General features: G+C 40.7%; 1 non-coding gene and 1 pseudogene across 1 annotated transcript; both read left to right on the forward strand.

Moving 5' to 3' along the window:
- The first annotated feature begins 9,975 nt into the window (after positions 1-9,975).
- Positions 9,976-10,082, forward strand: LOC148791061 (small nucleolar RNA R71). The gene has a single exon (XR_016078076.1). It is a non-coding gene; the product is annotated as a small nucleolar RNA R71 (small nucleolar RNA).
- Positions 10,083-36,832: 26,750 nt separating this feature from the next.
- Positions 36,833-51,249, forward strand: LOC104590121 (reticulon-like protein B2 pseudogene; annotated as a pseudogene).
- The last annotated feature ends 11,380 nt before the right edge of the window (positions 51,250-62,629 follow it).

Consider the following 62,629-nt stretch of genomic DNA (forward strand, 5'->3'; position numbering starts at 1 on the left):
TCTCACGTGCAACACATGTGCTTAATTACTAGTAAAAAGGAGAATGGTGAAAAAAAATAACTATAGATGAAAAAGATGATGAAATGGATAAAACACCGGTGGGTCCTACAAGACTAATGGTAGTTGCCCTTCTGTGGTGCTTTATTGGGGGTTTTTGAACCTGAAAAGCACTTGCCACTTTCTCGTGGAGTAGGAGCATTTCATGGTGTAAAGTAAAGCAGTTCACATGTCATCAAAATTTGCTCCAAAATCTTCATTTCAAATTTTCAATTTTTTGAATTTTCTATCTTTTAAAGTTCTCCTCACAGAGCACTCTTCACACCGACCTCATAGTATGTCTTGGCCACGGAACATCTCCCACACTTGTATTTATTATTCATGGGATATGTTCCCAATACATTGTGGGATGTATCTATGAAGTCGGTATGAGGAGTGCTATGTGAGGAGCAGATCCCAATTCCACATTGAACCATTCACATTTCAGACTTTCCAATCCCCCAACGAACAACCTCAAAGTCAACTTAGAATCAATTAAGATTCAAAGTCGTGAGGAGCAGATCCCAATTCCACATTGAACCATTCACATTTCAGGCTTTCCATTCCCCCAACAAACAACCTCAAAGTCAACTTAGAATCAATTAAGATTCAAAGTCGTGATACAGTGAAAAACTCTAAACATGAATCGTGAGTGAGAAAGGCTTTCATTTTTCAATGAGTCCTGATATAAGAGAAACCCCAAAAGGAAGAGAGGGAGGAGTAAACATTTGAGCTTCTATTCTTGCTAAAATAATCTCCATTTACAGATGTTGAGGATTATGGGTTTCAACGGCCCTTTGTTTTTGGCTCTAAGAACTCCTTCAACGCTCCAATGTGGTTTTGCACAACCTTATTTTTAACCCTCTCTCTTATGCTATTTTGGTCCTCTTTCTTTCAAGGGTTTTTCATCTCTACCGATGATAGTTTTGGTCCTCTATTTTGCACAACCAAATGCAGGGGAGCTAGTGCATGTGTACATGGGATGCCATTGACATCCCATACTCTACATGTGCATGTTGTGGGCATCCATTCTTGTCACATTGTCAACTAGATCACTCCCTGAAGTTTGATATTCATGTGGCCCTAACCAAATAATCCTCAATCCCTCAAATTCCTAGCATGCATAGGTAACCATGTTTAGAATGGCATGCATTGACCATTCAAAACAGCCAAAATGTTAGGGAAAAAAACCATGTAAATGTCTATTAAAGGTGTTGGCCTTATCATGTAAATGTTAGGGAAAAAAAACCCTTGTCAGTATATCACCATTGAAGGTGTTGGCCTTATCATGCCTTTTAGTAATCTTCTCTATCCATCTCTTACGAATATTTTCCAACGTCTGAACAATATTGGCTTTACTCTGACTATCCATGAGTTAAACGACTCAATCCAATTATTATGACTTCATCTTTTAGTTCTTTGCCTTTGAATATCTTCTTAAAATTGCTGTATAAGTGCCTCAGGAAGAACATATGGTTAGCCCCAGGCATGCATGTAGAGACAGCATCAACTATCCCTTGTTAGAAAACACCAATAACTGTTAGTACTAGGCTTATATTAGCAAACACTAACTACTGTTAGTACTAGGCATATATCAGCAAACACCAAAATCTATTAGTACTAGGAATATATAGTAAGGAAATTGACAAGTCAAAGGAAATAATTCTATGATGAGCTTATACAATATAAAAACATGTGGTTCAATGATATAGATGAAATCAGAGTTATAGCAATATGGCATATACCTTTTTCCTGTTAGACATAAAAGTCTACCTATGTTGGTCATCTCTCTTAGCTTTGTGAGAAACCAATAACGAACTTTCCTTGTTCTCAACTTCTACAATAGAATATGCTATAAGGAATATACCATTATTCCCATCAGGGCCAACATTTGATAGAATTACACTTCCAATTGCACCTGTCTTCATGTGATAGCCATCCAAACCAACGATCTTCCTACAACCCTCTAAGAATCCCCTCCTTGGTCCTCCTAGACAAATGAACTTTACAATTGACCCCAAATTGCTAACCAACAAAATTGTACAATATTGAGGCAGCCTGGTGTATGACTATGACCCATTCAAATACCCTCTAATCTTGTCAAAAGCCTTTAACTTGGCCCTATGAATTTTCTTCTAGTATACCTCTATTCTAAACACTTTTCTGATCTCAGCCCTAAGTGTATAAACTAACATGTTTGGATTCATACGTAAATATTCCTCTATTTTTGTTAAAATCCAAGTATTTGTTGTTTCTCAATTGGTTGTGTAGGTATATAGTGCTCATTCAAATCTTTAGAGCACAGTAAACACCACATTGATACCACATGAATGCGCGATTAGTCTGCAACCAACCCTTCCTTTGCGATGAACCCACAGTGCATCGTAGGCCTGCGATGAACCTACAACATGCATTGCATGACTGGGATAAACTCGTGGTTCACCGCACACGCGTGATGGGCCCATTCTTAACCCGAGCCAATGCAAAACCCGGGCCAAACCTGCGATGAGGTTCATTTACACTTGGTCTTGTGATCAACCCTCAATCGTTGTGGCACCCTAGTCCATTAAGAACCACGTCCAGATGCCACCTGCGCACATAATGTCGAAAGGATGACCGTGACAAGGCACCACGTAGGTCTAATGAGACGTTGTCCATCAGACGGTGACGTCACTAGCGCCATGTCAGTTAAGTGAGGCACACACAAGGCAGTAACACACGTGAGTTATGGGGATCTCCGAGTGAAAGGAAAGCCGATCCTCAGATAGATCCCCATAGGGACATGTGGCAAAGCCCCAATAGTGCCCTTAACGACTGACAACAAATCCAATATTCTCTTTCCTAGTAGGAAACGAACACCTCTAGCTCCTTCCTTTCCGGATCTCAGGATCTCCCCCATAAATAGAGATCCTCCTCGTAATGAAGGACACTCATCCAGTCATTGATTAACCCTATCATTAGATTCCCTGCTCAACCGTCCTTTTACCCTCTCCGCCTCAACCTCCCGTTTGATTCCTCGTCCCCAGTCTTCCTCTGTCTTTCAAGGGGACCATCACCCTTAGCCTAACTACCACTTTACTTACAGGTTATAACCCGAAAACGTGTATGAGTGTCTTCAAGAGTCTTCACAAAAAAAAAAAAAGAAAAAGAAAAAAAGGAAAAAAAACTACCTCCATCATGGCTAAGAGATGCATGTATCATCCATTTGCATCCCTTATCAATACAAATTGCAGTAAACTTACATTTTTCATTATTTTTTCTTATAATCTCAATGCCTTCAACCACACAGTATTGTCTAAAGGTAACTCCAAATTTCTTAATATTAGAAAATTCCATTCCCACTTGGAATCTTGGATGTTCAAAGTTAAATTCATTGTAATTCCCCTATTCCTCTTTCTCACATTTTCATCACATGAACCTGTTGGACTCTCGTTTGGCAATTTCATAATCAAACATTAGATCATTCACATTACCATGAACTCCACCACCAATGTCTTCATTACTACCACCATCATCCTCTCCATCTTCATCTTCAAATCCTTCATGTGAAAATTCATCATCTTCATCAGAAAATTATCATCATATTCCCCTACATAATTTTCATCATAATCATCTTCCTCTTCAATATATTCATCCTCCTCTACCTCATATCCAACTTCATTAGCTTGCTCACCATGATCACCTAAATCAACAAATTCTACTTCTTCTCTATCACCTTCTTAAACTAGATTGATACATTTAGCTTCTCAAAAGTGACATAAAAACAAAATCTCATGCCAGTTCCAATGGATGGCAAACATTGCCAACAAGCCACTTTCACTACTCAACTGTCTTATGCTTTCTTCTAGTTCATTGCCAGGTAGTTCATATTTAATGGTTATCATACTACTAACAGGTATAGTAGCTAACCCACAAAAGTCATCAAGAATGTCAAGGTAGCAAATCCTATCACTGTCAACATTGTCAACATACCCTATATACCATTCACTTATTCCAACTTCTCATTCTTTGTCTTCCACTCTCCACCATAATTTACAATAAGCATATAATTGCCACCATCCATGCCCTATAAATGAAAACACAATTCCAAATCACAAATATGGTTGACCTGTTTAGACATGGGGTGCATTACAATTTACACGGAGTGCAACTAAATAGGATAGAAGAGTAATGTAACATATGCAAGTCCATATCAGCATTAATTACACAATGGGTTGCAACTAGATGTATTAGGATTTCACCTACATGAGATGCATGAACATGGGATATATACATTTACATGAATGCAATCCCACAACCATTAACATAGCACATAAGTGTGTCTGTCCCAAATAATATGGTTTATGGAATCCATATGGGATATCTCATCATTTTAGTGTGTCTGTTCTGAATACACCCTAAGTCAAACAATTTGGTTTAGGCACCCCGTTAATAAATCAAACATATTATTTGTTTTCCAAAACAAAAATAAAAAAATAAAAGTGTATCTGTCCTATATACACCCTAAGTCAAATAAATATATAGACAGACATGCTTAACATAAACATAAAAGGTTAACGCATAGAGATAAGCATGGTAAAACAAAAATATAGAGATAAACATGCAAAAACATAGACATAAACATGGTGTGATTAAACATAACCCTATGTGTAATTAATGTATAGGATGATAAACATACTAAAACATAAACATTAACGCGGTGTCTAACCCCAAGCATAACACTTAACATAAGCATAAGGTATAACCCCACTGTGTAATTAATGTGTGGGGTGGTAAACATAGAGATAAACATACTAAAGCAAAAATATAAAAAGCGTGTTGTCGTAAGCACCAAAAAATAAAACCTACTCCTAAAAACACATGTAGTAGTGCGAATAGGGATCATTTCCACAAAGAGTATTTGGCCTATTTTGTGCTACGTGAACAAGGAGGGGGGGGGGGTTGAATATAACGAAAACCAGATTTAAAAAGAAAGAAAATCAAATGAGGAGCAATTCAAATTAAAGTATCGAAATTAATCAAAAAAACAAATCTTGGTCTAAGTCAACATCCACCATCAGAATTTCATTATTGATCATCGATGCAAAAATATATCAATTCACACTTTGAATATTCACCGTAGGAATTATTTTGCTATCTCTCCTTAGTTGCAGTTAATTAGAAAACAAGCGATCTACTTAACCCTTACTACTAAACAACCCGAAACAAGCGTTCAAGATTTAATCCAGTAGCAGCCTTAAGAATTGGAGATCGATGAAGCTAAACAACACAAGCATAAGCGGTTGCATTTAATTTAGTCGAGTGTTCTTCCTAAGATCTAACAATTTCTGATGCAACAAATCATTAAACCCTAGTTGCTTCTCAGATTAGAGGGATCAAACAATTACGGATTTGATATCTAACCTAGCAATAGATTGCAATGAATAATAAACTAGTAAGCCTACTAGTGATTAGACGAAACAATCATGAACATAAGCATAGAAAAACATTCGATATTCAAAGCATAAATCAAACAGTAAAAATTAAATTAGATCTCACTGTTTTTGCTGATTCTGAGGCTTCTGTTTCCTTCAACCAAGTATCAGAAAGGAAGAAGAGAGGGGTGGCAGCCTAGGTCTGATTGTTTTCTTTCTTGTTTTTTCTCTCCTTTTCTCTCTCTACTTCCCCCAAGAGAAGCCACGAAATCTCCTAAAATTTCTTCATATAACAATCTCCAAGTCAGACTTATCAAGAAAAATATTAAAAATAAGATAAAACAAAGTTCTAATGCAAGTGGGAGAGTGGTGATTTTGCATATGAAAACTTGAAGGTTAAGGAACGTTTCCAGCACGTTAGCAGTGTCGTTGCAACTACTTCGGGCCCGAGTTCGACCTCGATTCAGTTAGTATCTATCAAAACTCAAAAGATGAAAGTTGTATAAATTTTCCTTATCGTTTCAACGCATCTTGAATCATTTTAATCTGATCTCGGATGAGAGAGTTATGCCTAAATTACGATGCAATGCCGAAACTGTCCAGTATTACCCGATTAGCTTTGTTTTTCAGTTAACGCCTCCATTTGTGCCCTAAATCAAAATATAAGAATAATGAGTCCATTTAGGCACTAAATAAGTATAAAAGACTAAACATTAAGGAATAAAAATATGATATTTTGCATTCTAATCAAATCCCCCCACAGTTAGCTTTTGCTCGTCCTCGGGCAAAACTCAAATTCACTTTCCCAAAAACACCAAGGTCACAGTGCCATCAACAGAGAACAACCAAGCTCTTCAATACTCATAACACATCATGAACAAACATTCTTAACAACTTTCAATTACTTAGTAAGCATTTTCCCTCGAAGATGGAATAAACTAAATAGTAGACCCTCACGGAAATAAACACTAAACTCTCATGTTTGAAGGGTATGTGTTTCGCTCAAATTCATTCCAATGGAAATGATCTACCATAGGCTTACATATCTTCTCATTCTCCACCACTGGGATCACATGCATAATACGAATCAAAAGGACTTCTCAAGGGTTGTAACGGGGCTTAGGATCAAGGTGGGGAATATTTGGGAATGTAACTCAAAAGCCATAGAAACTAGTAGAGCAAAATTGAATCATTTGAAGCTCGAATGCATAAGACATGTAAAACCAACCACTCCATTTAGCAACTTCTTCAATTTTGCTTTAATGCATTGAAATCATGTAAAACTCCTGCATTGGAAAAGAGATCATTCAAAGGAATACTTTTTGTTTGCAGCAGGGAACAATCCTTCACAACAGCTTCCACCTTTGTATGTATAAACAACCCCTTTTTCTTGGAATTTAAGGAGGGGCATGGATAGTTTGTAACATCAAAAGCAATTTCCTCCATTCCTTCCTTTCATCTTTACTTATTCTTCTTTTGTTTTTTCAAAGCATATCAATCACTAGAACTCATGAATTGAGAATGAAAACATGTTCCATTTCACCATTCATAACCATGCCACGAATCCAGACACCCCCACACCCATTTCTTGCACATCCACACATATCATAATGATGAATAATGCTCCACTAGTTTTATGGCTTGGGTAAGGGTATTATTTTTTTTCTCGGGTATAAAGTTTGTAACATGGGTTTACAATGAACGACAAAGGTCAATAAAGCTCAAAGGGGTTCAACAAAGGGGATAATTTATCAAAGGGTAGGCTATTTGGCTTATGTAGCTTATAACAAAAAGGCCTTAATCATGTTCATGCATGCTTGTGTCAATATGATCTTGAAGAGAATCAAGACAAGTTCTAGAGAAACAAATCCATGAAAGAATATCTCATATGAAAGTAAATAGTGGGACCAGTCCAAAGGCTCAATATCTCACCAGCTTTTGTCTACTAGATTTAGTCACTACCATTCTCAAGGAAAATAACTAGACTAATTAATTTTAAGTTGGAAGATTACTTATCCAATCATGTTATGAACTTTTCAAACCTAATTGAATCTTGCTTATGCCATAAATAACCTAAAAATATCGTTGAAAACCACAAAAAAAAACCACAAAACCAAAGAGCAAAACTATATATTTTTTTTCAAAAAAAAATTGCAGAATTAAAACACAACCTAAATCAAATTTTAAAATGTAACCCAAATCCCCTCCCCCACACTTAAAACTTACATTGTCCCCAATGTAAGGTGAAATGCAACAAAAGGGCAAAAATAACCAAACTATAAATGCAAAAATAAGAAGAGAAAGAAAAAAACGAACTTCCCTTTTTTTTTTTTTAATCAGCATAAACTGGATCCTCAAGGTCCAATTGTTCCACATTCTCTACTAGGAAGCCTTCATAGAAATGTTTGAGTCCATGGCCATTCACCTTGAACGCTTTGGAAGTTGCTAGACTTTGAATTTCAACTGCACCATGAGGAAAAACATTAATAACAACAAAGGGTCCAATCCAACGAGAATGCAGCTTACCCGAAAACAGGCGAAGCCGTGAATGGTAAAGGACTTTTTGACCAACTTTAAACTCCTTACTACAGATCATTTTGTCATGAAAAGCCTTCATCCTTTCCTTACAAATTCTTGCACTCTCAAACTCTTGTGGTTGTAACTTTCTGTGTTCTCCCCTTTCATCCATCATGGGTGGGTTCAAATCTGGAATAGGGGCCTGCAAAACAGAGGGTAAAGGTCTCCCATTAGAAATTGGTAACGTAATATAAGCAACGTTACCTGACTGTTGTAACTCCGGAGAGTCATTCAATGCTACAATGGTTTCCTACAAATTAGAACTCAAGGTTAACTCCTCTTTCTCAAGATGCTTACTAATGGAAATTTTCAGTCCATCATTCCTATCAAGTTCAAAGACTTCCTGTGCTAGAGAATCAATCACATCAACAGAACAAATAGGATTATCATCAGTAGGATATTTCATGGCATCACAAATATTAAACTTAACAATTTCACCATCAAATGCCATGGTGAGTGTGCCACTATGAACATCTATCTTAGTCTTGGATGTCTTTAAGAATGGTCTCCCTAGAAAAATAGGAGTGGTTTGATCACCATTATCCATATCAAGCACATAAAAATCAGCAGGGAAAACCAAATCGTTTACTCTCACAAGAACATCCTCAACTACACCCTTAGGATAGGCACTAGATCTATCAGCCAATTGAATCACAACACCAGTTTTATTCAAAGGTCCAAGTTTCAAAGAAGCATATATAGAATATGGCATGACATTGATAGAAGCTCCTAAGTCTAACATGGCCTTCTCAATTCTAGTGTAAACTATCATGCAAGGGATAGTAAACATACCTAGATCTTTGCACTTTGCAGGGAGTGTTCTTTGAATGACTGCGGAAACATTCTCCCCTACTCTCACCTTCTCACATCCTTTCAGTTTCTGCTTCCTCTTATGTGTACATAGTTTTTTCAGGAATTTAACATAACGAGGTACTTGTTCAATAGCATAAAAAAGGGGAATATTTATCTCACATCTACGAAAAGTCTCATAAAAATTCTTAAATTACTCATCTTTTCTAGATTCTGCTAAGGCCTGAGGAAAAGGAGGTACCGATTTATAATCAGAAAGAGGTGGAAACTTACACTTGGGTACTTCATCGTCATTGGGAATGATGTCTTTCTCCTTTTCTTGCTTTGATGATGCAGGGGCTTCCTTTGCTGGAATCCCAACCTCTTTACCACTTCTCAAAATGATTGCACTTACATTTTCTCTTGGATTCACAACCGTTTGAGAAGGTAATTTCCCCGAACTTTTCGCCTCTAACTGACTAATTGCGGTTGCCATCTGGCCCATCTGATTATCCAAGCGTTGAATACTGGCCCTCGCCTCTTGTTGAAATTGTTTCATCTCCTGTTGAAATAATAAAGTATTAGTGGCAAGAGATTTAACAATATCTTCTAAAGACATACCAGAATTAGAAGTTTGGCCCGACTATTGTCTAGGGGGGTATGGCTTATATTGTGGGAAACTTGGGTGGTTCTGTGGATTCCCATAGCTAAGATTGGGGTGATTCCTCCATCCTAGATTATATGTGCTCAAATAGGGATCATACTTCCTTTGCGGTTGCCCTGGAAAACCACCTGCCGCATTCACCTGCTCAATGGGATCCTCTTGAAGAGTTGGGCACATATCGATTGGATGCCCTACTAAACGAACAAATCTCACAAGCCTTTGCCGTTTTCATATTACCTATAGCCATTTGACGAACAAGAGAAGTTAGACTCGCAATCAAGTTTCAAGGGAAGAGATATTTACCTCATTAACATGCTTTGATGGAGGGTCAAGCCTAGTGCCAAATTGTTGAGAATTGGCCGCCATATTTGCAATCAAGTTTCTCACGGCCTCGGGAGTTTTGTCCACTAAAGCTTCTCCACTAGCAGCATAATCATGCTCCTATCAGTGGGTTGAAGACCCTCATAGAAATACCGGATGAGTAGTTGCTCACTGATTTGATGATGGGGGCAGCTTGCACATAATTTTTTAAAACGTTCCCAGTATTCATGTAGGGACTCTCTGTTGTACAGCCTTACACCACAAATTTCTTTTCTTATGTTGGCTGCCCTTGAAGCTGGGAAATATTTCTCCAAAAATAACCTCTTCATCTCGTTCCATGTGGTAATACTCCCGGAGGGTAGATAATAGAGTCAATCCTTAGCTGAATCCTTCAGAGAAAACAAAAAGGCTCTTAATTTAATTTGTTCTTCAGTCACCCCCGTGGGTTTCATACTCGTGCATACCACATGAAGCTCCTTTAGATGCTTGTGAGGATCCTCACCTGCAAGACCATGAAAAGTGAGCAAGAGATGTATCAGTCCAGATTTTAATTCAAAAGTAGCATTAGCATCTAAAGCAGAAAATGTTATGCATAAGGGTTGTTGATTCAAATCAGGGGTGGAAAGCTCTTTCAAAGTTCGATTTCCAGCCATAATTTCCTCATCTCTCAAATCAGAACCGCTAACAGATAGGGAATCAAAAGCTAGATCGTTCTCTTCAGAATGACTCCGAGCTTCCCTCCTTAACCTGTGCAAAGTTCCCGCTATTTCTGGATCGTACTACAAATCACCTTGCTTAGAAAATTGAGTTATAGGCATAAATCAAGGAAACCCTAATAAACCATGAACGACATATCATAAAAAAATCTAGAGTGATGAAAATAAATAAACAAATAAAATAGAAAATTTCTACGCTAAAATACAAACAATCAAAGTGATCTTTTTTTTTTTTCGGAAATTTCAAGAACGAAATAAGGATCACAAGAAGCACAAAAATCAACTAGAAAAACTCCCCAGAAATGGTGCCAAAATTTGCCATGCTGTCGTAGGCACCCAAAAATAAAACCTATACTCAAAAAACACATGCAGTAGTGCGAGTAGGGATTGTTCCCACAGAGAGTATCTAGCCTATTTTTGTGCTACGTGAACAAGGAGGGGGGGTTTGAGTATAACGAAAACTAGATTTAAAAAGAAAGAAAATCAAATGAGGAGCAATTCAAATTCAAGTATCGAAATTAATCAAAAGAACAAATTTTGGTCCAAGTCAACATCCACCATCAGAATTTCACTACTGATCATCGATGCAAAAATATATCAATCCACACTTTGAATATTCACCGTAGGAATTATTTTTCTATCTCTCCTTATTTGCAGTTAATTAGAAAACAAGCAATCTACTTAACCCTTACTACTAAACAACCTGAAACAAGCGTTCAAGATTTAATCCAGTAACAGCCTTAAGAATTGGAGATCGAAGAAGCTAAACAACACAAGCACAAGCGGTTGCATTTAATTTAGTTGAGTGTTCTTCCTAAGATCTAACAATTTCTGATGCAACAAATCATTAAACCCTAGTTGCTTCTCAGATTAGAGGGATCAAACAATTACAGATCTGATATCTAACCTAGCAGTAGATTGCAATGAATAATAAACTAGTAGGCCTCCTACCGATTAGATGAAACAATCATGAACATAAGCATAGAAAAACATTTGATATTCAAAGCATAAATCAAACAGTAAAAATTAAATTAGATCTCACAGTTTTTGCTGATTCTGAGGCTTCTGTTTCCTTCGACCAAGTATCAAAATTTAGCCACGCATGGTCATGGTGAAAACTCAAGAAAGAATTGGAGAGGAAGAAGAGAGGGGTGGCAGCCTAGGTCTGATTGTTTTCTTTTTTGTTTTTCCTCTTCTTTTCTCTCTCTACTTCCCCCAAGAGAAGCCACAAAATCTCCTAAAATTTCTTCAGATAACAGTTTCCAAGTTTGACTTATCAAGAAAACTACTAAAAATAAGATAAAATAAAGTTCTAATGCAAGTGGGAGAGTGGTGATTTCGCATATGAAAAACTAAGGAACGTTTCCAGCACGTTAGCAGTGTTGTTGCAGCTACGTCGGGCCCGAATTTGACATTGATTCAGTTAGTATCTATCAAAACTCACAACATGAAAGTTGTAAAGTTTTTCCTTATCGTTTCAACGCATCTTGAATTATTTCAATCAGATCTCGGATGAGAGAATTATGCCCAAATTACGATGCGGTGCTGAAACTGTCTAGAATTACCCGATTAGCTTTGTTTTTCACTTAACGCCTCCATTTGTGCCCTAAATCAAAATATAAGAATAATGAGTCCATTTAGACACTAAATAAGTATAAAAGACTAAATGTTAAGGGAGAAAAATATGATATTTTGCATTCTCATCAATAAACATAGTGTGTAAACCCATTTTTATCACTTATTATATATTGTTTGCCCTTATTATACCAATTAAAAATAGAGTGTATACATTGGTGTATCATCTATTTAGGGATCTTTGAGAGAATGCTAAACAACTATTTAGGGATCTTTGAGAAGGTGGGCATACACAAATCACCTATTCAAAATAGCTAAGCATGGGTCCAACCATTTAGACATTATATCGAATACATGTTCCTATATACAAAAGAATTAGCCTAAACAAAAATAAATACATGAATGAGTGCCATTTCCATACATGTGCATATCTCTGTTGGAATGAAGCCCCAACACAAGGTCCAACCACCACATCCAATAGCCATTGCAGATTCCAAATGTAGAGTTGCAGAGGCCATTGGGACTGATTGTTGGGACCCTTGTTGGAACTACACCCTTCCTCTCTCAATAGCCATTAAAGTCACTGAATGTCGCAGTCAATGTTACCATTATCCATTTGAGATTGTTCCTGTCCCCCACAAATGCCTCAATACAAAAGAGGGAAAAAAAGGAAGAGGAAACAAGACATTATGCACTCTATACAACCCTCAAAACTTATAGAATGATGTCTTCAATAAATAAGTACCTTTGATCCCATTATAAAACATTGAAAAAAGGGGAAAAATAGGGCTTTAACATTATCATCGACTTCGAAAAATAGGGATTAGGTTAACTTGCTTGCCTCTAACCAATAACATTGCCTTTCAATGATGTGCAATCTGGTGCTCCCTACTGGTGAATAGCTCGGACGTCAGATTGGGTAGGTTGCTTGGTTAAGCTATAAGAAAGATAACAATGTTCGGGTTACTTTACCCGAGGTAGGCACTCCGATGCTTAAGTTAGCAAACTGGAGATGTGATTGCTAGAATGTAAGAGAGCTAGAGTGCTTGTGAGCTAAATCGCACGTACCTTCTGAGGTTGGAGGAGAGACCCTTTTATAGACGGGTTGCCATGGGCCTCATGAAACACATCCAGGATCTCCAGCCTGTTTGGTTCAAAGGTGGCTTCATGCCTAAAGATGGAGTACGTGTAAGCAGATAGGGTTTATCCAACTGCACCCGAAGTGAGCAGGGTGATAATCAGCTCTTCCAACGTGGCATTATGATCTCGGGGAAGTTCGAGACAATAACCTGCTTAAGAAGGAGGTCACCCGGCAAGGTGCTAGCTGAATTCAGGTCAAGTCGACAGAAGCAGTTTGCCTCTCATCCTAACCTAATGTCTTGTCGGGGCCAGGGTAGTCCGGTGGAAGTAGGTCACCTCTTACACCGACCAAAAGTTCCATCTAGTTGTTCGTAGTTTGGTTTACTGGGGTGGTGCCGAGGTCACTGATGTAGTTGTGAAGTGTCTAAGGTGATATGCTAACGTGGTACCGAGGTGTCACCCAGTTGCTCTACGATGTCATGTGTCATGGTGTCGTTGGAGGACCAAATTACCTCTCATCAATTGCCCCTCCTCCCCACTCCCAAGTTCAAGGTAGCTAGTCCAGCGAGGGAGTAGTTATAAATTGGGGTGATTTGGTCCATTCTCTACCCATGTACATGGTCCGATCAATGTTTTGGGATCGGGTCAGTTCAGTCGGTCTGACCTAGGTGCAAAGTAGCGTACTGGGGATGCACAGACACCATGCAACTATTAGGTCTCATAGACATAAAAAATGCGCTAAACTAATTTTACCTCGTAATATAAACCGTCACACCCTTGTGAAGCATTGGATCCAACCGATCTCAACCGTCCATAGTTTGGTCTGTCCATCTATAAATAGGACCCTTGGGGCCCATTTTTTCTTGTCCCTGTCTTTGGAGTTCCTGGTGAGATCATGAAGCTCGATGTTATTAGAGTGCTTGGTGTTGTCGGCGAGGTCAGTGTATTCATCTTAGGTGAGTCATTTCCCTTAGCTCCATTTCATTCACAATGTCTAGTAGTGAGTCTAGGGAAGAGGGGGGTCTCTCCTGTCGAGCTAAGGAAGGGACCTTGGCTCAAGACCGGCATGGTTCTCATAAGAGGGTCTCGTCTTCATGTAGGGTTAAAGCACTGGACCAGTTCGATCCTTTTGAGCTCTCTACTAATAATGTGGGTACCTATGGGAGCACGAGGACGATGAGATCACTGTCTTCGAGGAGGCCCTAAAAGTGGGTCTTCGGTTCCCCCTTCATCCGCTGATCCTCGAGGTGTTGAACTATTACAACATTAGTTTAGATCAGCTTCACCCCAACACTGGTCAACACTATCTTGTTCTGTCACCATGTTGACTTCCCCTTAGATGTTAAGACCTTCATTAGCCTGTGCCACATAAAGAAGAACCCTTCCAACACTCCCGAAATGTATAGCTATTATCTGTCCTACCGATCTAGGTGTAAGCTGCTGAATGGCTTCTCCTCCAAGGTACCATCCTGGAAGAGGAAGTATTTCTTCCTTGATCTGAATGGATGATGGCCATTCTTGTCGACCTAGAGAGAGGGAGTGAGGGACTCCAAGCAAGGGTGCGAGTCCTAGTGGACCAAAAATCTATGTTGAGTGAGTACTTAGTCGAGGAGAAGTTGATCCAGGTCGGGCCAAGTTCTCCAAGTTGGTCATCACCTCAAGCTTGGGTATTTTCTTTTTCCTTTCTTTTCTTCTTACAATTTGGCTCACCCTTGAATTTCTTGTGTAGGAGACATGTTGGGCATGCCAACTTCTAGGCTGTTCCAAGCCATGAAGAGGAAGAAGAGGAAGGTGGCTCACCAAGAGGCACCTCAGGTCACTGGTCTAGAGACCGCCGTGTGAACTGCTGAGGGTGTACCGGTCATCGACCTAGTCGAGGGAGACCAACCAGAAAGGACCTTGCCAGATCCCAAGGTGGCCTGCGTATCCGAGGAGCACCTTTCACCACCCGAGTCCGGGGCGTCTAGAGGCTCGAATGCCAAAACCGATCCCAAGGAGAGGCTTACCATCATGGATTTTCAGACTACCCTGGTGAAGAGCAAGGAGGTCTTCTTTCTTGAAGAGGTCGCGAGGCTTCGTGAGTCACGTTCTGACGAGCTCGAGGGAAAGCTTATGCGTTGCCTCATGGTGGTATGTTCCCGACCTTCCTGTTTTCATTCTGGACTCATTTCCCTTAATCTCTTTTGTAGGTGAACACTTTGGCTCACTCTTTGCTGGAGCAGGCTGAGGGTAATCTGGTTAGGGCCCAAGTTGCTAAGGAGGAAGCGACAGAGTACAGGTCTCGAGTTAAGCGGGCTATTCGTCTCATTGGCAACTTGAAGGATGAGCTCATGGTTGAGCGAGGTCGTAAGGCAGACCTGGCAAGGGAGGTCAAGAAGTTGATCGAGGAGCTCAAAAAAAAGGACCAATAGTTGCAAGAGAAGGAGGCCGAGCTCACTAAGCAACAGTTCAAGTTTCTCGATGATGTCCATGCTACCGAGGGCTGTGCAGTCGAAGAGTTCAAGATTTTGTTCAACTTCTTGAAGGAGAGGAAGGAGTTCAGATCCGGCGCCTTTCATCAAGGATTCAAGATGTGCCGGATGTCGGTAGCCTCAGTGTGCCTGGAGTTCGACCTCAACAAGTTAAAGTCCTCAGCATACACTAACGAGATGATGGGTTAGGTCGATCAAGAACCTGACTCTAAGGAGGAGGATGAGGTCGATGTAGTCGGTGGTGGTATGGACGACAGAGCAAATGCCGATGTGGAAGATGTGGGGGCAGACGAGCCCCGGGATATCTGACTTCTTTGCCTCTTTTCTTGGACCACTGATGTATATATGTTGTATGTTGAGCCTCCAAGCTCGACTCTCTAATGTTTTTTCGAGATATACTCTTTCCTTTCAATGAAGTCGATTTTTTGCATATACCGTGCCCCTCCTTCTTGCCTTGTATTTTCAATTGCTAGAAAATAGGCTAAGTGTCAAAACAACATCTGGTGTTGCCGAGGTGACGAGGTGCACGAATTGCCTAGATGCTAAAGTGGCTAAACTCGTAATTTTGGCTAAGTCAAAACGATCTTGAGGTATCGAACCTCTAACATGTCTTGAGATTGGTGTAGGAGGCCTTAGAGCTAAAAGCGATTTGGCTTCCCCTTGTGTAAAACTTAGCCGAAATGCTCATAGATCGGATAAACCAGGTCGCTAGGGTGGGTGGTCTCATTTTTACACTTAGTGAAATTTTGTAGTTTTAGTAGACACAACTCAAAACTTTCGAACTCTTCACAAGTAATACCTCATTAAGTTGTCAACATTCCACGCATGGGATACCTGCCTCCCAACGTTTTGAGCTCATATGTACCCTCACCGATCACTTTGAGAACTTTGTAAGGGCCTTCCTAGTTTGGAGCTAGTTTTCCTACACCGGGCTTGGGTACCATAACCTTCTTAAGTACCGAGCTACTCACTGCTAGTATGCTGCAATCCGAATGTAGGCCAAGTCATGGACTTCTTCTACCAGGTCGAAGTTAGTCTGCAACTTGTCCTCGTTAGCCTCCTCATCATACGTCTAAAACCGTAAGGTCAACACCTTGATCTTGGTTAGAATGACATCTTCCATCACATACGTTAGGTTGAAAGGAGTTTCCCCAGTCGCCGTCTTGATACTAGTTCAAGAGAGCCGAGCTTTGAGTTCGTGGAGTATTGCTCTATTCATCACTTTGGCTTGATCGTTTGCTTGGGAATGGGCTACCGAGGTGAAGTTCTGTTGGATTCCCATTTTGGTGCACTAGTTTTGGAACTTGATGTCTTTGAAATGCTTCCCGTTGCCCGAAATCAATACCTTGGGAAGTCTGAATTTGCAGACGATGCTTTTCTAGAAGAAGTTTTGCAAGTGGAAAGGGCCACGGGTTTGACTTCCACCCATTTCGTGGTTTGACTTCCACCCATTTCGTAAAATAATCAACCACGAAGACCAAGAACCTCTTCCCAGTTGCAAGTGGAAAGGGCCTAAGGATATCTATCCCTCATTGTGCGAATGGCCTTGGGCTGGAAAGGTACCTTAGGTCGACAACAAGATGGTGTGGTATGTTAGCATGCCGCTGACACTTATCGCACTTCCAAACCAATTCTAGTGTGTCCACCTTCATCGTGGGCCTATAATAGCCTTGTCGTAGTGCTTTCTAGGTGAGCGCCCTGCCCCCTAGGTGTCTTCCGTAGAGACCTTTGTGGATCTCGCGTAGCACCTAGCTCGCTTCAGTTGGGCACAAGCAGTGCAAGTAGGGGAGCGTGAACGACCTACAATATAGTTGTTTGCCTATGAGTACTATGAGCTTCGGGACGCTCATGGTCGGTTCAAAGAATTGGAGTTGCCACCCATTTTTTAGAGGAAATGGGCCCTCATTTTCAGATTTGAAAACTCGATTTAAGTCTTTGATAGTGACTTTGTTTTCCATGGGAAAGGCACACAACCAAGAGATTTTGGGTTCTAAGGATTGGGAGAGGGAAGGCATTAGGCACTAGTCTCTCCGAGTTGTTGTAGCAGCCCGAAACGGAAGTTATTCAGGCTTAGTTTCTTTTTGAGAAAAGGAAATGATTGCAGGAATTTCTTAAATTTGGAGGAATATGCTTTCACCTTCTCTTAAGGCCGATTTTGAGGTGATGTTATCGGGTCTTAGGTTATGATTTCCCTATGACCCTCGCCTCTTTACCTCTATTCTCAATCAAGAAGAAATTGAAAACGATGGTCTCCTAAGGCCGATTTTGAGGTGATGCTATCGGGTCTTAGGTACTGATTTCCCTAATACCCTTGCCTCTCTAACTCTATTCTTAGTCAAGAAGAAATTGAAAACGATGGTTCTCCAACATTTTAGAACTTCAAGAAACCCAGAAAAAAACTAAAAAAGAATTGACCTTTCGTATGTACCTTGACGGGAGTTTTCCAGCAGCTAGGGACTTTAATTGAGACTTGGGCTGAGCGTTTCTGGTGTAAAGTTTAGGAAACAAGGACTTTAATTGAGACTTAGGCTTGAGCTTAGCTTCAGGGATTTCAGGATTTCAAGTAGAATGTGTACGTTACAGAAGTTGGGAAATTGCCTTTTTCTCCTCTTCTTCTCCTTTCTGGGGCCTCTCTTAGGTTTCTTTTCCTCTTTCCCCTTCTCTCTGGTCTCCCCTTCAAGTCTTCTCTCTTCAGTCCCCCTTTGAGCTCGAATTAGGTTAGTATTTATAGAGAATGGGAGGGGGGTCATTTCTGAATTCGCTCAGCTACAATGCCTGGGATTCAATAGAGGTTTTTTATACAAATATGCAAAGATTCTTCAAAGAAATAGATGTTCAGTCAAGCTTACCTGTTTGGTGAAACATTTTCTTCAACTTGGGGATGGTTTTCACGGGTTTTGTGCGTCCAATGGGAGCTTAGCACGTGCCAGATGTTGCAGCCTCGTATTTGGGGCTGGTAGTGGCAAAAAACGTAAATTTGATGAACTTTTTAAAGTGGTTTTGTCTTTTCTTAGCTTTAAGTAAGGGTCTATTTGGTATTTTGAGTTTTTTAAGCCTATTAGGCTCTGCTTCATTGGTCCAAGTGTTTTAAAGGGCTCAAATAAGGAGCTGACATCATTCCATACCCTCTTAATATTCTAAGTTGGACAGCTGATGTGGTAGTTCAATCTAGTGCATCAAAATGGTATCTTTCTAGTTTAGCGGTCAAATAGATGAATTTGGTCATAAAATTTGGTGTGCTGGGGTTTTTTGAGTCTCTGAACACAATGGTGAGGTTTGACTAGACAAATAGGGCTGGAAAGATGGAGATATATGGGTGACAAGTTCGGTTTGATGAGATTTGCTGAAATAGAATCTTTATTTGATGAAGGGTTAAACGAGGGAATTTTGGAACGAAATTTGGTGGGTTGGCACCTTTTAATGTCTTGAATCTAATGGATGTTATGGATCTTTTATAAGAGGTGTATATTGATTGTTTTAGTTCAAATAGTGGTCTTAGCTTATGGTTATCCAATTAACGAGAGGGCCCGAAATGAAATCTTACTTTTTCAACGATCAAATGAAGGTGTTTGGTCATGAAATTTGATGTGTTAGGTTTTTTGGGCCTCCGAACACAATGGTGAGGTCTGATTGGTTATATGAAGTTGGGATGATGGATGGTAGGATCTAATTAATGAGATTTGTTGGAATAGTATCTAAGCTTGATGGGGGGTAAAATAAGGGAATTTTAAGCTACAATTTGGTAGGTAGGCATGGATTAGGGTGAGGAGTCAAGTGGATGGTTCTGATCTGAGAAAAATATGGTCAATCTTGGTAATCATTCAGGGCCATCAGAATGGAATCTTAACGTTTTTGTGGTTGATCATCGTAGATATGCGGTGGGATTCACTAGTCGATTGTGTCCTAGTGATCTTGAGGTGATGGGTGTGTTAGATTCAATTTTGAGGAGTTGGAGTTTGAACATCGCATAGATCAGGGCTGTTAGAAAGAGAGTTGGCATGATGAACAGTGAATATTTGTAGTTTAATCATGAAAATTGATGTATAACTAAGTTATAGTTTTCCAAGTCTTGGGATGGTGTCTGATCGGACGTTAATGTTGACCTTAAGGTTGTTATTTGTCTTTTGGACTATGTCAAAGGAGGGCACTTTGGGTTTAGAGAGTGTCGAGTCAACTTGATTGTATTCCTAAGTTTTTGAAGTCTAAGAGGGGGGTACAAAGAGGTAGGGTGAAGGGACCGAGCAAAAATTGGTTGCTAACAAGTACATAGCAAGTTGACTGCTGCTCCACCATCTGAGCTGCATTATGCTCTGTAGGTAGTCAATGAACGAATCCATCCAACTCGGCTCTATAACCAAAATAGGAGTATAGGTACATAGTGGTCTCTAAGACCCTTAGAGTACAAAAGGTGTCAAACCAACACTACACGGACGCCTACGATGAATCTAGAACCCATCGCATGATTGTGATGAGTTCATCACAAATCCGTGATTGTGATGAACTTACACCCAGGACCAGTTATGATGAACTTCGGCTAACACGAATTTGCGACAAAGCTAAGATACATACGGGTTTGCGATGAACCCAGGCATGTGTAAAGCTGCGATGAACTTGGCACCATTACAGAACCACAGAATCATAATAGAATAGGAATAGACACCTGTTACACGTACGTCTTTAATTTACACATGTGAGTTCAATAAAATACGCCCGCCAAATGATGACACCACCCACACCACGTCAATATAATAGGGTCACATACGGAGAGAATCCAAAAGGGATAGGATTCTCTAATAATGATCCTTTAATAGTCAAACTAAAGGAAATATCTCATTCCCTAACAAAAAGGATTCTCTTTCCTAATAGGAAAGAATTTTTTCCTTGATAACCTTAACTTTCTCTCTATAAAAAGGAGAGAACAATCCTCCCCCAGGGAGACAACATAATCACAATCTAGACCAAGGGTTTCTCACAAGGGATGCTCCCTTCTCTCCTCTCCTCTCCTCTCTTCCTCACCTCCTCTCTCATTCTCGTCGCCATCTTCGGACCTTCGGAGACTGGCTAACTACTAGGAGTCTACGATGATTACATTAGAATCTCTGGTTTTGTCTTCGATCTCTGAGGGAATGGCATCACTAAAATTCTCCTAATCACTACCGCGGCTTGGCCTTTTGGATTATAAGCTCTTGCTACCTTTTATAGCAAAAAAAAAAACACATTAAAGATTGAGAAACTCAAGAATGACGATCGCGGAAGGTGTTTTGGGGTAACAACACGAAGTTTTGTTGAACAAAAAAAAGGGAAAGACCCTCGTTGCTGAAAGACCTTTGTTGTTTTCCTTACCAATCTGAATTGAGGATCGAAAAAAAAAGAAACGTAGGAGTGACACGTTGCTGAAAAGGGGAGGACCTCGATGCTAAAAAGACCTTCATTGCTTTCGTTGCGGATTTGAGTAAGTTCCTTACAATTTTTTTTGCCCATGCCATTTTTGTTAAAAATCTCAAACTACTCATCCACCACCTTGGCTGAGTAATTCTCTTTAGTCTTTCTTGTCAAGTATGATTTCTTGTGATTGATTCTTCTTAAGTTTTGGAGTTTGATCTCACGGGTTTACGAATTTCACTAGACCTATTGCTTGTAAAAAAAAAAGGGAGAAATAAGTATATATATATATATATATATATATATATATATATATATATATATATAAGAGATCAGAATTATGGGACCGAATTGTTTTTGCCGACTTATATAAATTGATGTTGTATTTTGGGTTTTATTCCCGACAATCCTAGAAAGCTCCGGCCTCTTCTACAATGGTTTTAATTGTCACGTCTTAAGCTTACTTAACCTTAAACTATCCTCTGCACTCTTTGGGGATTTTGTTAGAAATTGCTTGCAACAAATTAACTAGCTTTCACACTGAGTTTGATTAGGAGTGTGTTCGAATAATACTGATTAGTTTATTGGGTCAACCTTATAATTAGTGAAATAGAGTCAGTGAGTGAATGATCCAGAAGGAGGTATAAAGCCAAAAAAAAACCAATTAAGCATTCCAGATCCAAGCTCGACCCAACAGGAAAAAGAGAACCTTATTTTCCTAAATTGAATGCCAAGTTACAACTTTGATATCTCTGCTCACCAACTAATTATTGCTGGCCTTTGAGAAGATACAATTTATGATAGCCTATGGACGAGCTAGTAATGACGTATTGTAAACTAAAAAAAGATGGTTTATCACTCTGATTAGTACTCGATTAGTATATTTCACTACAATCCCTATCGCCTTAGTTAAATATCTAAGTTGTCATGATTGTTGGTATGAGACCGATTGAATGAAGGGCAATTCTTCTCATGACTCGTTCTTTTTCATGAGACCGAAGCAAGAAAACACTCCCTAGAACCTTACGAAATCCATTAATTTTGACAATAGGAGTTTATCTACCCACCCCCACACGCTGGCCATTGACCTCTTGATTTGCTTTAGTTTTTCTAGCTTAGCAATCTCACATATGGGCCTACTGCTTATTTGACATTGGTTTTTCTTGTTAAACTTATGTTTTGACTGATGATCTTGTGTTAAATATGCTTTTGGAATTTTATTACCCTCGGAATGGACTTTCAAATTCTTCATTGCATTCACTTCATACTTGTAAAGCTATGGACTATAGTGAAGGATATACATCGTTCTATTAGAATAGAGTTTCCATGTATTACTCTAATATCCTAAACTTTGTTCCGCGATTCGTTAATATAGCTAGCCAGTCAGAACTCAAGGCCTTAGATTCATGTTTTCCTACCATACCACAATAACAGAGTTGTCATAGTTTTTGCATCATTTTCTGTTACATCCTTCAGATCCATTTGTTTGTTGGTTCCAAAATTTGCTATAAGTATGGTTCTACAAGTTACTTTACTTGCGTTACTTCATGACTACATTCTACTTTGTTTTGAATTCTCCAATTATGGCTCATAGCTGGTGTTATCTCTCGTAATATGTTTATTAATGTAGTTGTTCTTATCATAATTCCCCGCCATACATAAAGCGCTCATTTGGTTCTTGGCTTGGGTACCCCTCCATCAAAATTGAACGGGATCTACTAAAAAAATAATAAATAAAAAAATAAAATAAAATGGGATAGGATTGAGTTCTGAATCTTTGACTCAACAAAAAGGATTTGAACCTTTTGAAGTCATGCAACATAAAATCCCTCAGTAAGTCCACCTCGACAATCTTTTGTCATCAAGAAATTAAAAAAAAAATATTTTTTTTTCCGAATTTGGGAATCAAAAAGCTGACAAGACCTGGTCTAAATGATAATCCAATCCATTTAAAAAAATAAATAAATAATGAAATAAAACTTTTATTTTGTCATAATCATGTCTTAGTTCTAGAATGAACTCCTTTCTGATTTTAGTGAGCTCTATTTGTAAATTGAGATTAATTATGAGGAATAAATGTTGTCTATTTTAGCAAGCTCTATTTGTCTACTATGGAAGTAAACATATTCATTTCTTATTTGGAAAAATGTGTCGTTGCATTAATGATCCCAAGAAGGTAAAGTTGTTTTCATATCTGTTATAAATATTTTCAGTATCCTTAACTCATAGGCATCACCATCATCCAAGCCTTATTTTCTTTTCTTTTAACCTGAATCCCATGAGCCAGATGTTAGTTTTTGGTTTACCTTGTTTTTTTGAGTATCTTGTTATTTTCCTTTCTCGCTATTAACTAATTGTGTTAGGGCTGATTAATAGAAATGCTTCTTGGATGTTTACCATGTTACCTAATAATCATAGTGTTGGGTCCTCTACAGTAATAGTTAGTCATTGACCCTCATTTGTTTGATTTTATCTTCTCATTATCAAGAAATATAACTTATTTTTTTATGTGTTGTTTAATTGTTATATTTAATTTTAGAATTTCATATATACTTGGATATATGGATCCACCCCTCTCTGATCTTATAAAATCCAATGCGATTTGATTTATATATACTCATATATACTTAAAAGTTGTGCTATACTTATTAGTAAAGGTAATTCCATAGTTTTTTGTTGTAATTTTACTGAATTTTAATCCATTCAAGTTTCATGCAAGTAATTTTCTATTCACTATTTTATATAATACCAAGTTCACTTTGGTTTATTTTATCAATAATATATAATATTTTGATAATTTTAGTTAATTTACTGACATTAGCCAATTTCAAACTATAATCTGAATTCAATTTGAATATAAATGAATCAATTTTTTTTCTCTTTGATTTGATCTGTTTGCAGCGTTAGCAGAATAAAATAAGGTCTTCACTTAAAATAAAATTAAGTCAAATTTGATAATTGTTAACATGTGTAGAGAATAATATCATTAGGAATAAGTGAGTTATTGCATGATGAAAGGGTTAGAAAGGACATGAACATATCCTTGAAAAAAAAATTGCAATGTATGGAAAAGGTTTATCGTATTCAAAACATAGTGCATTTTGAGTCTTTTTGAAATAGGAACGCCATCAATTTTGGATGCTTACTAACTTCTGATCTTTATTCTACGATGAGCTAGTAATACCTGTTCTGAGTTAAACATATGATATGCTACAATGAAAATCTAGTTATTTCCACAATATTTAAATCTGAACTGGCGTTCCAACTTCGTTCCCGATATAATTACATATGAAATCCCTTTCATATTGTGATAACTCAGACACAACAACCTCAGACATGACAACGTTGTGATAACTCCTCTCTATGGACACATTAAACAGTTACTCATTTTGCGTAACTTTATTGCTCATAATAGTACCGCGTATATTGGAACAACACTACTCGATCTGTGATAAAGTTCACTATATTTGTGCCAATACTTAATTACGATAGAGTCCAATGGGCTCTCAACCCAAAAATACTTAATCCTGTCACCTTGGTGTTTCCTACAAACACGCAAAGCACCTTCCAATATTAGAGGACACTTGCAACTTTCTTCCTCCTCAATGGTGTTTAACACTTGCACTGAGCCTCCAATCTAAGGGACGCACGTGATTTCCTTTTTTATAAGTAGTTCGCAATTAACGACTGATTACACTCGCAAAAGTGTTCGATTGCGATTAACTCCTATGATACTTACAAAAAGTACTTATTTATGATGGAGTGTACAAAACAACCAACTTTAAATGATTTGATCACCATTCGACATATGCACTAATACAAGTTGCGACAAAAAATTCACAAACCACGCAACTTCCAAGCCACATTACTTTATTTCCGACTCTTCCCTTTAAACTAATATGCGATAAAGTTTTTCTTACAAGATCGAAAATTACGAATGAGTAATGATAGACAATGACAACTTGCTAAGAATAACATTTGTTCTAGTGTTTTTTCTCATGTGTTGACAAAACTTCACTGCAAAAGGTAACGAAGGACTCAATCTCAAGCCCTAACCATATCGCACACACAGAGACTCATTTTCTTTAGGCACAATAGCATTTATCTCGTTCCAGGGGAAAGGTTCAACTCCCCTTTCCTACACATGTGCTAAGATTGTTTGTAGATCACTTTATCACACTTAGCAATGTTTCGGGAATTGGAACAACATTCAATTTTCTTATTTCCCTATGCACGTAAGGCATTGACTCACATTAACAACCACACTCCTCCATGAGGGCTTCCAGCCTCTCAGTAGATTTCAAGAGATTGGCCTTGACCATTCTAAGACAAAGGTCAAACACCTAGCGAAACCTCAGGAGTGTTTCTCAATAGAAGACATTTTATCAAGATACAAGGGGGTTGCACCCACCAAAGCAGCAACGGAATCAGCCCTAGCCACTCCCTCCCTTCCTACCAATGGTCAGGGCGGCCAAAAATCCAAAAATACCACATGGCCATTGCCACGAAAAAGGCAATACATATTGCAATCCCATATGCTCCCTCGCTATCCCCCTTCCCTGTCAATGGCCATGGGGGCTGAAACACGGAAACTCAGCATTAGCTTGCCCGTTACCAGGAAGAAGCATCACATATAGTAATTCCCAATGTCTTTTGCTAATTTTCTTCTCGTCAATGGTCAGGGGGGCTAAAACACATAAATAAGGTGTAGCATTGACCATTGACAAAAAGAAAATCACCAAAAGACGGGGCTAAACCATGGAATGTAGGGAGTCCCCATCACAAACACAAGACGCATCCCACTTACACAAAATCACAAAATAGGGAAAATTCCAAGACCCAATGCATGCAAACCAACTCACCCCAAGATCTAAAAATAAATACAAAGGCAAGTGCTTATCGATAAGCTCCCACTTACCGATAAGCCAGGGGTTAATGTAGGTACATAGTGGTCACTAAGACCCTTAGAGTACAATAGGTGTCAAACCAACACTACATGGATGCCTACGATGAATCCAGAACCCATCGCACGATTGTGATGAGTTCATCACAAATCCGCGATTGCGATGAACTCACACCCGGGATAGGTCACGATGAACTTCAGCTAGCACGGATCTGCAATAAAGCTAAGACACACACGGGTTTGTGATGAACCCGGACACGCATAAAGCTGTGATGAACCTGGCACCCTTACAGAACCGCGGAATCATGGTAGAATGGGAATAGACACCGGTTACACGTACATCTTTAAGTTACGTGTGCGGGTTCAATAAAATATGCTCACCAAATGATGACATCACCCACGCCACGTCAATATAACAGGGTCACATATAGAGAGAATCTGGAAGGGATAGGATTCTCTAATAATGATCCCTTAATAGTCAAACTAAAGGAAATATCTCCTTCCCTAATAGAAAGGATTCCCTATCCTAATAAGAAAGAATCTCTTCCTTGATAACTTTAACTTTCTCTCTATAAAAGGGAGAGAACAATCCTTCCCCAAGGAGACAACACAATCACAATCCAGACCTAGGGTTTCTCACAAGGGATGTCCCTTCTCTCCTCTCCTCTCCTCTCTTCCTCACCTCCTCTCTCATTCCCATCACCATCTCCGGACCTTCGAAGACTGACCGACTTCCAGGAGTCTACGATGATTACAAGGAGTAGTCGCTTATGCCACCCTTTCTTTGCTAGGGTGTGGCAGGTCTTCGATGTAAACCATTCTCCTCGTAGTGTCCGTTGCACCAACCAGCTTCGAAAGCACATTGGCCTCAGTGTTCTCAAACCTTGGCACTTACTGGATGTACCAAGTTGGAAATTGGGCAGGAGCTCTCTAACCTTGGCCAGGTAGGCCAACATGGCGGGCTCCAGGGCCTCATACTCCCTATTCACCTAGTTTACCACTAACTATGAATCACTGCACACCATGAGATTCACATCGACCTCCTTCGCTAGCAATAGCCTGGTTATCAATGCCTCATATTCAACTTCATTATTCAATGCTCTGAATGCGAACTAGAGGGCATACTCTAGCTTCACCTTGCTAGGTCCATAGAGGATCAACCCATCTCCACTTCCACGCTGGTTGGATGAACTATCCACATGGATGATCCAAGGCTCCTCATCCTAAGTCAGGACGGGTGCCGCATTGGTTGATGCCTCCGAGGTGGTCACAAGCTTGACAACTTTAGGGGTCGGCATGCGGAACATACACTCGGTGATGAAATCAGCTAGGACCTACACCTTGATCATTGGGCACGGCTCAAACCGGATATCGTACTCGCTGAGGTCAATTTCCCATTTTGTCAGCCTACCTGAGACCTTAAACTTTTGGGGGACTTGCCTAAGGAGTTGATTGGTCAAGACTACGACAGTGTGGTCCTGAAAGTAAGGTTGTAACTTATAGGTTTCTAGCACCAGCAACAAGGCCAAGGTCTCGATGTTTGGATACATGGTCTCTGTGGCATGCAGGACTTTGCTCATGTAATAGACAGGTCATTTCACCTTGTCTACTTCTTGGATAAGGACCGAGTTGACTACCTCGTCAGTCGTAGAAAGGTAGAGTTTAAGCTCATCTTTGGGTTCGGGCCTAGCTAGAAAAGGTGGGCAACTGAGGTACCTCTTGAGCTCATCAAACGTGAGCTGACACTCTTCAGTCCACTCAAAGTCTTGATTTTTCTTTACATCCTTAAAAAATGGAAGGCATTGCCCAACCAACTTAGACATAAATCAATTCAGGGCAGCTATCTGACTTGTTAGTCTTTGTACCTTTTTTATTGTTTTAGGAGGTCGCATATCTAGAATGGCCTGAATTTTTTTCCAAGTTGGCTTCGATGCCACATCGGTTCACTATGTACCCGAAGAACTTGCCCAATGTGACTCCGAATATGCACTTGTTCGGATTGAGTTTCATATTATATTTTCTTAAGATGTAAAAACACAACCTAGGTCAGAAATCAAAGAGTTTGAAAATTGAGTTTTTACTACCATATCATCAGCATAAGCTTCAATTTTATTTCCAATTAAATCAGCAAAAATTTTATTTACAAGGCACTAGAAGGTCGCTCTAGAATTATTTAAACGAAAGCACATAACTTTGTAACAGTACAAGCCCTTCTTGGTTACAAAAGAAGTTTCCTCTTCATTAGCCGGATCCATCTGGGTTTGGTTGTAGCCAGAGTATGCATCCATGAAACTCAATATTTTGAACCCCGAGGTCGCATCTACCAAGCAATCACTTCTAGGGAATGGGAAGTTGTCCTTTGGGCAGTCTCTGTTGAAGTCGGTGTAGTTGATGCACATGTGCCACTTGCTGTTGGTTTCCTTCATGAGCACTATGTTGGCAATCTAGCTCGGGTATTGGACCTCTCTAATGAAGTCTGCAGTGAGGATCTTCTCGACCTCCTCATCTACTATCCTCCACCACTCTTGGGTGAGGTTTCTTTTCCTCTACCGGACTGGTCTGACTAAAGGGTCAACATTTAGTTTATGAGTTATGATAGAGGGGTCTATGCTGGGCATTTTTGCTGCTGACCAAGCAAAAACATCTAAATTTTCAATTAAAAAACTTACTAGGTTAGAGCGCAATGGTTCCACGAGGTGAACTCTCTCATCTGTGTTCTTTTGGCGGCGGTTCCAAGTCGATGTCGATGGCCTACTTTCCTTTGCCCTTTAGTGCGGCCATGTAGCACTTATGAGACTCGAGGTGGTCGCCTCGCACCATCCTTACTTCATAAGACGTCAAAAACTTTATTGCTAGATAGTAGGTCAACACCACTGCTCGGAGGGTGTGGAAGTAGGTCAGCCCAAAATGGTGTTACAGGGTGATGAGGTCTCGACCACTTGGAAATCGTGATCGAACCGTACCGAGTTTGGCATTGAGCCTATCGTTACTGGCACCCTCACTCGGCCTAAGGGCCTTACTACTTCTCTACTAAAGTTGACCGAGGTGACATCGACCGACTACAGATCCTTCCTTTTGAGCTCCATCCATTCAAATGCCTCTAGGAAAATGATATCAGCCAAGCTTCCAGAGTTGACCAGAATCCGCTTTTCCTTGAAGTCATTTATTACCAACTTGACCACGAAGGTGTCATCGTGCAAATACTAGATCCCACAAGTGTCATCCTCGATAAGGTAAATCACCTCCTCCATATGAGGGCACTTCAGCGGGTTTTCGTACTCGTGCTCGAGCTCCTAAACTGAATTTCTCACCGTTAAGGTGCTGCATCCTACCATTATTGATCCACCTGTAATCATGTTAATGACACCACGGACGGGCCGCTTTGCTACTGCTGGGTCTCAGGGAGGCTGGTCTTTGTTATGGTCCCTACTCAATTGTGGCACCTCTCTCGGCTGGTTGACAGGTCAGCTTTGGTCCTCCCTCTTGATGAACTACTTTAGATACCCTTAGAGGATCAAGTCCTCGATCTTGTCCTTGAGGTTGCGATAGTTCTCTGAATCATGGCTGATGTCTAGATGGAAGTGGCAATACTTATTGGGATTCCTATTAGCAGGGTCTCCTCTCATTCGGGGTGGCCATCTGACATACTCGACCATCTTGATGTGCATCAATATCTCCCCCCTCTTCACATTTAATGTAGTGCAGTTTCTATTTTGGATGGAGGGAGTGCGTGAACATCGTTCAGAAGACTGATTGCTTCTGTGCGGAGACCTATTTCTTATCTATGGCGACCTATTGCATTGGTTGAGAGGGACCAACTATACCTCAGTGACTTGCTTTTCTAGTGCTGCTTGCTACTCCCCGACTTGTCCTCTGACCTCTTCTGCTTGTCGCTCAGCTCTAACCAGGATCCGAGCGCCTCTTTGGCCTTCAAAAACTTGTCTGCTTGGTTGAGGAACTCTTCCATAGAGGCCAGAGGGTTCAACTCGACCTCGCAGCACAAGTCCGAATGTAAGACGCTGTTGATCACTGTGGTGAGTTGGATGGCTAGGTCGAGGTTAGTAATCTGTAGTTGGTCTAGGTCGAATGTTTTGATGTAGTCCCAAAGCTTATCATTTGGTCGTTGTACAAAATTCAACATGTTAGACAATTACGCCCTTAACTTCAATCGGATTGATATACTTATTGACATTTATGGTAAATGAATAAAGTGCGTAATTGATTCATGTTATTTTGGTCTGTTTTTGTGTGATACCCTTAAATTGGATACTTATGAGACTCGTGTTAGTTTAGAATCTTCACAGTCGTTCGATAGATTTGGGGAGATTTATCTTGCCAAAGCTGACATTGATGTGCCGCCAAGTGGGTTGGGGTGGCTTGTCTCAGCTGCCAGGGTGAGACCTGAGGTACAGGTAGTGTAGGTTTTCTTGAAACCTTGAACCAGACCAAATTCCAGTATTGCCCTGGACCTTGGAGACAGATGGGCAAAACTGGAATGTTACACCTGACCCCTAGACTCGATTATGGTACTGCACTGGGTGTCGGATTGGGCTATCTTTGATATGCCAATCAGTGAGATCCTTGACCGGGTCAAAACCTGGGTATGTTGGGGCAGTCCAAGAACTCACCTGAGTGGGTGATCATAGTAACAGGATCAGCCCCTTTGTCAGACAAAGTGAAAGATCGGGGAATGCACTCTCTCTGATGGAAACCTAAACTACCGGTAGCTGATTTCAAATTGTTAAGATTTGTTTTGAAAAATATATTTATATAGAGATAGACATATATATTATGGTTTCACGAAATGTTTGCAAAATGTTTTAATTTTTGGGATCCATGTGAATAGAGAGTGCAACACTGTACCTTGCAGCCGAGGGAGAGGTCCTCTCTTGTCGTGCAGTGTTTGATCATTATGGGTTGAGAGGTTAAGTGTAAGACCATTAAGGGTTATACCTAGTCGGCTAATCTTGCATCTTCCCACAGTCCTTCGGCCTTCATAAGGTAGTTGGACCCAAGGACCATTTAGTGAAAATGTTGGGCCCATTAAGAGCCCATACTGATGGACTCAGGGGTTCACTGCGTTCTATAGTGAATTCAGCCAGGCCTTGTAACAAAGGCTGGGCTGAACCCATGTGGCTAATGTGTAGATCAATGCAAGGGTCCCATGCCATACAAAGAGAACCAAACTAGCTAGCATTTAAAGGGAAAGTGAGCTGTATGACCAAATGGTCCTAAAGCCCATTTCGAACTAGGCTTAAGTAAGTTAATTAAAAGGGGGTGAATTCTGGTTTATAATCTGATTAGGATTAGTTAAAGGATAAGATAAGTCTTATCCATTTAAGAGTCCAGATCCAAATATCAGATTTGGATCAAGAAACTCTTTTCTAATTGGATTAGGAAGCTGATCCAAAGAAGGCTATAACTAGGGGGCGAATTCACCAGTTTATGCACTCAGCAATCTACATAATTCTCCTCCAGTTCTTGCCGCTCCTACCTAGTTCGATTTCCACCTTTTGATCTAATCAAGAATAGTTCTTGATGTTGTTTCTTGCTAGAAGAAACAATCTAAAGTCGTGCTCACCAGCCCCTTGCGTGATTCTTGCTGGAAAATTAGGGTTCTTGCTGAAGAACCACTTTGCTGATCCAGGCTCACCATAAGCTGTGTCATCTTTAGTGGAGGCGGGTTTTGGTCACATCTTTGGGCATGAACAACTATGTTGGGAGTTATTGTTATTTCGTATCAAATATATCCCTACTTGCTTCCTTTCGGTTTCAGATCAGGTCCAGTTTGTTTCAAGAACGAATCTTGAAAATGTAGTTTTCGAAATTAGGGAATAGGATTCTCGAAAGGGAGAAAGAAAATTTTTGAAATTTCGCCCAACCTCCCCACAAGGTTCGGCCATCCATATGATGGATCTCCCTTACCTTTAGTGGTATCAGAGCCAGGTTCAAGTCTTGAACCAAAGTTGGACCAAATCTAGATTTGCGCAAATGGGAAAAAGGTGTTCTACCCAATTTGCGCAATTTACAATTTTTCTGGGAATTGGTTCCCATTTTTTGGGCATATGGTCTAAAAATTAATTCTTTATTTATCTGCAATAATTATAGAACTGTTATATTTTTATTTCTTGAATTTTGGGTTGTTCATATGGTGGAGATCAAAATCTTTATTGGCGCCAAGAATTTGCACACCCTACTATATTATTCTATTCAATTCGGTCTGTAAATAATTTTTTTTTTTAGATGAAATATATAGGATTCATTCTGATGTAAATTAATAAAGAAAATAGGTTTTTCTATTTTTTTCATTGGAAGAGATTTTGGTACGCATGGAGAAAACCCATTCGTAGATACTAGATCTGCAACCTGCGATAACCTGCAGACCACAAACAACCCTCTGATTATTGTCTTACTGATCGGCTGCAATTAATTTTCAGATCATAACCTTGAATTGGATCTTGCAATAGACACCAAACCCTAGGCCGATTTGACCCAGATTAGACCAAATTGGTTGGGCTGAATCTGTGGTTCAATAGGGACTGTTCTTAGCCCTAAAATTTTATTATGGGCCAGGGGTTTGATGGCCCATTGCAGGATGCAATTCGGCCCACCTTGTAAAAACCCACTTTTATTAAGCTATAACTGCATCAACCCTAATTTAGCATAAATGCTATATGATAATGTTATACGATAATGTTATATGTAAAAACCATATACCTAGATAATTTTATATGATAATGTTATAGGCTTTAATGGGCTGATACTGATTTAACCTAATTAATTTAGGGTTTTGTAGATGATTTAATTGATTGGATCAATTATGTGATTGTTTCATGCATGTGATGTGTGATGTGTGATGTGCTACGTACATGGGCCATAAGCACTTGGCCCATGTTAATTCGATAGTGGCTCTTTCATACACCATGGTTGAATGCACATCATTACCATGGTGTCCTTAAGATTATTGGATGATCTCCCTTCTTGATGGGCCCTACATCAGCTTTCTCTACAAGATGAATCGTGCAGAACCCTAGCCCGTTTAGGGCCCATCTGAATTTGACTTTAAGAAAGTCAGTGGGAGCCACTTTGGTTTGACCTAAATAAGAACTAGGGCGTAATTACTCATTCCCTCTAGCAAAATATAAGTGCATGTGATAGGGAGATTCATATGATGAACTCTCTAAAGGCCTTCCATATGTAGCATGAACATGGGCTTATCAGTAACGAGGAGATGCACCATAAAATTGGGCTATCCATTTGCTGGTGAGTCTGTTGGATTGTTTCATAAGATGATAGGGGCGTCATAGACCGATGTGGGAAGGGTCTATCCTAAAATGGAAGACTCTCTCACGTTACCTTGGTGTTCACAAATATGATGGGTAAGCACTTATTGGACAGAAAGGTTTAACCTAAAATGGCAATGAACCTTGTCTAATAGAGACCAAATGGAAAACTCATAAGATGAGTGGATATGATCCTTCACAAAAGGTGGTGGGGTTATGCAGCTGAAACAATTGGCTCAATGGACTATATGTGATTTCTCACATTTCCAGAAACATAATCGCATCTTCATCACTAAGATAGGAGGGAAATCTCAGAGATGGACAAATGGAAATGGAACATAGATTAAAATCCATTTCTATGTATTTAACATAAATCAATTTAGGTTGTGGACTAATAATCTACTTTGCCTTTATCAAAAATGGCAAATGGATAGTTTGCCAAATTGTTGGACGACAACAAGCTTAAGGTTCCAAACTATGCTAACTGGTTTCATAACCTTATGCTGGTACTAACGTCCGAGAAATTTGACAAGGTTGCTAAAAACCCTGCTCTGGATTGTCCGGGTGATAGGGCTTCTGAGGCCCGTAGGAAGGAATATCAAGAATGGGAAGAGAAGAACTCTCTTGCTCGATGCTACATCATAGTCTCCCTCGATAATCTGATACAAAGACAATTCAATTAGATCGAAGTGTCCAAGGATATCCTAGATAGTCTGAGGATGATGTATGAAGAGCAGAATCGTTCTACTCGACAAAAGGTCTTAATGTTGTTTATGACAATTAAAATGACTGAGAGCCAAATGATTCCTGACCATTGTCTAAAGATGATAGGCTACATCAATGAGTTGGAGGCTCTCGGGTCAGGGTTTGATCATGTCACCAAAGTTGATGCCATCCTAAACTTCTTTCCTCCCTCATTCAATCAGTTTATCATGAATTATAACATAAATAAGCTAAATGTTAGCCTTCAGGAACTCAACAATATGTTGCAAAGGGCTGAAGAACTGATTAAGAAGGACAAACTGATAGCCATGCTTGTTGAAGGTCGTAATTCGAGTAAGAAAAAGATGACGGCAAAAAAAAAAAGCCTCAGAAAAAGGTTATCAAGCAAAAGGCAAAAGAAGGATAAGACATCGGATGCTTGTCACTTTTGTAAATAGACCGGCCACTAGAAGAGGATTGTCCTAAGTATCTGGAGACCAAGAAACAAGGTAATTTTGAATCTTTTATCATAGAGGCCAATTTGTTGGTCACTTCTGCTTCCTGGTGTATTGAATCTGGGGCTTCTACTCATGCATATAACACATTACAGGGGTTCAAGACAAGTAGAAGACTGAGTGACGGAGAAGTTACGCTCTACTTGGGGACTTCTACAATAGTTGCAACTACAGCCATAAAAACAATAGAATTAGTTTTCAGAGAAGGAATCATTGTACTTAAAGATTGTCTTTATGTACCTACACTTAGAAGAAATTTGATTTCAGTTTCAAAATTGTCCATGGATGGTTATTCTATTTTGTTTAGTAATCTGATTACTATTAAACGAAATAACAAATTCCTCGCACATGGAGAACTTGAGAATGGTCTCTATGTTCTCCATCCTTCTCTGAAAACAAACTTAACTGAAACTACGTCGGAAATAATCCCCATGAAGAGAACACGTGAAATAGTTAATCCCACGTGCCTGTGGCATTACCGACTTGGCCACATTAACATAGATCGTATCACAAGGTTGGTAAAGGATGGTCCTTTGGATTTTCTAACTATAGAAGGTCTTCCAACCTATGAACCTTGCCTTCAGAGTAAGATCACGAAACAGCCATTTACAAGTAAGTCTGAAAGATCAACAAGCATGCTTAACCGAATACATACTGATGTATGTGGTCCCCTGAATGTTAGAACACGTAATTAGCATGCTTATTTTATAACATTTACCGATGATCATTCACAGTATGGTTACGTGTACCTAATGAGACATAAGTCTGAATCCTTTGAAATGTTCAAGGAGTTCAGAAAAGAGGTTGAGAAACAGTTGGGGAGACAAATTAAAGCCCTTCGATCAAATCGATGAGGTGAATATCTCTCTGACGAATTCAGGGACTACTTAAAGGACAATGCAATTGTTTCACAGTTAGCTCCTCCTGTTACACCACAATTAAATGTTGTGTCAGAAAGAAGGAACCGGACTTTATTAGACATGGTTCGATCACTTCTCATACACTTGAAACTACCTACATCCTTTTGGGGGTACACATTAGAGACTGCGATACACGTGCTGAACTGGGTTCCAACCAAATCCGTTCCTAAGACTCCATATGAGCTATGGACTGGTAAGAAACCAAGTGTGAGACACTTGAAGATTTGGGATAGTCCAACACATGTTAAAAGAACAAGTGCTGACAAATTGGAATCCAAGACCAGTCGTTGCCTATTTGTAGGCTACCCCAAAGGCTCTATAGGATATTTATTCTATGACCCAAAAGAGAAAAATGTGTTTTGCAGTTGAAATGTCCATTTCTTGGAAGAAGATTACATCCTGAATAATCATCATCAGGATGTTGTTCTTGATGAGGAGAGCTTAGGGGTAGTGGGAGATGTCTCACAAGCTTCAAAAAATAACCAACCTAGAAGGTCTACCCGGGTATCCAGGCCTCCATTTCGTTACGGCTATGACCAAGAAAGTTGGTGAAAGCCACAACCAGTGAGGAAGACCCCGTGACTTATATGGAAGCTATGTTGCACATAGATTCCTTGAAATGGGTAGACACCATGAAAGCCGAGATGGACTCGATGGAGACCAACAAGGTCTAGACTCTTGTAGACCTGCCCCTGGGGTGAAAGCAATTGGATGCAAGTGGATTTACAGGAGGAAGAAGGGCCCAGATGGTAACGTTGAGACCTTTAAAGCTTGTCTTGTTGCGAAAGGGTATACTCAAAAAGAGGGAATCGACTATGAGGAAACCTTTTCGCCAGTGGCCACGCTTAAGTCTATTAGGATCTTACTAGCTATAGCAGGATACCATGATTACGAGATTTGGTAAATGGATGCCAAACCTGAATAGAAATCTTACTAAAGATATCTATATGCAGCAACCGCAAGGTTTCATAGTTACAAGTCAGGAACACAGGGTGTGTAAACTCAATCGATCCATATATGGACTTAAGCAAGCTTGTAGGAGCTATAACATCCGGTTTGACTTTACTGTTAAACAATTTGACTTTGAGCAAAATCTGGATGAGCCCTATGTTTACAAGAAGACAGTGGGAGATAAGATTACATTCCTAGTTCTGTAGTAGATGACATTCTACGCATTAGGAATGACATAGGAATGTTAACTACGATGAAAGTATGGCTTTCACAGCAATTCTCCATGAAAGATCTTGGAGAAGCCTCCTACATCTTGGGACTTCGACTCTATAGAGATAGATCGAAGAGGATAATAGGATTATCCCAGCCTACTTACATTGGCAAGATTGTCAAAAGATACGGTATGGAGAGCTCCAAGAAAGGAAATGTTCCTTTCAGGCACGAAGTCATTCTCTCCAAGGTAATGTCTCCCAAGACTCTCGAAGAGATTGAGAGCATGAGAGAAACTCCCTATGCCTCAGCCATAGGGAGCAATGTATGCCATGCTATGCACTTGGCCTGATATTGCTCAGGCAGTGAGTGTGGTAAGTTGGTTCCAGTCTAACCCAGGTCAAGAGCATTGGACAGTTGTAAAACACATACTAAAATACCTTCAAAGGACAAAAGAGTTTTGTCTCGTATTCGATGGTAATTCACTACAAATCTAGGGGTATACTGATGTCGATTTCTAATCAAACCCAGATGATAGAAAGTCTACATCCGGTTACATCTTCATGATGGGGTCCTGTGCAGTCAATTGGAAGAGCAGCAAACAAGGGTCCACCGTAGATTCCACAACCGAGGCCGAATGCATTGCCGCAAGTGAAGTTTCCAAGGAAGCCGTTTGGATGACGAAGTTCATTCAAGGATTAGGAGTAGTTCCATCCAACACACCACCCATTCCACTATTGTGTGACAATACTGGAGCCATTACTCAGGCTAAGGAGCCACAAGCTCACTCAAAGTCGAAGCACATCGAGAGGAAGTACCATGTACTACGAGAGATTGTTGGTAGAGGGGACATCCAGATTTAGAAGGTAGCATCAGTGGAGAATGTAGCAGACCCATTAACTAAGCCACTGACACAGAAAGTATTTGAGAAACATGTGGAAAGTATGGGACTCCATCTTGTACCCGATTGGACCTAAGTGTAAGTTGGAGCTGTTAAACAGTTATGCCCTTAGCTCCAATTAGATTGATGTACTTATTAACATTTATTGTAAATGAATAAAGTGCATAATTGATTCATGTTATTTTGGTGTGTTTCTGTGTGATACCCTTAAACTAGACACTTATGAGACTCATGTTAGTTTAGAATCTTCATAGCCGTTCGGTAGATTTGGGGAAATTTATCCTGCCAAGGCTGACATTGATGTACCGCCAAGTGGGTTGGGGTGGCTTGTCTCAGCTGCCAGGGTGAGACTTGAGGTACATGTAGTGTGGGTTTTCTTGAAACCTTGAACCATACCAAATTCTAGTATTGCCCTAGACCTTGGAGACAGATGAGCAAAACTGGAATGTTACACCTAACCCCTAGACTCGATTATGGTACTACACTAGGTGTCGGATTGGGCTGTCTTTGATATGCCAATTAGTAAGATCCTTGACTAGGTCAAAACCTGGGTATGTTGGGGCAGTCTGAGAATTCACCTGAGTAGATGATCATAGTGACAGGATCAGCCCCTTTGTCGGACAAAGTGAATGATCGGGGAATGCACTCTCTTTGATGGAAACCTAAACTGCCGGCAGTTGATTTCAAATTGTTGAGATTTGTTTTGCAAAATATATTTATATAGAAATATACATATATATTATGGTTTCACAAAATGTTTGCAAAAGGTTGTAATTCTTGGGATCCATGTGAGTAGAGAGTGTAACACTGTACCTTGCAGTCGAGGGGGAGGTCCTCTTTTGTCGGGCAGTGTTTGATCATTATGGGCTGAGAGGTTAAGTGTAAGACCATTGAGGGTTATACCTGATGGGTTAATCTTATATCTACCCGCAATTCTTGGGCCTTCATAAGGCGGCTAGACCCAAGGACCATTTAGTATATATGTTGGGCCCATTAAGAGCCCATATTGATGGACTTAGGGGTTCACTGTGTTCTACAATTAATTCAGCCAGGCCTTGTAACAAAGGCTGGGCTGAACCCATGTGATTGATGTGTAGATCAAAGCTAGGGTCCCACGCCATACAAAGAGAACCAAACTAGCCAACATTTAAAGGGAAAGTGAGTTGTATGACTAAATAGGCCTAAAGCCCATTTCGAACTGGGCTTAAGTGAGTTAATTAAAAGGGGGCAAATTCTAGTTTATAATCTGATTAGGATTAGCTAAAGGATAAGATAAGTCTTATCCATTTAAGAGTCTAGATCTAAATATCAGATTTGGATCAAGAAACTCTTTCATAATTGGATTAGGAAGCTAATCCAAAGAAGGCTATAAATAGGGGATGAATTCACTAGTTTATGCACTCAGCAATCTACAGAATTCTCCTCCAATTCTTGCCTCCCCTAACCAATTTGATTTCCAGCTTTGGATCTGTTCAAGAATAGTTCTTGATATTGTTTCTTACTAGAAGAAATAATCTAAAGTCGTGCTCACCAGCCCCTTTCGTGATTCTTGCTGAAGAATTAGGATTCTTGCTGAAGAATTAGGATTCTTGCTGAAGAACCACTTTGCTAATCCTGCCTCACCATAAGATGTGTCATCTTCAGTGGAGGTGGGTTTTGGTCACCTCTTTGGGCATGAACACCTATGTTGGGAGTTACTGTTATTTCATATCAGGTATACCCCTACTTGCTTCCTTTTGGTTTCAGATCTGGTCTACTTTGTTTCAAGAATGAACCTTGAAAATGCAATTTTCTAAATTAGGGAATATGATTCCTGGATTGGAGAAAGAAAATTTTTGAAATTTCTCCCAACCTCCTTGCAAGGTTCAGCCATCCATATGATGGATCTCCCTTCCCTTCACAACAAATAGATCTCCCTTCCTTGGAAGGTGGTTGGAAAATCCATGCAGAGGCTTGCATCATTTGCCCCATGTAGCTGCATCAAGGCCTGGAACTATCGAGGTGGTCATTTGGGTCAGTTGTCACATCGTAGGATTCCAAGATGGGGCCTTGAAGTCTTTAGGCCACATGGCCGTGAGGATCTTGGCAGCCAATAGCGATGTGTAGGACCCGGCTGCACCGACGAGGTGCCAATCTGCCTTGCCTACTTCTTCTTTTCTTGTTTCTTCTCCGCCTCATTATCATTCGGAGTGAGGTGACTCCTTCCTATGGTGTGGCATATGCATCTGCGGCACCTCCTTCGGGACCCTTCAATCAAGCTAGGGGCCTCGATCCCGATTGGTGTTGTGGCCTGGCTCAGTTCCTCTATCTAGACCTAGTTTTGGTTGTCGGGGCGATGAGGTGGGTCAGGTACGGGCTTCTGGTTTTGGTTGTCGGGTTGTTGATTCTGGCTCATTCTGGCATTCTGGTTCTGGCCTACGTGTTGGTTCTGTTGCTGCTGCTATTGTTGTTGTTGCTATTACATCCCTGCCAGGGTGGCAAATCGTTCTTCCCATGTCCTCATCTGCGAGTTCATCCCGTAGACATACTGCATCAATTCATTGAATTGACACACATCGATCCCAATAGGAGCTGCTGAGGGATCAACTGGAGGGAGAGGTGCGTTCATGCTAGGCAAGGGAAAGAAAGGATTTTTCATGACGGGGATACCTGACAAGGTTAGGGGCAAGTTGAACTGCCCGATAGTCACATAAGGAACCTCAGGGTGTACTGGAAGTTGGTCCTGCCCCCTGTGATTGAGTTCTTAACAGGGTTGTCGATGGGAGCATTGCTAGATGATGCCATTGAAGATATGTTTTAGGAAAGGTTGTGAGAGCATGACTTTTTGTGTAACGATTCTCACAAACAACGCCAATTGATGATGTGCGATTTGGTGCTCCCTGCTAGCAGACAGCTTGGACGTTGGACTAAGTAGGTCTTCTGGTCGAGCTTTAAGGAAAATAACATAGTGTCCGAGTTACTTTACCCAGGGTAGGTACTTTGATGCTTAAGTTAGCGAACTAGATATGTGATTGCTAGAATGTAAGAGAGCTAGAGTGCTTGAGAGCTAACTCACGTGTGCCTTCTGAGGTTGGAGGTGAGACCCTTATATAGGTGGGTTGTCATGGGCCTCAAAAAACACATCCCGTTTGGTTCCACGTTGAAGATGGACTCTGTGTAAGCGAATAGGGTTTATCCAATCGCACCCAAAGCGGGTGGGGTGATAACCGGCTCTTTCGATGTTGCGTCGTGATCCCGGGGAAGTCATAGATCATAACCCTTTTAAGGAGGAGGACGCCCAGTAGGTCGCTAGTTGAACTCAGGTTAGGTCGGCAAAAGTAGCTGACCTCTCATGCCGACTTGATGTCTTGTCGGGGCCTAGGTAGTCCAATGGAAGCAGGTTGCCTCTTACACCGACCTGAGGTTCCATCTAGTTGTTTGCATTTCGGTCTACCAGGGTGGCCTTGAGGTCACTGATGTACTTGTGAAGTATCTGAAGTTATCTACTTACATGGTGCTGAGGTGTCACCTAGTTGCTTTGCGATGCCACGTGTCATAGTGTCGTTGGAGGGCCAAATTACCCCTCATCAGATGTCTTCAATAAATAAGTACCCCTGATCCCATTACAAAACATTAAAAAAAGGGAAAATTAGGGCTTTAACATTATCATTAACTTTGGAAAATAGGGATGAGGTTAACTTGCTCGCCTCAAGCTAGTAGCATCTCCTTTCAATGATGCACAACCACCAAATGTCGTAAGCGGTAGAGTTGTCAAACTGGTCATGTTGGGCTGGCATGGCATGGCCTGGGTGTGGCCCGCTCAAAGTGCAGTTTGTGCCTCTCTCCCTTGGGATAATTTGGGGGGTCAGCCTAGCACGGCCCACGGCTCGAGCCCGTGTGGGCCGGTCCGCTATCGTGCCGGGCCGCGGGCCTGGGATGTGCGGGCCACAAGCCATCCTATGGGCCTGAGCCATGTTGGGCCGTGTCTGGGCATGGGCCGAATCGAGCCAAAAAGGCCTAGACTTTTCTTTTTTTTTTTGCTAACTTTCCTTTGGGCTTTGTCTGCTTTGGGAACAAAATGAAAAAATAAAAAATCTAACAAAGAAATAAAAAAAAATACTTACCAAAATACAAAATGGACAACAAATTGGAAAAAAATAGGAAATTATTTCATTTAAAATATAAAAAATTACAAATTGAAAATAAAAAGTTACATTGTTGAAAAGTTAACAAATAATTTAAATAAAATTGAAAAAAAAAATACTCAATCTCCTTGATGTTAATCATCTGCTTCATCAGGTGTAGTAGTGTCATGCCCTTCTTTGTCTTGTAATTTATCCTCAACACCCAACAAATCTTCAAAGTAGATGTCTTTTTCTTGTTTCTCATGGAAGAGCAAATGTCAAGTGGCTAGTACCACCCTTGCTATTGAAGATAAAGTCAATCCTACATTTTTGGAAAATGACTCTTTTTCCCTTCTCCTCAACCTCCTCTATTTTAAATATTTTCCAAATCGGGCTAGTGAACTTACTATTGGAGAATTGGTTTTGGGAGGAGCCGACCATTAATTTTAATTCTAAAAAAATAAAAATTAATTTAATTGCACTTACTCAGATGGTCGGATTACCAATTTAGAATCTCAACTTGATTTCAATGGTTGAAGCCTCTTAAAACCTCCTAAATGGATAAATTTCTAAGTGCCTAACCACATAAGTGTATGACAGGCAGTATGACAATATGAGACTGTATGAGAATTGAGATGAGAGACTAAGAGAGTATGAGAATTGAGAAGAGAATTGCTGAATTGGTATGATTAGAATGTTGGACTAGTGTGGAGCATAAGGTTAATTATAAGAATTGAAAATAATTCAATTACCCAAAATACCCTAAAAACTAGTTGTTTCTTAGTTGTTGGGAGGGGTATTTTGATCATTATAAAGTCATTTGTCACTTTACCTAAATATCCCCTAAACTAGCTGTTATATAGTTGGCATTATTGTCATTTTATCTCCCCCCAAAGCCAAAATACATAAATACCCCCATATAGCTACTGGGGTATTTCTGTATAAAAACCCCCCAAAAAGTTGAAACTAGTTGTTGGGGGGGGGGGGGGTCTCCAATGGCTAGTTCTTCGGGTGGGCTTGTGGGTCAGGCCATGCTAGCCTGTAGACCACGGGTGGCACGACACGAAAATGTGGACCGTGTCTGTCCGACCCGTGGACCTAAAACCCCAAGCCCGACATGGCCTATACAATCATGTTGTGTCGTGGCACGACCCGTGAACCATCGGCCCGGGCCGGCTCAAAATCGTGTCGAGCCACAGGCAGCATAACCCGATTTACATCTCTACATAGCTATCATTGGCATTTGATATGGACTAATCTGGGTTTGGGGTTTCATCAAGACGGAGAGATGTGGAACTATTCACTTGCCAAACTAAGTTGACTAACCCTTTCAAGTGACTTAATCCGAAAGGGTAAGATGATTATTTCCTAATTTGTTTCATTTTTATTTTTTCATGTTATTTTTCCGCTAATTTAGCCCAAGGGTAATGTGACAATTTGTCTTTCACATCATGATTTAACGGAAATCTCGATGGGTGTTTGGCAGCGACGACGCCATGTAGGCATTACATCAGAAAAAGCGGTGCTTCAAAAAACATCTTATTTGGTATTGTTTTTTCATAAATAAACATTGCTTCAGACCATGCGTTGGAAATTGGGAAAGTGTGGTATGAAGCGACACCAAATTTGACGTTTTCTCAAACAGCAGCTCATTGCTGCTAGCGGTGCAATGATGTGGCATCATCTTGGATGTTGGATAATATGACCAATGCTGAAAATAGTTCTATAACACTGGTACCAAACAAAACCAGTGTTGTTTTCCCAAAAAACAACCTATGTGGTAGCATCACTTCCAAAAAAATAAATAAATAAGCATTGTTTAACAAATCACACATGCCCAGCACCACTTTTATGAGAAAATGGTGCGGTGTTCCTAACACCGATGACAAACACCTACTCAAATGTTAGAAAAACTAAAGGGTACAGTTAGTCAATTTTTGAATACTCAAGGGTAGTTTAAGAGAATTCCCCTATTGTTAAACACTATTACTGGAGTCTCGAGATTCAGTTTTGTAATTTGGGGTTTTGGCACCATCGTCATTTTCGCCAGTTGTTACTTCACCAGACATTAGGGTTTCTGGTTGAACTACCCTTGGAAAGCAATGGTAAAGCAGCCCGAGAAGCTTCATCATGGCCATGATTAGTCATTGTTGTTTGATTCAGAGGAGTCATCACCATCAGCTATTAAGGCGATGGTTTACCGACTCTTTGGGAGGTAGAAACCTGTGCACAAGGTCTTCGGTGAGGAAAACCTGTTGATGCTTTCTTGTGGAGAGTTAAGAAAGGTGAAGACAATAACCTTGCAAGAATGGGTTGAATTTCATTAATCTTAAGTGTTTGTACGAGAGTGATTATATACAAAACAATAATAATTACAAGTATAGAAACAATGAATTAAGGAAAGTGCTCTAGCAAGCAAACTTCCTAAGAGGAGAGTTTCCTTTTTGCTCTAATTAGCCTCTCTATAGTAGGTGCTCTTTGTATAGTAGCTGCTCCATTTTTGGTAGGAAGACTAGAGCTCTCTTTGGTAAGAGATCTAGAGATCTCTTTGGTAGGAGGACTTGGGCTTCTTTTGGTAGGAGGACTAGGGATGGTCAGCTCCTCAATACGCCCCCTCAAGCGAAAGTGGGCTAGAAGCACATGAAGCTTGGACCGAAGCCACTTGAACCATTGAGAAGATAGGGACTTAGTGAAAATATAGCAACCTGATCTTGATTGGGAAGAAACCAAACCACCAAGGACTTCTTAAGAATAAGATCATGAAGGAAATGAAAATCGACCTCAATGTGTTTAGTACATGCATGAAAAATGGGATGAGTTGCAAGATACGTGGCTCCAATATTATCGCAGCGTAGAACCGGCTGCAACTGGTTTTGACTCCTAGATCAGAGAGAAGAGATTGCTACCACAAGCATTCTATAGTGGCACTAGCTAGAGCTCGAAATTCAGCCTTTGTGTTTAGCCAAACAATAGTAGGTTGTTTCTTAGCACTCCAAGGGACCAAGTGAGAACCAAGGAAAATACCATAACCTCTAGTAGAGCGTCTGTCATCCAGGCAGCCAACCTAGTCGGAATCAGAGTAAGTAGTCAAGGTTTCCAATGTGTGCCAAGAAAAATAAGCTAAAGTCAATAGTACCTTTGAGATATCTCAAGATCCACTTAACTGCTCCCTAGTGTTCATCAGTAGGGGCATGCAAAAATTGACATACTTTATTCACTGCAAAGGCCACATCCGGCCTTGTTAGGGTGACATACTAAAGGGCACCAACAATGCTCTAGTACTGAGTGGGATGAGATAATGGTTCTCCATGAAACCGTGAGAGGTGCGATGAGATGGCCATTGGACTGGAAACTGATTTGGCTACAGCAAGATAGGTCTTTAACAAGAGATCCAAAATATACTTATGATGAGATAATCCTATGGTATCACGATGACTTTCAATGCCAACAAAGTAGTGCAATGACCCCAAGTCTTTCAGGGCAAATGTCTGAGGCAAATCGTTAATAAGCTGAGAGACATGAGTAGAAGATGATCCAATAATAATAATATCATCAACATAAACAAGAATGTAAATAGTGATATGTTCCCTACTATATATGAATAGAGAGGGATCACACTGTGAACCACGAAAACCAAGATCATATAGTCAATTACTCAAACGATAAAACTAAGCCCTAGGGGCCTGTTTGAGTCCATAGAGAGCCTTGTGAAGTTTGCAAACATGATGTGGATGATTGCTATCCTCAAAACCTTTTGGTTGGCGCATAAAGATAGTTTCAATAATGAACCCATTAAGAAAAGCATTGTGGACATCCAATTGTCGAATGTCCCACACACGAGATACGACAATCATAATAACAGTGCGCACAGAAGCGAGTTTGACCATAGGACTGAAAGTCTCAATGAAGTCAACCTCTGGAACTTGTGTGAAGCTTTGAGCAATGAGATGAGCTTTGTAACGATCAATGGAACCATCAGGATGTCATTTGATTTTAAAAACCCATTTGGAGCTAACTACATTCACATAAGCATCATAGGGAACTAACTCCCAAGTACCACTTTGAATTAAGGCATGAAATTCGGCAACCATGGTAGAGCGCCAATGAGGAGACTTGAAAGCTTGTCCATAAGAAGAGAGGTTCTTCTTCATGAGTAGAAATATCATGAAGTAAAGTAGATGGAAGAGGATAACGAGTAGTAGTTAAAGCCTGAGCCGACCGAGACGTCATAAACCTTGTTTCCATGGAATGAGTGTCCACAGGGGGCTGTACAACTGGAGTTGCATCTAATAGTTCCTGAATAGGTCGAGTACACAGAACTAGTAAGGGTTCATCACTGAGGGAAGCTTCTTGTTCTAGCTCATGGGAAGAAGTAGCAGATTCCTCATTAGTAATAGATATAGATGGCAAGGGAGAGGAGGATACCTCAGTAACAACAGGAGCAGGACATGTGGTAGTGTCAATGGTGCCTAGAGAAGGAAGGATTACTCCAATGGGAGCAGCAGAGCTAGAAGGTGGTGATGACTTTATAGAACCGGGGAAGGAGTGTTCATCAAAGACAACATGCCGTGCAATTATTTCTTTCCCAGTAGTAGGGTTATAACAATGGTACCCTTTGTGATTGTGCTATACCCAAGAAATATACAAGGACCAGGATAAAAATCCATCTTGTGAGAATTATAAGGCCAAAGAAGAGGGTAACATTTACAGCTAAAGACCTTTAATATAGAATAATCTAGAGGTTTCCCAAATAATTTCTCATAAGGAGAGATATTACTAAGGCTCACAGTTGGTAGTCGAATGATAAGAAAGACTGCAGTTTCAACTACGTCTACCCATAAGGATTGGGGGAGAGAGGAGGATGCCAGTAGAGATAACGTGGACTCAATAACATGCCGATGTTTGCATTCAACATTGCTGTTTTGTTCATGCATATGGGGACAGCTGAGACGGTGAGTGATGCCTGCATTGTTAAGATAGCAAGAAAGACTATGAAATTCACCACTCCAATCACTCTGAAACATCTTGATTTTTGTAGAAAATAGGGTTTCCACATGGTTCTTAAATTTAAGAAAAGTATTAAACACATCCAACTTCCTCTCAAGAGGATAAATCCATGATAATTTTGAATAGGCATCCATAAATATAACATGATATCTATACCCTTTATTAGACAAAGTTGGGGCAGGTCCCCATACATTAGAAAAAAACAAATTCAAGAGGAGAAGAAAAATTTGTATCTAAAGAGGGTAAACTTAAATGATGGGTGTTACCCATTTGACAAGCTTCACACACAAAAGGATAATTAAGAGATCCTGAATACAATAAACTAAATTTAAAAATAATATTTTTCACAACTTTTAGGGCGGAATGACCAAGTTGTTGGTGCCACTTTGCCAAGGAAGTTTTCTCGCCTACAAAAGCTATCGAGTTCTCTGTCTTGTGCTGAATCGTTCCAAGAAACTGATAGAGTCCATCTCTACTTGGTCCTCGGAGTAAAACCCTCCCCGTATGGTCCTTCAAGACAAAGAATGGGTGAAACTCAAAATCAAATTATTATTCTTGGTAAATCTACTTATGGAGAGCAAAGTTTTAGTAAGAACAACAACATGAAAGATGTTATTCAAGGAAAATTGATTATGATTGAAAATTAGAGAACCCGACCCTGTATTGTTTATAATCAAACCTATGCCATTACCAATCTTGACTTGATCAGAACCTTGATATTCTGCTCTAACTTGCAGGTTATTAGCATTCATCCAATGTCATATGGTGCGTGGCACCACTATCCGGATATCAGATTGGGTCAAATCTAGACATAGATCCATTGTGTGATATTCCACCGTGGAAGGCTATAGGATCCGCTGGATGCGAGTTGTTCTCTCCTTGATATGAGAGATCATACCGTTTGTAACACTTTAGTGCTCCATGACTTGGTTTGTTACAAAGCTGACAAATAATATTGTTTCCTTTTCCACAACCTTGTCCATGTCCTGAGAGCTGGCCTCCACGCCCTCTACCTTTGCTACGATTGTTGCCACCCCTGCCTTGATTGCAAGATTTTTGAGAGTACTGAAAATTGTTAGTCAAATTTTTACTATTATTTGTTGCAATGTTTGCATTAGGATTTTCAGTGGAAAATTTGTGTTGTAAAAGCTAGGCTTCATGACTCAAAAGCAGTTCAAGAACATCACTAACACTGAGCTGATCTGCATCAGTTCAATTTGTTATTGCCATAATAAGAGATTCATACTCACTTCCTAAACCAGATAAAATATATAAAATCAGATCTTCTTTTTCTACTAGTTCTGATACTGCAAAAAGATTATCTACAATTGTTTTGGCTTTATGAACATAATCACTGATTGACAGGTTCTCTTTCTTGAGGTTCTGAAGTTGGTTCCTGAGTTGTAGTACCTTGGATGGAGAATGTGAAGAAAATGATCTCTCCAGAGCACTCCAGACTTCGGCAGCTGTAGAGAGTCCAACAACTTGTGTGCCAAAACTCTCTCAATTAGAGAAGCTACAAGCCAACTTAAGACCAACTAATCTAATTGTACCCAGGTAGAGAACTCTGGATTTAGAATTCTCTCACTGTTATCATTGGAGTCTGAAATCTCTTCTGAAGGAGGCTTGGCCAATCAATCAATCAGCCCCATCTGCTTGTGAGCTTGAAGTACTAGTAGTAGTTGGACTTTCTAGAGAAGAAAGTTGTCACCATTAAGCTTGATTGTCAGATAATGGGAGATATTGGGAATTGAATTGATGCTCATTGGTAGTGAAGAAATTTGGGAAGGAGTCGATCTTGAGCTCATTACTTCAGATGCAATGGTAATGTTGTAAGTCATGGCTTTGATACCAAGTTAAGAAAGGTGAAGACAATAACCTTGCAAGATTGGGTCGAATTTCATTAAATCTTAAGTGTTTGTACAAGAGTGATTATATACAAAACAATAAGGGTAAATTTCTTAAACTACCCTTATAGTTTAGTTAATTTACTAAGTATACCCTTACTGTTTGACTATTGTCTAATGCTACCCCTATTATTTCCAAAAATTACCATTACCGTTAAAATATTAACAGCAGGACTGAAATGTCTGTTTACCCTTACGTGAAAACTCCTATCTTCATCTTCCTCCACGCACAAGTCCCTCTCGCCCCTGTTTCATCATCGTCTTGGTGGATGGGCAGAGACCTTTAGGGTTTATCGAAGTCTCTGTCTTAGTGGGTGGAATTTTGTTTCAGAGAGAAACATGGTCATGCAAAAGTTGTTCAAGGATTCCTTAAAATCATTGGAAGCAGATATTCAGCATGCCAATACTCTGTAATTCTCATATTTTCTCTCTCCAAATTTGCATATTCTTTTCTAATTATTTGAAACATTATATCATTTTTTCTTTGCTTCAGCTGTTTGTATTTTGATATTCCTCTCCACCACCTCTAATTTCACGATATATGTTTTTCCAAGTGTTTCACCCCTAATTATGGTTTTGAAGGGGAAAGGGATGCAGAGCTTTGCCCCTTTTTACTTATATGTCGTTACAAATATATTATTGTACAGGGTTTTGTTTTTCTTTTTGCAATTCTTACTCAGTTCTGTTTCAATGTTTCTTTTGGTGTTCTAAATTTTGTAACTTTTGCTTCATTTCAATTTTAGTTATCTTCTCGGTGATATATTGGATCTCTATGGTTAGCTTACTGGCATTTAATCCAATTGCTTTTCAGTGTTCTAAATTATTTTATTAGAATTTTAGTAGGTATCTTTCAAATTTTAGTTCTCTCTCTCTCTCCATCCCCTTCGTTCCCTCTCCCTCTCGCTCCTGTTTCATCACCGCCATTACTACAGGTTGTAGTAGTGGTGGACCCCTCCACATGGCCTCTCTCTCTCTCTCCATCCCCTTCGCTTTCTCTCACCGATTCAGACGAGAAATACCATGGAGCAGGAAGCTCCTTTGTTCTAAAATCGGATCTCAGTTTGAGATTTACTATGGAGCAAGAAGCTCCTTTGTTCTGAAATCGGTTTCTCTGTTTAAGATTTGAGATAGCGAACAGAAAACATCCGAGAAAACTCTCCTCAAGTTTGAACGATGCAATGAATTACAGCTCCGATCTACAACTCTGGCAGATTGCATGACTTATGTTCTCAGTCCCACCAAGGTAGTAGAGAAAGAACTTGTGGTTCCTAGAGGAGTTCCATTGCTTGAGTGGTCGGAAGTCCGAGAAGAGCAGTGAAAGAATTCCCTGGAACCATTGCTTCCTGAAGAATGTCCAGATCTACAACTCCCAGATCTTCTTCTTCCTTCGCCCCCTTCCCCTCTTCATTCTCCCTCTCCACCTCCCTGCAAGCTGGTAGATTAGTTAACCTGACTCGCGTTCAAATCTAAGAAGGAGCAAAACAAGGAGTTCTTCTTGAAAAAGCCTTCGAAAGAACTTGAAGATTTTGATAGCCAAAAATGGTTCTGAAATTTATTCTGATGGAGATAACCCTTTCGCATTTTCTTAACAAAATCAGAAAAGGTAAACAATTTTTTTTTTATGTTATTAAGAGGGTTAATCATTATTTTCTCTTCACCATAGAGTGGAGCTTCTGGGCTTTTATTGGCAGATTGGCAGGAGGTGCCGGTGGGTCTCTCGAAGAAGATAGTGGAGGAAGAGAAGAAGAAGAAAAAGGGAGGAGAGGGATGAGGGTAAAATTGGGTTTTTCAAAAAAAAATAGTGTGTGACGGAATATTAACGGATCCTAACGGTAAGGGTAGAGTTAGTCAATTGTCAGAAATAGTAGACGCAGCATTAGACAATAGTCAAACAGTAGGGGTACACTTAGTCAATTAGCTAAACCATAAGGGTAGTTTAAGAAATTTGCCCAAACTATAATGAATGAATTGGAAAATACTTATAAGTATAAAACAATGAATTAAGGAAAGTGCTCTAGCAAGGAAACTTCCTAAGAGGAGTGTTTCCTTTTTACTCTGATTAGCCTCTCTATAGTAGGTGCTCTTTGTAAAGTAGCTGGTCCATCGTTGGTAGAAAGACTAGAGCTCTCTTTGGTAGGACTTGGGCTCCTTTTGGTAGGAGGACTAGGGCTGGTCGACTCCTCAACAAGGAACAAGAAGATTTCTGTCGGTGTTCTTGGTGGAGCAATTATAACCTAGGTTATCTTTAGGTTGATGGAATACCATTTGATAGCTCTAGTATGCCATTGCCTAATAGTCTCCTTAGTTGTGCATTACTTTTCATCCAATGCCAACAAATTTATTCACAAGTAGCCATTGCACACATCCTGAGAATCTAGTTCTGCAGTTTGCTTCCACTTTGAGAATCGAGATCAATTGAGCTTCCACTTTGAAAAAGTTTCTCACGGTCATTTTGTCTTTGGGTTTTGTCAATGGTGGGGGGTTGCCGAGTTGTTGCAATTTCTTGACTTTGTTTTACATATCTTTTGTTTTACTCCACACTGTACCTATACTCTATGAGAAATACGAGGATCAAGTGTATTCGTTTGTGGAGAACACAACAGCAGAGATCAAGAATATATCGCATTTAAGGTTCTAAGTAAAATTTCAAAGGGGCCACTGAAAGACAAGAAAAAAAAGGAAAAGAGGGAAAGCTGAGATGTTGTCATTTGTAGGTTCAAACATCTGGGTAGCTTTGGTTCAAACGGAAGTTTGAGAGAGTGAGAGATGAAGGGAATACGATTTTATGGGGGATTTTAAGAAAGGGCAATTTGGTTAGAAAAAATCAAGTATTTCTCTCTTTCACCTCTTTTGCAATTATTTTGAAAACGTATGTGTTTTTTCCAATTAGTAAAACTTTGTTAATTTTTATGCAAAAAGCCCATTAGAGATTTGCATTGGAGTTAATTGCTTTGATCAATGTTCAGAAAACCAGTCCGGGCATCGACCTATAAAAGGGAGGAAGGTTCATGGGTCAGAGCTTTAATTGGGGTCAAACCAGAGGTCAGAGGCTTATATGGGGAAATCTATGATATGGAAAAAGTAACTTTTCCATATCATATCGGATGAGATGGCCCAATCAACTTTCGACTTTCTGTTTACGTGAATATGGATTATGGCAAGTAACCGGTTTCAAAAACAACAATTAAAATCACATTTGAAAAAAGAAATTCATTTTAAGAAAGACGTTAATTTACGAAAAAGTACTGATTGTCGTTCTCCCTGATATCTTCAGCTCACCACCCCTGTTGAATCATCGCTGACAACAATGGTTTCTCTTTGGTGTCACCTTGTCACCCTTGTGCTTCTTCAAGTGATCCTCATCCTCTTGCTCTCTCACCCTGTCAAATCTGATGGTAAGCATTATCTCTCTTCCTTTCTTTTCTTAATTTTGCTCTTGCAGATCTTTTACTTTGATGGGTTTGTCCTGTTTGGTTTTATTTCTCAACCAGTTTATATATGTTCATCATTCTTTCATTCTTGCACGATTTGGGTCTTCATTTCAAGTTCAAACCATATGGGATCTCTTTATCTTTAGTGGTTGCATTGCAAGTCTGAGTTTGCTAATTAATGGGATTTTTCTGATAGAATAACATTCGTTTGGTTGAGAGGAAGATCCTGATGCCTGGTTCTCCTAAAATGTCATTAGGTGACGATCTGAATGCATTGTGTCTAAAAAGGGACCTGGATAGGGGAGAAAAATGCATGTTGCAAATATCTATTTGACTGGGTATCATGTTCAGCAGTGTTACTCATTCTCTCTCTCTCTCCCCTGATAGTTCAATGATTCAAAGAACTGGTTTTGAGATTTTTTTCGTTTTTCTTGCTGGGCTCTTGTCTATTAGACAAGTGCTCTAAGAGAAATATATCCATATTATTTGCAAGAGCATGATCATTACTAGATTCTAGTCTAGGTCTAAATTCTTGTATTTTAGATCTAGATGTCGTTGGAAAGGAGAAAACAAAAGATGGGAACTAATAATGGGTCCTTCAAGGATCTAAGGCTTCGCATCACCTTATTAGTTGTCTCAACTATGCTAGTTTTGTCATGAAATAGAACAGGAGAAGGTTCTCTCATGTCTGGAAGTCTATAACAAATTGTTTAATGTGTCCTGAATTTGATTCCCATGATCTATATCTTGAATTACTGGAAGAAGATAAGAATGTAACAGAGTATTCGGTTAATGGATAAGTTAAAGACTTTTAAATTTTAATTAACATATAGAAAATCAATTATCAGTTACTTAAATAAACCCTGTAACTGTTGTACACGTGGTAGCAGTACAGGTTTTAGATATGACATGGTTTTCCATATCATAGTAGGGCCCTTTTATATATATATATGTATGTATGTATGTATGTATAATTTATATATATAATATATACTATATTATAAATTATATATTAGATTATAATATATTGGGAAAATTCCTGATAGGTATCTTGTACTTTAGGCCGAGTGCCAATTTAGTACCCGAACTTTAAAATGCGACAATCTAGTACCCAAACTTTCGATGCGACAATATAGTACCTGTTGTTAATCAGTCGTGAAGTGTCATGGGAAAAGACACAAATGCCCTTCAAGTATCATCTAATTTTCTTTATCAACCATCTGTAATCTGTAAGTCTGTAAGTCTGCAACAACTATAGAGAGGGAAGTCGAGCACCTATAGACAGTTGAGCCGTCCATTGACCTAGAAACCGGTGGCCAAAATGACTCCTGAGAGTGACCTCTCCAGACAATGAAGGCGCCAGCGAACAGTGCTACGTCAACAGTGAATGCATGCAGTGGTTATTATTTTAACTCAGGAAAAATTCTCTCTATATTAATAGTAGCATCACTCCCTTCCTCACTAAAGATCTCCAGTCTTTCTTCTTCTTTGTTGGTTATATTCAAATTGGTTGCAGAGCTTACAACGGGAGCTGGTTCAACGATGGTCTCAATCGTGATCTCTAGTTGTAAGTTGTTTCTAGAAAACAGTAGGAAATTCAAGTGTCAGTACTGTGGATGCGAATTTGGGAATTCTCAGGCACTCGGAGGCCATCAAAACGCTCATAAGAAGGAGAGGCAACGAGCAAAGCGAGCCCAATTCCAAAGCAATCGGCGGTTATCGGCCGCAGTCTCCCCGCTTCTTAATCCCCCATGCAGTGCGGTCAGGACCCTTCTTATACTCAGGTTTTCCCGTTGGGCATCAGTGCAGCTGCTCAACTCCACTCTCCGACCAAGTACTATGCATCACCACCACCGATGTTGTCGTTATCTTCTCCTTGGCTTCCTTCTTAGCTTTACGTCTCTCACCCACCCCAATTTCCTGTGGATCCTGCCATTTGTCCACGCCCTACTCTATCGATAACTCAGTTTTTTGAGAGAATGTCGGAGGTGGACGTTGGAGTTGATCTACATCTGAGCCTTGCACCCTCCTGCTCTATGGATAACTCAGCTTCATGTTCTGAGTTTTGACTTGGTCCGAGTGTCATCAAAATTCAAACCTCTCCCAGTCTCCATGACTCGACAAAGTCAAAACCTGGTTTTTCAACCATGATCATATCTCCTTATTGACATGAAAGACTTTATTTTCGTTTACTTTTGTATTACCCAACTAGTATTAATCTATGCATATCTGATTTATTTTTCAAACTTAATTTCTCTTTGTTCTCTTACCTTCTTTTCCTTTGAGAGAGAGAGAGAGGTGAAAGGGGGAGACTTGGGGTGGAGAATGTTGGAGATACGTTGTCATTTCAATCGGTTATCAGATGTTAAGTTTCTCGGAATTGCTGAGGTTAATTGATCAGTCATCAGTCCCGGTGAACCGTGAACCGGATGAGGATGATTTGCTTAAAATCTTAGATTATTCTTGTGTGCAACAACTCCAAACTCCTGTAAATTATCTGTATCATTTTTCCTTTCCGACAGAAAAATATTACACGCAACTGAATTCATGAATATTGAACAATATCGATCGGTTGAAGACCAGAGAGAGAGATTAACCAGAAGGTACGTGAACCAGCAGACTGGAGATCATGTTGGTTCAAGGACGGTCTCATTACCATAAAGAAGATGATGAACAGTGTGTAAGGGTAATTTTGACATTTACAAACTTCTTAAATCACACATGAGGTGACGTGATATATAAAACTGACGGTCCATTAACGGCAAGTACTATATTGTTGCATTCCAGAAGTTCATGTACTAGATTGTCGCGTTTTGAAGTTCGGGTACTAAATTGGCACTTGGCCTAAAGTACAGGGTACCTATCGAGAATTTTCCCTAATATATTCAAAATATATAATTACATTCTATTATAACATATTTGTCATTTTATTTTATATTATAGTGTAATTTAATGTAATATATTATATATATTATATAATATATAATATGCACAATTATATGGTATATAATTATATTCTTCTATAACATATATTTTTTATTTTGTTTTTCATTTTTTATATTAAAAATTAAGATTTAAAGAAAAAAAGCATTTTTTAGCAAAAATAGTAGGGTAAGGCACCCTTTTCACATTAAGAACATGTAAATCTAAGCAAAGTTATGGCCTTTAGAAGTTTGCATTTATGTGCTAAAAAATTTCAAAAAAAACTAGGACTGAGCCACTGGTTTAGGCCGGTTTTTTACACATTATGATTTTGGGGGCATGATTGAACCAGTCAGGGAGGGGGGTTCAAGGTTCAACTGGTCGATTTGGTCTAGTTTTTAGAACATTGGTTTTGATTTGGGCTCTCACTTGTCAAATCTATATCTATATATTAAAATGGAATGTGCCAAGCTAACATTTTCCTACTTTCTATGGGTGTTCACGATCCAATTCGATGCAGTTTAGAGAAGACCTCATACCAAACTAGTATATTACGGTTTGAGAAATTCCAAAACCAAACCAAACCATTTTGGCATGGAAATCAAACTAGACTAAACTGTTTTATTATAGTTTGGTGCAGTTTCTAATATGGTTTAGGGAACTTTGGACCATTCTTTGATTCTATTGGGCTTAACCCAATTAGAAGCCCAAATAGCACCCCTAAAAAATAAAACTTAAAACGTTTATTTTATTATTGTATTATATATAGATAAAGATATAGATATATATATTCAGTTTACGATTTGGTTCGATTTATAAAGTCCAAGAAACCAAACTAAAACTGCAAACCACAATTGAACAAAATCTGAAACCGAACCAAACTGCAAATTTGGTTTGGTTCAGCTTGGTTTTGCAGTTTGAACCAAGAAATGAACTCCCCTATTGCTTTCTAGTTATTTTTGAAGGCATTTATCTTTTTTCTCGTTGTTTTGAGAAGCATTTATCTTTTTTCTGTTTTTTTATTTTTCTCATTTTAAAATTGAACAAAATAAACCAAGTGGCCAATAAGCTTAAGACTTTTATCTCCTCTCATCAACTCACCATTAACTCCCTCTCCGCTTTCTCATTAACTCCTTTAATTATCTCTTATCATTAATTATGCCATTAACTCTCTCCTTCCATAATTCATGCCATTAATTATTTCTCATCTTCATTACTCCCTTAACTTGCCTCAAAACTCATTAACTTTATCTATATCTAGATCCATTTCAATTTAACTATAATTTTATATACAGTAGATATATTTATATTAAATTATATTGTCAATAAAAAGTCATACTGAGTTGGATATATTCAATGACACTATTTGGCTAAATAGTCTACTTTAATTTAAAAGATAATTAATTTTTAAGTTAATTAATTAAGTAATTTATATTTTAGAATAAATATTATTTAATTCTCTCAACAAATAAAACTAGTGTTTTAAAAATCAGCTTGGAGGTTGAATAGTTTTTGCCTCTAGGTCATGGGTCAACGGTTCAACTATCTCGCGGGTTGGACAATCAAACAATGACACATCATCCATCTGTATATGTATAATATGGTATAATATAATTACATATTGTGTGTGTATTATTAATTTTAAGTTCCGTTTGTATTTTTTATTTTAGTTTTTAATTTTTTTATAATTAAAAGAGGTGGAAATTGAAATTTAAGACCACAATATGAGTTTTCTTTTATAGTGTGGTTGCAAATATCATGAAAACTTACCTATAACAAAAAAAGATAACTCCAACCAAGCAATTGAGCACAAAATTAAGTCCTTTAAAAGTTTTCAATACATTGTATAATGTAACCCATGACCTAATCACTACATCAAAAGGGTCAATGGTTCAACCACCTAGGTTGAACAGGTTTTGACCAAATCAACCTTTTTTAGACAAAATAGTAGGTTTTACGAAACCCAAAAGTAGGGCTGGGTGATGGTTTAACTATCTGAATCAATGACAAGTTGAAAACATTGAATAAAACATCATAAAAATTATAATCCATTTATCTTCTGATGAATGATGATTTGACCCGACCTATGAAACGACGACACGTGGGCGCTGACTCAGCGTAAGCGACAGCTCAGCATTGTGGTCCAGTACGGCTAAGTGATAGGCCCATAAAGCAGCTCGCTGCATGGTAGCAGGCTAAAGGAGGGGCTCGCCACAATGCGAGCTCCGGGTCCCCCGAGCTACCTCAAGGGATATTCCGAGGCAAACTTTAACTTGCGAGCTAAGAAAGCCAGCTCGCCCGAGCTCCTGAACAAGGCAAGTCATCCGAGGACCAATTCTACTAAGGGTACTTCTGAAGTATTCGAAGCTCGTTGCAAAGTAGCTCGCGAATGGGCCGCACGAGCATTCCTCAGGAAGCTTCTATTTAATAAGTCGGCGCCCACGTCTCTCAGTAGGCAGAGGCGTGCCTGTCACTTTGGGGACGTGTCACTCGCCTGAGTAAGGAGTACGTCCCAACGGCCACCTGCGCAGCCCTGCCAGGTAACGGCTATGGCAGGGACCCAGTGGTAGTTATGCTCGATCTCGCAAGAGCGCTCCTATAAAAGCCCTCAGGGCAGAGGAGAAACTTCTTCTTGAGACCTCTAATCTCTCAAGTATAGTGATAAAGCGCGACCTCCACTCTTAGCCTTCGTTTCTCTCTTTACTTCCCATACAGAGTACTAACTTAAGCATCGGAGTATTCCCACCGGACAAATCCCCGGGAATCCTTCCTTTCATCTTCTCAGGTGCCGCTCATTGCCAACAAGGAGCCAGTCAGCAGCCAGCTAGGAGTGCCCAGATCGCGCCGCATCATTTGGCGCCGTCTGTGGAAACGCTTCAAAAGGCCTTTCCCTCTAAACTCTTTCAGTTCCTTCTTCTTCCTTGAAACAATTCAATGCTCATGGCTTCCTCTAGCAACGTCGGACGAAGCACGAAAATGGGTAACTCTAGGGAACAACCCCAGCTTCCTACCGTCTGTATCGAACAGTTCACCGTCCCCCTCTCAGCGGACGAAATCCTCAGCTTGAACGTGCCTCTCACAATGGCACCTGTCATCGCCCCACTCCCCGCTACAGTCGGAACGACGTTCACCGAACCCTCGATCGTGCCCCCAGCGGCTAGCCCGAACCAGCTGGAGGACCTGATGCAGTGCATGAAGGCCATGCAGGTCCAAATGCAACAGTTCCAACAACTTTAGCTCTATCAACAGCACGTCCTGCACCAGGTCTCCCAGTACCAGTATCAGCAACAGTTCCCCCAACTGCCCCAACCCCAGCTTCAACAGCCTCAACACCTGGCCTCGCAGCAAGCCAAATCTCGCCGCCAGAGCGAGCACTTCGGCCAAGGAGAGGCCCCCCAAAATCTCCCAAAAAAACAGGCCTCCCCCCACGGCAGACGGGAGAGACCGGCTACCCCGATCTCGCCGCGGGTGGACAGGTCGGGAGGACCTAGGCTCGACAGGTCAACGTCGCCTCGACAGTCGAAGTTCGGAACCCCGATCCTTGAAAACCGGTTCGAGATCCTGGCAACAGACTCTAAACAGGCCCCTTCTATCCGTAGACATCACCAGCAGACCGGGCTACTCCTGGCGCAAACCATTCTAGACAGCGCAGAGGTGAGCAGCACAAATGCCGAGCCCACCAAGAAGCAGAGACGCTGTCGCCAAGCTCATGGGCAAAGAAGAGGTAGGCTCGGCCGAAGCCAAGGCTCCCCTCCTCTTGGTTCTGTCCCCCCTATCTTCCGAACTCTTGGTAGTCCCGATGCCCAAGGATTTCAAGCTTCCCCCTCTTGACAAGTATGACGGGTCGTTCGACCCGAATGATCATGTAGATGCCTTTCAGTCACAGATGCACCTGGCACGAGCCAGTGAGTCATGCATGTGTGTGGCCTTCTCCACTACTTTCAGGGGAGTAGCCCGCACGTGGTACTAGAACTTGGCACCCGGGTTGATAAGAAGTTGGGCGCAGTTCGCACAAGCCTTCACGTCCCACTTTGTCACCAGCAAACGGTGCCCGCGGACTGAAGAAAGCATCTTCAACGTAGCACAAAGAGAGGGAGAGTCCATCCGAAGTTATATCAAGCGGTTCAATGACGCTTGTATGCAAATACCGTGCCTGGACCCCGCCGTACGCCTTGCAGCGGCCAAGAAGGGCGTGAAGCACAAAGAGTTCAAGTGGCACATGGTCGTCAACCAACCCGCGACCATAACCGAATTTCTAAAGCTTGCGGATAAGTTCATAGCCACTGAAGAGGAGATCAACCAGAAGGGTGAGGGCGCACCTAAAAAAAGAAAGAGAGAAGGAGAGCCTTCCAGTCAAGAGGACACCCGAAGAAAAAAGGAAACAGCTCGGGGTGCAAAGAAGGACGCCCCGTATGTGAAGTGGCCACCCCGTCTGAGGGGGAATCCCAATGAAAGAAATAAGAGTATGTATTGCAGCTTTCACAAAGACCACAGTCACAGTACCGAGAGTTGTAAAAACCTTCGCGACGAGATAGAGGAGCTCATCCGTCGCGGATATTTGAGAAACTTTGTACAAAATAATAAAACAATAATAATAGTAATAGAGCAGGTCGGCAAGGGGAGCATGGTAAAGATGCTCCCGAGTCCAGTAGCAGGCCGGCCGAACAACCGCAGAGGCAGCCTCCAAAGGAGAGGCCAGTTCGAGGGACCATCCACATGATAGTGGGAGGTCACCCGGGAGGAGCAGAACCCCCCAAAGCGGTCGAAAACGGAAGAGCCAATTTTCTTCACAGAAGACGATGCGCGAGGGGTCCATTACCCCCACGACGACGTGCTCATAATAAAGCTGAGAATCAACGACTTCGAGGTCAGGCGCATACTCGTCGACTCAGGCAGTTCTGCCAACATACTCTTCAAAGCTGCGTTTGACCAGCTCCAGTTATAGAGAAGCGACCTGAAGCCCGCAGACACTCCTTTGGTAGGCTTCAGCGGAGAAGAAGTCCGGCCCCTTGGGAAAATAACAGTACCTGTAGAGATCGGCATGTGGCCTTGTGTGGTTAGATTCAAACACAACTTTCTGGTGGTAGCGACCCCCTCTCCCTACAATGCCATAGTAGGTCGACCGATCACCCATGTGAAGTTCCCAACAGACTTCGGTGTGGAAGTAGCGTGGGGTGACCAGCTTGAGTCCCGCAAGTGCTACGTTGCCGCCCTAAAGGGGAAATCCAAGGTGGCCAATAACCTTGAACTAGAACGACCCACGGAGCAAGGTGAAGAACGAGCCGCGCCCACGGAAGAAACAGTCGCGGTCCCGACCTCAATAGCAGACCCAACTCGGATGCTCCAGATCGGCGCTTCCATCCAGGAGCCCCTACGATCCGAACTGGTAAGTTTTTTACTTCAAAATTTAGATATTTTTGCATGGTCCGCGGCAGAAATGCCCGATATAGACCCCGAACTCATAACTCACAAGCTGAACACTGATCCTGTAGTTAGGCCCGTTAGACAGAAGAAACGCAACCTAGCCTTGGAACAGTGGAAAGCGGTCGACGAGGAAGTCGAGAAGCTCCTCGCGGCGGGCTTCATAAGAGAAGTCCACTACCCGAGCTGGGTAGCCAACCCCATCCTGGTAAAGAAGGCCAACGGCAAGTGGTGCATGTGCGTCGACTACACCAACCTGAATCGGGCTTGCCCGAAGGATTGCTTCCCGCTCCCCATAATCGACCGTTTGGTGGACGCGACCTCAGGGCATGACTTGCTAAGTTTCTTGGACGCCTACTCGGGCTATAACCAGATCAAGATGGACCCGGCGGACGAAGAAAAGACTGCCTTCATCACTGAATTCGGCCTGTATTGTTACAAGGTTATGCCCTTCGGGTTGAAAATCGCAGGGGCAACCTTTCAAAGGCTTGTAAATAAATTGTTTGCGCCGTTAATCAGCAGAAAAGTAGAATGCTATGTAGATGACATGGTCGTCAAAACCCAATTCTCACATGAATTAATACAAGACTTGCATTCTGTTTTTGGAATTTTGCGTAAGTTTAATATGAAATTGAATCCAAACAAGTGTGTGTTCGGTGTAACCTCGGGTAAGTTCCTAGGATACATCATTAACCAGCGCGGCATTGAAGCCAACCCGGATAAGGTTAAGGCCATCTTAGACATGAAACCACCCCGGAAGCCGAAGGAGGTTCAGAGGTTGAATGGCCGCATAGCCGCCCAAAGCCGTTTCATGTCTAAATCGGTGGACCGCTGTCTGCCGTTCTTTAAGGCAATAAAGAGCAAAGGGTTCGAATGGACCCAAGATTGCCAACTCGCGTTCGACGAGCTCAAAGAATACCTTACTAGCGCGCCGACCCTAACCCGGCCCGATGAGGGCGATGTTTTAGAACTCTACCTCTCGACAAGCGACGAGGTGGTCAGTTCAGTACTAATAAAGGAAGTAGGTCGGGTCTAATGACCCATCTATTATGTTAGTAAAGTATTGTAGGGAGCAGAAACGAGATACCCGGAGATGGAAAAGCTAGCATACGCATTGATAATTGCAGCTCGGAAGCTCCGCCCGTACTTTCAAACTCATATTGTTATCGTCCGTACCGACAAACCTCTGAGGCAAGTATTGCTTAAGCTCGAGGTCTCTAGTCAGTTGACGAAGTGGGCCATTGAGCTCAGCGAGTACGACCTCCAGTACAAGCTGCGAACTACCATTAAAGCCCAAGCCTTAGCAGATTTCATAGCCGAATGCACATTCAGCTCTGAATTTCCCAGGCCGGTTGAGAGCGAGGCTCCCACCTCGGGTGAGCCCGAAGCTCCTGGGTTGGTCGAGTCCGAACCTCGTGAAGTAGTAGCCAGTGTGGCACCTCTCCTAGCTCGGCCAACCGTGAGCTGGGATGAGGAGCCCTGGATCCTTCACGTAGATGGCTCCTCGAACCAACAGGGCAGCGGTGCCGGAATAGTACTGCACGGCCCAAGCGGCATGAAACTGGAATACGCGTTATGCTTCGAGTTCGAGACGTCTAACAATGAAGCAGAATACGAGGCGTTGATAGCTGGACTAGCCTTAGCCAGAGAAGTAAAAGTCAAGCACATAGTTATCTACAGTGACTCTCAGCTTGTGGTCAACCAGGTCACGGGCAAGTATGAAGCTCGCGAGCCGACCATGGTCGCCTACTTAGCCAAAGTCAGAGAGGCCCTGCTCAACTTCCAGTCACACTTCATCAGACAGATCCCTAGGTCGGAGAACGCCGAGGCCGATGCCCTGTCCAAGTTAGCCAGCACTAGCGACATCACCATGAGAAATGTGTACATAGAGGACCTGTCTCGGCCTAGCATTCTCGAGGGGTAGAGGAGGTCGCTCCCGTCGTTCAAGCAGAGCCAAGCTGGATTGACCCACTCATGAGCTTCTTGTTACACGGGACCCTCCCCGCAGAGCGTAATGGAGCCAGAAGGGTGCAACACCAAACAGCTAAATACATCATGATAGACGAGCGGCTATACAGGAGATCCTACCTGCGCTACTTGCGACCTACCGAAGCTGAGCTCGTACTCCGCGACACTCATGAAGGTCTGTGTGGCAGACAATTGGGGGGCAGGGCCCTCGCCCAGAAAACGCTTCGACAAGGGTATTATTGGCCAACAATGAAGGCAGATGTCATTGAACTCGTTAGAAAATGTGATAAATGCTAGAGACATGCCAATGTTCACCACCAACCCGCTGCCGACCTCAAATACCTCACCAGCCCGTGGCCCTTTGCACAGTGGGGCATTGATCTACTCGGGCCATTCCCGCCAGCAACGAGTGGAAGGAAGTTCTTAGTGGTAGCAGTGGACTATTTTACCAAGTGGGTAG

This window comes from Nelumbo nucifera, chromosome 6, assembly GCF_055504915.1.
Source record: "Nelumbo nucifera cultivar China Antique chromosome 6, China Antique-T2T, whole genome shotgun sequence".
NCBI lineage: Eukaryota > Viridiplantae > Streptophyta > Magnoliopsida > Proteales > Nelumbonaceae > Nelumbo > Nelumbo nucifera.